Raw genomic sequence first — 64,612 nt, 5'->3', positions numbered from 1 at the left:
AAAAAAAAAAAAAAAAAAAGAAAATTTTTTTCTAGTTTGAAGTTCGTGGGTTAGAATACTTCTCTAGCATGTACAAAGCCCTGGGTTTGATCCCTAAAACCACCCCACCCTCCCCACCCCCCCCCCACAAAAGTTTTTTCTTTGCTCCCACGTATGATAGTGGCTCAAATTCTGGGACTCCTAGAAACCTGTGTGATGAAAATCAAGTGACTGTGCTATAGTCCAGTAACTTCAGAGATGGACTCTTAGGTCTGGAAGGCTTTACAGTCACTCATTCAATGCAAACTTCCCTAGGCGGAGGGGTGATGTGATGACATGACACTACATGTCTGCAGGTTCTCTGTGTAGGAGGCCCAGAAGCAGCCATGGCCTTGTGAGCCATGGCCTCGGGGGCAGGAGAGGGTCTCAGAAGGGGAAGCAAGTGGTCACTGGCAGCTGTTACAGCTTCCCCACACACTTTCGTAAGGCCAAATCTACCCTTCATCCCACTTTTCACATTCTCAAGACACATTCCTTCATTCTGTCTTCCAGGAATGTGCAAAGTGTTCTGAGTATTTTGGGTCAAGAGTTTGCCGAGGACAGAATATTGGCAAAAATGTCTAGGGAGTCCTTTGATGAGTTATTTTGAGCCAACATAGATCTAAACATTCACTTTCTAAAATGTGTTCCCCTGAAAAATCTGTCCCAGACTTGACCTACTCCTATAACCTGGTCTTTTAATAGGTCTCTACTTTTCTCTCTCAAGTGTATCAACAATACATTCTTCTGATAGTCTATACTCCCTTTCTTTGGTGTTTAACCACCTTCCAAGGTTAGACTCCTCTACACTGAATCTCTTTCTCCATCCTAACCCTCAAAACATCCAGAGGATGGTAAGAGCAGTTGCATTCTGAAGGTAAAGGTCAAGTTCAAGGTCAAGGAAATACCCATAAGTCTATTAGGGAAGCTCATTCCTAGCTTTGGATAGAGAAAAAGAGACATTGGCAAATAGAATTGGAACAATATACCTAACTTCTGGGCTCCTTGCCTGACTCTGATGTTCCAGAGTCACTCTGTGGCCCCTGCAGGCTATCTGAGTGCTGGCATCTTGCAGATCTTAATGACTTACCTGCTGTGCAAAGGTCCTCTGTCCAGTGAAGGCTTGGGCTATTTGAAAAGTGCACTGCACAGCTCTCTCACCTGAGACCTGTGACAGCACATCAGTCTGTCTGACTGTTGGAAGGAGTTGGCACTTTGAATCATCAAGCATCTCATGCACAGGAGAGGACAGGGGCTGCCCCATTTGGCATTTGTAGTGGCAAATTATGTCTTAGAGAGCTGTCAGAATGCTCAGCACTGACAAAGTCCTAGGGTAAGAGACCAGCCAGCTATCACTTATTTATGCTTTCAAAGGGCTCTGGAAGCACAGGTAACAATGGGGTTGGAAGAACAAGCCTATCATGTATTAATAAACAGGAAGCCTGGGAGGAGGTTCTCCTCTAGGATGGGTCACCAGGGACTAATAGGCTCCCTGGGGCTCCAGGCCAGGGCCCTTCTAATGACCTATTAGCCAGGCTACTGGAGAAAGAAAATGGTTCCCCCGCCTTCTGCCGCCTTTGTTTGAAGAACTCAAATGTGTTTCATTAGCAAGTTCTTTCAAAGAAGGCCGACAGTGGTTTGCCTGTGAAGGACCCAGAGGATAGGTTTCATGCTGGATTGTTTAAATGAATTAAGTAAAATATTCATTGAGTTCCTATGAAATGCCAGATACTGTGTTAGGAATCCACACAAAGATTAGAAAGAACAATGGTCCCTGGAGTGTAGTTCGTAGTCTTCTGGGGTGTTCTGGGTCCAGGGCGGTTAATGCAATGGCTGATAAATCAATTCATCTCCAAGGACTTTTAGAGTCTTGTGTTCAGGGGAGCTTGGGAAGAAAAGTTGGTCACATTCCATTCCTCCAGGGGCTTATGGCCTGAGAGAGCTGCAGAAATAAGCACAATGAGTCTGGTGAGAGGTGCTGAGGGGAGCCTAGCAGCAAGACATTGAGAAGGGAGAGGGAAGCATGGGCTGGAGTTTGGGGAAAGTCAGGAGGAAACAGCGGGAGGCTTAGATGGGGAAGTGCAGGGCCTCCAGAGCCGGCCAGAGGTGAACTTGAGGTGATGGGGAACCAGAAACCACTCAGAGTTTTAGAAAGGAAGGGGGTCTGGTTAGCTTCCTAGGGCTGTGGGGGCAGGAGTCACAACCTGGGTGGCCTAACACAGTGCTGGAGGCTACAGTCAGAGATCAAGGAGTCGAAGAGCCAGGCTCCTGCTGAGACTCTGCGTAGAACCTCCCTGCCTCCTCCTAGGTTCTCTTGGTGGCTGTCAGTCCTTGATGTTCCTAGGCCAGCAGCTCCGTTGTTCCAGTCTGCCTGCAGGTGCATGTGGCATTCCGAAGGCCAGTGGTCATGTCTGGCCAAGGGTCTGCCTGCTCCAGTGTGACCTCATTTTTGCTAATCACATCTGCAATGGCCCCATCTCCAAATAAGGGCACCTTCTGAGGTCTGTATCTTTCCTGGGGGTACAATTTAACCCACAAGGGGTGAGCTGGTGAAGGTGAAATGTTGGTAGTGAGAGTCTAAATGACGTATGCTAATGAGGTGAAATGGGAGGGACTTCCTGCTGGGAGTTGACTGCATTGTATCCTTGGGCAACAGGGTAAATGGAGCATTGAGCCTGACCATGGGGAATTTTAATGGGAAAAAAAAGTGATTGCAGAAGAGGAAACTAAGAGTAGTCACAGAGTCGCAGGTGAAATAATATTAGTGTTTTTAATTTTATTTTTTTCAATGCTGGGCACTGAACCCAGAGGTGCATACCCAATCCTTTTTTATTTTTTTATTTTTAGACAGGGTCTCGCTAAGTTGCCCAGGCTGGCCTTGAACTTGCAATCCTCCTGCTTCCACCTCCTGAGTTGCTGGAATTGTCAGTCTGTTTCACTGCACCCCACAACATAAGGGTTTTAAAATCTATGTGATTAAAAGAATATTGTGACATACACATAATTAATTCATTTTTAACCAGCACTCCATTTGGAAGGAAAGAAATGATTTCTTTGTGTGTGTGAATGGGGCATTGAAGATAGGATGCACAAGATTGTTGGAGGTGAGGGCCCAGAATTTGGGAGAGATTTCAAGAAAGATGTGGATTTGGGGGTCTTCCCTAGAGATGATGGTTCAGGTCAGTCAGGAACTGTTGAGTTACTTCCTGTGCTCTGTCCTGGCTCTGTTTCTGGCTTTGATGTCAATCTTTAGTGTTAGGAACTCAACTGGTTGTGCACAACTTTTCTCCAGTGGGGCGAGACTCCTACCCTAAGGAGCTGTACTTGGTGCCACAAGGGCTTTTTCTGTGTGCATTGTCCCTTTGAGGACGAGGTAGAAGTGTCCTAGGAGTTGGAATGCAGACAGACTAGTGGGGCTGGCCTGACCTTGTTGATTCCAGGGCATTCTTGTTCATGTCTCCACTCTTTTAGAAGTCTGTCTTGGTCAGAAGGTGCTTTTACATCTCTTACCCTTGGACACAACTGTGTTCTCAAAACAGACTGTAAACATCTTGAGATCATTTCATATCCTCTCCGTGCTCCCAAGTGATGTGATACCAGATTCTCAGCACTTTCTTCTTGTTTGACTACCCTCATTTTTGACTCCCTTAGTAAATTTAGTTGAAATTGGGCTCATCAATGCTTCTCATGGAGCTGTTGGATTATTCTGTGGATTATTCCGGATGGTTTTAACTGTACCTTGTTAGGCCTATGAAGCTTCATCAGGGGAGGGAGCAGGGCTGGGTGATGAGGTCCTTTCTGTTCAATTTGCAATGGATGGATATGCTTATGGATACAAGGAGCTTGTTACTTGTCTCTGGGCTCCCTGGAAACTCTTTAGCCCCTTTAACTCAGCTGAGTGTGGGTACAGAAAAGCTAGACAAGTTCATCCAGCATGCAAGTTTGTCTGTGGGCCAGGAATGTCTTAATGTCTGAGAGGGACAATATAGCACATCCTAACAAGGAGAAGCACCCCTGCACTTTGGGTCCCCCAGAGCTCAGCCTCATGAAGCCCAGCATCCTGTATTTGAAATCTGCTTCCACACCCTACTCTGTGACATAATTAGCCTGAGGCTGATGAAAACATATATTTCTTTCTCCTTCACAAGCAAGCAATTTCAAAGAGAAAGAGTGGGGGGCCAAAATACAAATGTGATTTTTGGCAAAAAGATTGTGAAGTTGATTCACGGCATAGCCAAACTCTAAATATAATCTTTCAGGAAGCACAAGGCAATCTCTAACCCAAATAAACAACTGTGGTCAGAAAAAAAATAATTATCAACAAAGACCACCTTCCTTGTGTTCAAAACTTTCTAACTCATGTCTTTGATTCCCTTAGTAAAAATGGTAACCATCTCAGAAAATTCTATCAAATAAAATTGTTCCAGGGCAGAGATATTAGATTAAAAAAAAATGAAAAAGAAAAAAAATAAAAGCACCAAATAAACTTCCCTAGTATTTAACCAGTTAGACCTTCTTTTGAAGTCAGACTCTCTGAGCCTTTTGAAATGAAGAAGTTTAAACTTTTATTGAACTCAGGGGCACTCAGCCACTGAGCCTCATCCCCAGCCCTATTTTGTATTTTATTTAGAGTCAGGGTCCCATTCAGTTGGTCAGCGCCTCACTGTTGCTGAGGTGGGCTTTGAACTTGCGATCCTCCTGCCTCGGCCTACTGAGCTGCTGGGATTATGGGCGTGCACTACCATGCCTGGCCAAAAAGAAGTTTAAACTTTTAAAAAGTAACCTAGTTGGGTGACACAGCCAAAACATTGTGCGTTCGGTTTGGTCATCCCCAGAGAGGGACTCCTCAGTGCCTCCAACCCAGCAATAAGTTCTGCGTGAATGGTCCAGCTGCCTCAGGCAACAGGTGGCAGTTGTCTGGGTTTTAATGGTGTCTTTATTGATTATTATCCTTGTGGGAAGAATCACTAATAAATAATAACCTGAAACAAGATGTACTACGGGATTTATGCAATGGTATATTCAAAAAGAAAAGGAAGGAATAAGAAAAAGATGAAAACCCAGTCAATGTCATGCCCTCTGTGCTTACTGGAGAACACAGCCTCCTTGGTGCCATGAAGCCCGGGAACCACGGTCCCATTCTGTGAGGCAAGCCAAACCCTAGTCATCCTCTCTGGAGGCACCATTAGGTCCCCCAGAGAGAGCTATGCTTCTGTCTCCTGTGGGCCCTCTTAGGGCAATCTTGTTGGAGAGCTCTGGAGCAGAACCCATTGGGGTGGGGACTTGTTGCTGCCCCTTAACAGAGCCTCCTTTCCTTCCACGTGGCACTCAGGGTCATTGGCTGGGGTGGGGTGTGGTAGGTGGGGGGCCATTCCTCTGCAAGGGCTGTTCACCTACTCTGGTCTTGGTGCTATTGCTCTTGGCCATCTTTCTTCTTGTGTGTTGGCCTGTGTCACCTTACAACCCCGTAAACTAAAAGGTGGCAAAGGTCTAAACACAGGAACTTGGGCTCCTGACACTTGAACTTTGCATTCATAAAACAAACACCACGAGCCCCACACCTGAGTGAGGCATGGGCGCTCACCCAGCCAGAGCAAGCCGCTCCTGTGGGCCACCCCAGTGTGTCTTCTCCAGCCTGGATTCTCTCTTTCCCTCCAGCACACATCAGGACGTTTAGCTACTTTATTTATGAGTGGATTTCCCCACTCTCCCACCAGGCAATACACCCTTTGGTGAGGAGTCCGTGAGTAGTGTTTCTTGTTCTGTCTACAATGCCGACCATGTATTCAGAACCCAATAGATATTTATTGTTAATTGAAGTTCACAAATTCTAGAACTCGCCGTTCTCCTCTGTTAAATCCACGAGAAGCTGAAATGGCCCAAGTTTGATTGTAGCTATATTCTTGGGGCATCTAGTAGATATTTTGGCTCCCCGAATCTTAACTTTCTTGTCCCCTCTTTTCCCTGTACCTGGAGGCGTCTGGAGCTCCCATGGGCTGGTGTGGGTCTCAATTCAAGGAGGCTGCTTTGAAATGTCTGCAATGAGGTGGTGCTGGGGTAAAGCGTGAAGAAACTTGTGCCGCAGCTGCCACTGTGCATGGCCCTCATGCCCACACCCTGCTGGGCCCAGACAAGGCCTGCAGGAAGGAAGGCCCACACTGGCTAGCCCGCGGTGAGGGAGGATGCCCAGGTGAGAATCTCAACCCGAGTCCTCCTTTCGTGGAATACGGGGGATATGCTATGTGAAGTCACAATTTTTCCTCTCATATTTTGAAGTCACCAGCTTGGCACCCATCAGCAAATCCCTACTAGGCTGTGAATCCCTCTACGGAAATAAAGAAGAAACCTATAAGATGTGAGAGACTTTTCTTCTCTATCTCTTACAAAAGGCTTCTGTAGAAATGCAGGAGTTTATTATTTACAGTACCTAATCTTCCTAGATGGAAGGGAAAGGGTTTTTTTTTTTTTAAACTATTTTTTCTTTCCTTTAAGAGTGCTTTTTAAAAAATAAAATCCTGGGTCCTTAGTGCTATTTCCTTGGTTTCTTACAGTTTTTTTTTTCTTTTCCTTTTAATATTCAGATATGTTTTCTTATCTCTAAGGGATGCTCCTGATGTCTCATCAGGAACATGTATCTATTATTGTTGCAGCAAAAGACCACCCCAGAAAGGTGGGGGGCGCGCCTATAATCCCATGTTTTGGGAGGCTGAGGCAAGAGGATTGCAACAGCCTTAGCAACTTAGTGAGGCCCTAAGCAACTTAGCAAGACTGTCTCAAAATAAAAAAACACAAAGGGCTGGGGATGTGGCTCAGTGGTTGTGACCTGGTTAAGTGATTTTTTTCTATCATTAATGGGCCACTTCAAAAGTAAACTATGCAGCAGTCTTCTGTGCTGACAAGCTTACAATAGAATCAAACTAATTTCACATATAATCTTGCTCAGTTTTGTGATTCAAAGTGATCATTTTATCCTGAAAAGAACACCCTAAAAGAGCTGGTGGTCATGAATTTGGAAAATGTGTATCTCCGAGGGGCGTATTGCCTGGTGGGAGAGTGGGGAATCCACTCATAAATAAAGTAGCTAAACGTCCTGATGTGTGCTGGAGGGAAAGAGAGAATCCAGGCTGGAGAAGACACACTGGGGTGGCCCACAGGAGCGGCTTGCTCTGGCTGGGTGAGCGCCCATGCCTCACTCAGGTGTGGGGCTCGTGGTGTTTGTTTTATGAATGCAAAGTTCAAGTGTCAGGAGCCCAAGTTCCTGTGTTTAGACCTTTGCCACCTTTTAGTTTATGGGGTTGTAAGGTGACACAGGCCAACACACAAGAAGAAAGATGGCCAAGAGCAATAGCACCAAGACCAGAGTAGGTGAACAGCCCTTGCAGAGGAATGGCCCCCCACCTACCACACCCCACCCCAGCCAATGACTCTGAGTGCCGAGTGGAAGGAATCCCCAGCACCCTCCCCCAAAACCAAACCAAAATAAACCCACCCCAAAACCTGGTGGCTTAAAAACCAGCAGTTTTCTTTGTTCACCGACTTGGCAGTTTGGACAGGGCTCAGCTCCTGCTGCTCTCGCTGGACGCACTCATGATGTTGTAGGGTCAGAGGAGGCAAGGCACCGAAGACAGCAGGAAACAGTTTTATTTGGCTGCAGCCAGGTTCAGAGGGCATGGCTTTTGCTGTAATCAATTAATCCCCTGAACCTGGAGTTCAGGGAGTTTCAGAGTTTTATACCCAGCATGTAAGGGGAGGGGCCCAGAAGTTCACACTCTGCAGAAGTTCACATTAAAGCAGCTTTTCCTTTCACTGTTCTGGGCAAGTTAACCCTTCAAGGACAACACCTGAGAAAGGGAGAGCTTCTTCCCTCTCTTTCCTCCCCCTCCAGCTATTACCATGGAGCCCAACTGTTAACTTCTCTTATCTTAGAAATAAATGTAGACATCTCTGTGAAGCCCAGCTCAAGGCCAGAGGCCTTGTTTGCACATTTCTACAAACTACTACACTGGATACATGTTTGTGAAGAACTAGTAAGGGGCTGTCCAGCACCTGGAGTGCCAATTTCTTCCCGGCCAGTGGCCAAGTAAAACAAGGCAACACAAAAATAGGAAGTTTATCTACATTGAACTCTTTTGTAGAGACTCTTTTGCTGACAGTCCTAAAATCAGCCATGGTGAAGATTTCTGGAGAGGCCCAGGTAAGACTTTTCTGTGGAGAAAGGGGGCCCCACTCACATGGCAGTGACCTGGGGCTGTTGGCAGGGACACCTCCATTCTCCTGACTTATGACCCTAGATTTTTCATGCTGAGATCCAAGAGGCAAGCCCCAAGGAGGAAGCACTTGTCAAGCTTCTGCTTGTTTCACATTTGATGTCTCAGTTGTGGCCAAGCAAGCCCTTTGACTAAACTCAAGACTCAGTGTGGTGAAGGATTACACAAGGACGTGGGTGCTGGTGGGCAGGACTTACTGGGATCACTGTGTGGCATAAAGAGAGGCACATTATCTGGGCTTTTTATTTGCTTTCACTAAGCCATTACATTTGCTCATAACCTTGCTAATCACTCTATAAACAGGAGCAGGCCAATTCTACAGAGGATTTCTCTACCCGTGCCACCTAACATCTTTATCTGGAGTTGGCAAACTTTTTCTGTTAAGGGGCAGATAATAAAAATCTTGGGTTTCACAAACCACAGGCTCTACTCACTTGTTGTTCAAGCGCACTAGTAACCAGAGATAATATGTAAGTGAATGGGCAATAGCTGCATTCCAATAAAACTTTATTTATAAAACAGATTTGGCCTGTGGTCCTTAGCTTGCCAATTCTTTTTTTTTTCTTTTGAGGGTGGGTACTGGGTATTGAACTCAGGGGCACTTGACCACTGAGCCACATCTCCAGCCCTATTCTGTATTTTATTTAGAGATAGGGTCTCACTGAGTTGCTTAGCACCTCACTTTTGCTGAGGCTGGCTTTGAACTCACAATCCTCCTGCCTTAGCCTCCTGAGCCACTGATTACAGGTATGTGCCACTGCGCCTCGCTAGTTTGTCAATTCTTGATTATGATTTTCTAGATTGTCAAAAATATTGTATATTGTACTCAAGTATTTCGACTTCTCAAACTTGAAATTTAAATGCCATGAAACTTAAATGTCATTTTTGTGGATCCTGGGAAGAAACTGATCAGTGTATATTCATGTTTCATAACATTTTAAAATCTAATTGGTTAAAACCATAAACAAATCCATATAATCTTTTCTAAATATCTTTTTAAGAGTTTCAACAAAAGTTGTGTTCATAGAATAAAATGTAATGAGCTGGTTCAGTGAGTCAGAGGGACAATATAATACAGATGTGGAGAGCACAGACTCTGGAGCCAAGACTCTTTGGCTCTGCCACTGACTAGTTGTGTGACCACAGTAGACAAAGTTACCGAGGCTCTGAGTTTTTGTCTCCTCATTTGAAAATAGGATTGATGACAGCTCTACTTCATGAGGTTTTTATGGAGACCAAATGAGTTAGTCTACATAAAATACTTGAGAGTGTTGCCCAGATTATAGTAAATGTTATTAAAATGGTACAAGCATCAAAATGTCATAAAACTAACTTTAAAAGAAAATCAATAGACACATGATTGTTTACAGGTTCATGTATCAAGAACTTTTCATTGAAAAATCAACAAATTAACTTAGATCTGAGTACTTTCAAGTCTACTGAAATGCAACAAGCAAGCCACAGGGAGCCGTGGCATAGATTTGCCGCAGGGGACACACATAAACATATGGAACGTTATTAGATAGGAGGAGAATGTGCAGTGTCCAGTACACTTTCAGATTTGTTAGAAAAGATAAATTCTTTAAAAAATTTTTATTTTACTATGTAGTAGTAGCCTTAGAATTGGCATCCAGAGACTAGGAATTGTCTATGTATTATTTTCCATTGTATGACAAGATGCTTCTGCTATGAGTTGCCAGACACGTGACCCATTGTTCTGCCCTAACCACTTGTAAATAAGACCGTCCTTGCTGCTGCAGTGGCTGAATGCATAGAAGCTGATAGGGTGGCCAGACAATGCTTGGTTTTGCTCTGCCATTTACAGCTGTGCTTTAGTATATGCCGCAGTGGCTCAAAGTGACCTACATTTGACCCCATGGTCAGCATTTCCTTCATGAACCGCATTTGTCTTCACCTCATTCATCTGAGTTTGCACTACCAGTAGTACTTATGACGCTCTCTGCCCAGTGGCTGGGGACACTGACTACTCAGGTAGCCTAGTTCTAATAGGTCATTTTGGGTGGGATTTACTGAACCCAGCTGCTCCGACATTTTACGGTGTAAGAGTTCAGTAGCAGTTCAGGACAACTACCATGAATATCTACCATGTGTCAGGTGCTATTCAAGTTGCTCAAAAAACATCTTCTGTAGCTATTTAAGTAAAAGACTTAAGAGAAAACCCCCTGTGGCTGATTTGTGACCATCTGCTTAGCATCTGGGGAAGGAACTGGCTGAGTGACACCCACAAGGACAACAAAAACAGGAGGAAGTGGCCAGATCACAGTGTGGAGAAAGGGGGACATTCCATTCCACAGCACCTGGCACAAGGCTGCTGCTTCTGAGCCACAGATGCAACCACTGCAAGGGTGTCCAGCCCCTCAGCAGACTCACGGCAGCACTCAGTCCCCTGGGGGGGCCTTCCTGCTGCTGCAGGATTGTCAGGCACACAACTTAGTGACTTCAAGAACCCACAATACTGTTAGGAGATGGGCTCATGACCTCTCCCAGGAATCTTTTGTCCCCCTTTTCTTTGGAAATTCAGAGAAAGGACTTAGGTAGGGCTCAAGACTGAGGAATTCAGCTATGGAAATACTGCTACAACAACTGATGCACATTAGAGGAGAAAAAGTTAAGATTCAGCCACTTCTGCTGCCACATATTGACGTCTTCCACATTCTCTCTCTCTAGGAAGCCATGCCTGATGATGTCCCCTTTATAGGCTTTCAGCTTTTTCTCTCCTTTGTTCTTGTACAGTGGTTCTTCTTCTTTAGTGTGCATCACAATCACCTGGAGAGCTTGTTCCAAAGGATTGTTGGGCCTAGCTCCAGAGTTTGATTCAGTAGCGTTTGCTGGGTTAAAAAAAATGTGCATTTCTAGCAAGTTTCCAGGTTATGGTGATGCTTTTGGAATAACCGATCTTACAGAAAGGAAAAATCAAAACCAAAAAAAAAAAAATAATAATAATTATATATATATATATATATATGGCAGTCTGGTACACTGCTGTGTGAACATTCTGTGCTAGCTGTTCTCTAATCACAGAATTCCACTCTAGCTTGCTCCTTCCTTCAGACGTGTGCTTTTCATTCTCTTCAGTCTATGTAGAAAGGGGTTCTGTTCCCTTTAAAACATAAGTGAAGCGGGCTGGGGTTTTGGCTCAGTGGTAAAGCCTAGCACGTGCAAGATCCTGGATTTGATCCTCAGCACCACATGAAAATGAGTAAGTGTCCAACTATCACTAAAAAATATTTTAAAAAAACATAGTTAAGCATATTTAAACACCTTCTTTCTAGAACCCAATTAAAATGGGAATTTTTGAAACATCTTCTGTGATCATATCCTCGTAAAGACACATAGGCACCCTGTTTGTACGCTGGCCAACAACATGGATGTTCTGAGACAGCTTTTGCTGTATCTTCGGACTGGCACAGATTTTTTTCTATCATTAATGGGCCACTTCAAAAATAAACTAAGCAGCAGTCTTCTGGTGCTGACAAGCTTACAATAGAATCATATATATTTCACATATAATCTTGCTGATTTCACATATAATCTTGCTCAGTTTGTGATTCAAAGTGATCATTTCATCCTAAAAAGAACACCCTAAAAGAGCTGGTGATCATGAATTTGGAAAATGTGTATCTCCAAAAAATGTGTAGGAACTTAAATGTGCAATTAATGCGTGGACGAGGCGGACTGTGACTGTTTTCTTCAAGTCCAATGACAAGTTTGATGCTGTCAGCTGTATCTAGTTCCCAGTTGGCCAAGAGGGTGGTTAAACATTTACAAATTACTGCAATGAATGACTGGTGCAAAAAAAAAAAAAAGTGCAATGACTAGGAATATTTTCTCCCACTTATTATTATTTTTTTTTTCTGGAAGTGGAATAAAATAATTTAGATTCATTAAGAGTGGGATTTACTGAACCCAAGTCAATCAACCAACCCAACCTTGAGTCAATCAAGGTTCTGGTATAGTTGTAGAGAAGACTTGAAAAGGAAGGCAATAGTAACTGAGGGAGAAAAACACTGCTGACATTAGCTGTAGCACAATTCAAGTTTATTCCATTTGTTCTTGCAACACAAAACTGAAACACAGTATTATTTAGCATTCGGATGTACATGAACTAGGATACTTATGAGAAACCCAATTGTGTCAAAAGTATGACATTGTGGAAAAATGAACTCAAATATATCAAAATGCACAAAGCACTAGTCTTTCTCCATTACTGCTTAGAAAGATATGATTGTTTCTCCATTTACAAAATAGAATCAGGACAATTTAAATTTTTAAAATTTTGCATGCAAACACTGCAATTGCTTATTTATGTAGGAGGGCACTCTTACCAGCTTCTTCTATACACAATTTGAGTATACAATATTGCATGGAAGAAAACAGCAGCTCAGTTGAAGTTTCAGGGAAAAAAAAAAAAGGTACATGTAGATTTAAAATACATTATTTGGGGAAAGAAATCAGTGAATAAAGGGCCTACTCGTTTGCAGCTTCCACACACTGCACCTACCTACTACATTGCTGTGCCCAGCTGGGTTTAGAATGGTGAGCTGTGCAAAAAAGAACTACATGGAGACTCAGGTGCTGTGTACAAACTCTAAGTCTATAAACACCAGTCTGCAGCTGCAGGGGGAATTTGTTAGTATCCTACTGTAAACAGGCAAACAACCTGTTTTTACTTGTTATAGTGCATACGAAATGACTGATTTAATACAAAACTACTGAACATGCAAGATTTTTTCTGAGATGTTAAATAGTACTTCAGTGGAGAACAAAACTTACTTAACCTTTTGCTAATGCATGTAGTACCAAAAAAACAGACATGGTTTTAGCTTTACTCAAAATATGAACATAAGTGTTGTGAATTTCTCTGCCAAGTGGTTCAGAAATACATTATAAATAACCTAGTTAAAAAAAAAAAAAAGAAAGTGTAAACCATCTTGGTCAGTCTATTCTATTCTATGTTTATATGTTATTTTCTCAAGCAATTGCTTCATAATTATGGGGTTTACAAAATGGCTGAGAAAGAAGAGGGAAGGCGAGATAGCCTCTACTGCATTACAAGGAACATCAGGATAAACCGTACAAAGAAGCCCATAATGACTGCAGAAAGCAGACCAAATTTAGGAATGATAGGATGGTGCACTCTCTGCAACAGCCAACAACAATACAACACTTGCAAAGTAAAGGTGAAAATTGTGTGAAGGGCAAAATTCAAGCCTTAAAAATAGCATTACGCCAAGAGGTGAAACCACCCTTTGTATTATGCTGATAGTTATAGACTGACAGAGTGCCCTCCATTTCCAATCAGAATGTCCAACTTCTAATAGGCTGCATTAAGACAGCAGAATTTGCCAAATATAAAGTATTTTAAACCACCATTTTGTGATTGCTTTCTTGGACATAGGAAAATTACAGGGTTAGGCTAGTTGAAAGTGAAAAAGCCACAGGATAAAAAAAGGGTTCATGAACACACACACACACACACACACACACACACACCAACCAACCAATCAGCAACTGATTAATAAAATTTGTTATTAGCCAGGAGCTGACTGTTCTTGATAATAGTTTAACCCTGCTGTAGAATGCTACATTGCCTTAAAAAAATCATTAGTTCTGTATTATCCACAATCTGAATATAAGTCCCTAACCCACCCTCCCCCCTTTAAAAATTTGAGGTACATTCAATTATTGCATGACTCGGCTAAGGAAAGACCCTAATATTTTAGTAAGCCTATATGAATGGCAAGTCAAAGAAATCTCAATATTTTAAATGCAAGATATCAAATTTAAGGTTACATGTTTAATTTTACTGCTCATGAAATAAACATTTGGAGATGTGTCTTAAATTTTCTGCAATTCATAAGAATGCCATTTCAGGGCACTGTATTCTAAGAACACAGAATAGATTATTAAGTTGTTACACTTTATGCAATGCATGACTTAGAAAAGAAAAGAAAGAAAAACACATTATGCAGGTGGGTTGGCATGTTCAGCAGAAGCCTGTCCACAACTCGGGGAACCTGGTAACAAGCATATCTCTGTAGGGATGGGGTTAAATTTGTCCAAATAGTAATCTAACCCCAGTGATAGCTTTGGTGCACTAAGTAATCAGCATCCAAGATGGGTCTGAGAGAGGCATTCCAAAGAATGTTCCTTGATTCTCTAAACATAACTGAGGTCAATTAATTCAAACAGCAAATGAAGAAAATCCATAGGTACTAAGAAAACCTTTCTCTCTTTATGTGATACTAACACGCTTATGGCTATGATTCTATTTTTAAACCCCCTTTTACTACCAGCAGGAGTTTGAAAGTGTTTCAATGTTACATAAATGTCTGACTCTACAGGAGAAAAAAAATACGCATACTGGAATGGTTTCTCCTTTAGATTTCTAAAATTTAAGATTTTATAAATAAAACTAGTCAGTTTTATCTAAAGAGACATGAAATCCTCATGAAAGGGGAGAGAAAATCCAAAGTTCAGTCATCCAGCAATTTAGGAGTGTGCCCCTCCTCACCTTAACTGAGCTTTCACATAAAGCTTAAAGTCACTGAGGGAAGATTTGGTCACCAACCACAGGCAGCGCTCTTAACTGTGCCAGGAAATCCCCAGGAGAGTGCATTCTTAAGGCAGAAGGCTGTAGCTAATTGCTTATCTCAGCACCCTAGGTTTACATCACAGCAGCCACTACTGCTCACAGGTAGGGCTGCCAAATAAGAGTTGGCCTTTGTATAATCAGACCTTCAACACAATCTAATTAATGAATTAGCTAGGAAGCTGGAAAGGTCAAATGTTCCTGGTACATTGTGTCTTTGCTCTCCCTTGGGTATAAGCTGTGTATTTTATTAGAAATGGAAAAGAGGCTGGCTTGATCAGGAATCCTGGTAAAATCCTGATCCTGGCTTTTCCCCTCCTCCAAAACATTGTTTTTTTCTGGTAGTCTGATTTGTTATGAATTTTTCTCTCCCCTCACCCCTCTGAAAGTATTTAGCTGAAGAAGCTGGCAGATAGAGAGTGACAGACAGACAGGCAGCAGTGTGAGGCCACAGGAGAGTCATTCTTCCCAAGTTATCAGTCAGTCCATCCATCACTGGAGAAGAGCTCTGATTGCCTGGTTGTCAGTGGCTTCAAGGGCGGTCAGTCCATCTGGACCTTTCACTGTCTTATCAGCACCCTGGAAAAGAGAGGGAAGAGCCTTCAGCATTAAGTGAACCCATAACAGGGTAAAGAAAACACAAGAGTAGATTATGTGGCATAGGCTAATGTTTACACTGAGAATTTAAAAAATTCCCCTGCTGGAATTCACTGGATTACAGAAAAAGAAACAACAAAGAATTTGGTGAGGTTATGGATTAAATTGTAAAAATGCTATATTACTTTTTAGGCACCAGAAATAATAAGCTACAAACACAACTTGGCATTAACACAAGCAATGACTGGCTTTTGTTCATACTATTATTGCATATTTACCCCATTAAGCTTAAAAAATAATATCCCTCTGTGTGGTAGGAAACAAAAGAAAGACATTTTTGCTAAAGAAAGTACTCCTGTGATAAAATTATTTTTTTCTTCTCTGCAACATTTTTCTCTACAGTGGCTAAATGTTATGTATGTTAAGAACATATGTGATACTGATCATTTTACTTAGGAACACTTAGCAGTAAATGATTGGGATGTGGGCTGTAAGGAGGCTGCTCTCTAAACTAGGGAAATCTTCAGTGCAGACTCCCGACTGCTCTGAGTGCTTCACCTGCAGGTGCTGTCCTGTAGTGGCTCTACGTTCTTATCTGTCAGTCCTTTCTAGAATGAAAATTCCATGGGAACAGGAATCCTGTGTGACTCACCACTGCATCCCAGCACCTAGAAAAGTAAGTGCCTGGTCCATGGTAGGTAACACACTTGCTCCCAAGCTAGGTTTGAACCTTCTAGCTCCCAGAGACAATATCCTACCATCTGAGGGTTCTCTTCAAGGACCCCTGCCACAACCAATAGTTATTCACCAGGCTCAGCTCCGCCCAGCTCCCCTTGCCAATCTCTTGTTCTTCTGTCAGTTCCGAACCCTAAACATTTGTCTACATGTAATGTAAATGGTACCTTAGAGACCCACTCTAGTCAAACTTATCTGCTTCTTTTCCCATTAATTCATATGTGCTCCCATCCTACAGAATTTCTCACCAGTTCATGAACATTCCATGAGCCATGCCTTCATACACGTGGGGCTCCATAAGGAATGTCTTATCCCATTTTCTCTGGCAAATCCATCCATCCAACCAAGAATCTGCTGAATGTTTGATGTGTACTTACTAAGTAAGGAACTAGAGAACCAAAGAAAACCCAGACAGAGTCTGTCAATCTGGCTGATGTGGGAGACTGACAAGTCAACATGGCACAGTGGGGTGAATACAGCAGCAGTACCATTCCCTGGGGGTGGTGGTGAAGTGGCTCATAAATCAGAAGAGGATGCTGTGGGAGGGCATGAGGGCTAAAGCCTTCCTGGATGAAGTAGTGCTTGGGCTGAGTCTTGGTGAGTAATAAGCTGATTAAGTATAAGAGGGAGACGAGGTGACAGATATCTGGGAAGTCTTAAATTATCACAAGGTCTTCCTCAATATCACTAAGTCTATATTTTCATTTTCTAATTGAAATTAATTGCTTCATGGAAGACATGAAACTCAGTCAAGTGGGAGAGAAATCAGTGAGAATTTCAATTCAATGTGGTAAGCTCCTGCAACAAAGGTTAAATAACAATAACTGGGACCACTGCATTAAAAAAAAAATGATTTCTTACTCGTTTTGATGGCTGTTTTTTGTGACTAGCACTGGAAACTATAATTCTGCATTATTAAAGAGTTACATAATGTGGCAAGCCATCAGTTTATTTCCTTTCTTTTGATAATAGCACTCTGAGGATTCTTTTGTCCTCTGCAGTGTGACTCCTAGGATATAAATCAAGGAGCCATGTACTTTTCCCTTGTCCAGTGTTGAAGATTTGTATAAGTCAAACAGGATTCTCTCTTAATTTAGAATCTCAGGTGGAGAGACCAAAAGAAATTAGAGGTTATTTACCATTGTGGTGTCACCTGGATGACAAGCTGAGGAGTTCCTACTATTCAGAGCCCTGGTGTCACCCAGCTGCATTCTCTCTCAACCTGATCCTCCAGCTTTCCCTGTGATTTCATGACTAGTCAAAAATTCCTTTCCTACTTGTTGCAGTCAATTTCTGCTATTTGCAGCCAAAATATTTAGCTGATAAAATATTTTAAAAATTTTTAAAATCACCTTTCCTCCCAATTATAATATCCAATTATGAAATAAAACTCAGAATACACAGAAAAACAATATTCTTAATCCTGCAAGTCAGATGCAATTGATAATTCACATTTTAAATGAAATTAATAAAGTACTTAATATATTTAACAAAGTGGAATCAGTTCTAAAAAAAAGACAATGAACTGGTTTTGTCAAATGGATAAGAGTATTACAAGTTTTTTTTTTTTTTGTACTTGATGCAGCTATATAGAACTTAAATATATTTGGTTATTTATCATTTCTCTGAAAAAACATTTTTAATTGTTTCAGTGATTACTGCCATAGCTTTAGGTAATATATTCATGCTGAGTTATTAGCTTTAGATTTTTCTGACTTCCTGCTATGTAGAAGAGGCTTCAGTTCACCACCATCATCTTCCTGGGACTCTTTTTTATGTCTGAAATGCCATTTTCTTTCTTCGTATTATTCTATCAATTTTGATAGTATCTTATCTCTCACACACTAATTTCATAAGGCACTTTCTCTTAATTTCCCGTCATACTCTCTAACTTGCCAGCATTTCTGTTTTTTAAGATTAACTATTCTGATTTGTAAAAACTGTTTTCTTATTGGTTTATTTTTATAGTTAAAAAAAAAGAACAATATTTAAGTTATTTCTAGGTAAACACCATCTGCTGTGGCACTTAGCAGAATACTATGATTAGTTTTCTCTCTGTTGCTCCAATACTGCAACCTTCTGCTATCCTCACAAGTGACAGAACTGGGAGATAAATCCCTGAGTAGCAGCCTGAGTTTTTCACAGTACTGTTTATTTATTTACAAATAACAAATTTCTAAACATATATGTTAGTTCCAGGATAAACCATTATAATGTGTAGAATCTGGAACGCACTGGATTAAACTCAGTTTATTTCTCTTTCATCTCAGTCTAGTGCTAACTCCATCAATATCAGTAGAGTGGCTCTGTCACACAAGGTCATTTAAGGACTTGGGTTCCTTCTACCATTCCTTGAGTACCTCTGCATCCCTATGGCTGAAGCTGGCTTAACTCTATACCTGCTTCCAGCCCTCTATATCAGGAGTGGTGGGATAAGTCCACAGCAACTGGCTTCACATTTTAGGTGATGATTTGCAAGTGGCACACATCATGAATGCACATCCCAGAGTAGCCCCCAAAGGCACATTTATTGCAAGGGAAGGTGAGATAGAAGGACTAACCAGCTGCCATGTGTGCAACTAAGACCTGGGGTTCTCTTCCTAAATGAATGAGGAAGAAACAGATATGGCAGACAGCCTACAATCTGACTCTTACTGTTCTGAAAATAATTTGGATTAAGTCATCGATGTCCTCTTAATACCAAGATCAATCACTATCAGCAGTATTTGAACAGTGCAGCCCTCAGGCTCAAGACACTAGGTCCATATTCTGTCTACCCTGCCTTTCCTTTTCTCTGCACCAACTCTTTCAATTCGCCCTCGCCCCCTCTTTCCTTGCTCTCTGGCTGTCCTATATATATTGCTATTCTTCATGGTTCTTCTGTTTGGAACTCTTTGTGACTTGCTCAAGGTGTTTTTCATTAGTCTTCTCAGATATGTCAAACCTTTATCCTTATCCCTCAGATAGTCTAATTCCACTCTTAATGTGGAATTAGCTGCCCTGAAATTTAAGCTCATGTATACATATTGGCTTTGAGTTTTCATCTACTTTCAGTCCCATAAATACCTCAAATTCAACTTCTCCTAAAATGAATCTACAACTTTTCCCTAAAAACTCACTCCTTTTTCAGTAATCTCCATCATGGTGAAGAACACTACCACCTTCCAAGAACATGTAGACATTATGCTCTTGTTGATCTCCCGAGTCGTCCCACAAGACACCAAGTCACTTTTCTTAACACTGCCCATCTGTCTATGCTTCTCCATAGCTCTCTTAGTTTGGTCTTCATGTAAATATTCTGATGCAATAGCTTCCTTTCTCTTCTTTCTTTTCTTACATCATGCAATTCATACCCCACACATCTGTCTGGGTAATCTTTCTCAAACGAAAGCTGACCACACTGCTCACCTTCCTAAGCCTATGGGCACCCTTGCAAAATAGAATGAAGACAAATAACATGATACAAAAAGGCACATTTGCTCACTACCTACTTCTCTAATCATATTTAGTGCTAAATTCCTTCTATCCTACATTGAAGCGCCAGAAAAAAATTCCACCATACCCTACTGCATTGTGATCTTTTTTGTCCTGTGACTTTTCTCATTGTGGCTTCTATCTGGCCTATATTTAGAGCTTGATTCAGGTGATAAAGTTTTCTTAAGTAGGAAAAGCTGCTATGGCCAAATTAAAGTGGCCATAGCAAACAGCCTGGTCATCGTTCCAGAGAGTAAAACTTTTAAGGCAATATGAGTAATTTATTGATTTTCAGAAGTCCTACTTTTTGATATCAAGTATTATTTAATAGTATATGGTAGAATGTAGGAAATGTTAAAAAAATTTTAAGTCATCTTATCTCTGCTCATGAATAGTTTACAACCTTGTTGGAAAGATAATCTGTACAGGCATGAAACAAGAAGAATATATCTCCTGCTTGTTACCTTTTTTTACTTTCCTCCTCAGATAGCCTAATTCCATTCTTAACAGGCACAACTAGGTCAAGAAAATTGAATTAGTAGCATTTTAGAATGAATTAGTAACATTTAAGAATGAAACTCTTAAACTTATATTAATAATGTGATGTTATTTTCACAAAGGGCTTCTGTGGTAAAGATGCTGATTACAGTTATACCGATCGATCAACTATTAGCATATGAACCAGTTTTGTTTCGATGCACATTAATATGGTAAAAATATACATGGACCTACCTATCTATACACCCACACGTGTGTGTGCGTGCATACACACAGAGTATTAGTGGACATTTCTCGTTAAAACTGTTTTACAACCTTAGAATATAACCCATTTCTTCAGAAAAAAATTTAGCAACCATAATTTAGAATAGTTAATTCATTTGTGGAGAGAAGGCAGTTTAAAATCAAACACAAACTGAATGCCTGAAAGGACTAAGACAGCAGCTGAGAATTAAAGCCAATTCAAGGGACATGTGAAAGGAAATGAATAGACTGTATTTATTTTGTTTGGTAGTAAATGTTTCATAAAGAGGTTGAAAAATGTAAATTTTTATTCTTCCCTTTATGACATACTTTTCCAGGCTAGTATTCCAGTGAATCTCATGTCATTTGAACTAGGAATTGAATCTAAAATTTTATAAAACTGTTGAAACAGCTTTCCAGGGTTTAAGCTCTATATTATATTCTGGAAGCATGCTAGAGTCCTCAGTTAGAAATTCCTACTTCAAATATGTATTGTTCTCAGTCCAAATAAAATCAGAAACAAAACCGAAGAGCAGGGAAAGTCTCCTGAAGAGGGTTACGCTAACAGCAGAAACATCTGACAGAATTTTGACATGACTTGTGTAAACCAAAAAAACAAAACAAAACAAAACAAAACAAAACCCCAAGCAAACAAACAAAACCCCCGAGACTGAATCACTGCTAAAGCTTAACAGTGGACTAGAGTTATGAATAACCACACAGTAAAACAGGCCCAGAGTGTCTGATGTTGATAAGTCTTCAAGGAAAGGGTTAACCAAGTTTATTCTAAGTAAGAGAAATGTACCTAATATCCTTAAGAAATTTTCTATCCAAAATAGCTAAAATGTTTTTATTCTTATAAAGGCATTTTTTTCTTTTCCACTGTATTTGTTACTACCTGAAATTAAATTACATTCAATCGAAAGTATATTTTGTATACTTGTTTATTCCATCTTCTCCTTTAAGAAAATGAGGTCTCCAAGAGGAGCAGACTTGTTTATGTTCTTCATCCATATATCCCCAGTATTTAAATGAATAGACTGTATTTATTTTGTTTGGTAGTAAATGTTTCATAAAGAGGCTAAAAAATGTAAATTTTTATTCTTCCCTTTAACCATCCAATTAACTCTTATTCAACTGTTACATTCTCTCTGAAGCCCTTTGGGAATTTCCCAGGCAGCTGGCTCCTCCTTTAAGTCCACAGCCTGTTATTGATCATACCAATATGCCCACTTTGACTCCTCCCTCCTTGTTTTCCTCTACTACAAAAGTTGAAAAGAAATGGAATTCCCACAAATGGGAATATACATGTGGCCATCTCACACAACTTTTGGCTTCTCTTATAGTGGGTTATTCTTTAACTCCTCCTTCTTTTCTGAAAAACAGACCCAAGGCATAGAAGTAAGGTAATCATCTCGTAACCTACGACCAGAGGGGATGGAAGGAGGCGTGAGGGTAGGATGATGATGCACACAGTGGAGCCAGTTGTACTACATATCTCAGACATCTTGATATGAGCCACTTTCTTGTTTAGATTGCTACAGTAGGGGCTTTTATTGTGGCTGAATTTCTCTTACAGCACTTAATAGAGTCTACAATTATCCGTAAACAAACTTCTCTTTCCCAAATTAGGCTGAACTCAATAAGGACAGGGTTCTTGTTATATTCATCTCTGTAACTTTAATAGCTGGATTAATGCCTGGTATTCAGCCAGGCTCAACAAGAATTTGTTTAAAAAAATTCATTTCTGGGTCACAGTGTAAATATATACTGAGTTACAAATATTACCCTTAGTGAATACACAACACACACACAAACAACACACAATTAAAAGGAACAAGTATCTCTTCTACCATCCTGAATATGTACCACCACTTCTCACTATATTAAAAAGAATACTGCAAGATATTTTCAATCAATTTATTGCATATTAAAACAGTCCTGAGAAACTGTGCTATGTTCATAAAGAATCTGTTACTGGACTGGGAGTATGGATCAGTGGAAGAGTGCTTGCCCAGCATGCATGAACCCCTGTGTTTGATACCTAGCAGTGCAAAAAAAACCAAAACCAAAAACAAACAAACAACAACAAACCACCAAAAAACTCAATAAAATGAAGCCACAAAACAATAAACCACCACCCAACTCCATTATTTCATGTTTGTGGGGTGTCTGTTTGCAATTCCACAGTGCTATTGATAGAATATTGAGAATCTGAAAACTTTCAACTGTTTGAATGTACACTTCTATGTTACAATTGCCAAAGAACTTACACAGTTCAATTTTGGTGACTACTAAAAATGAATTTGGCATTTAGTGACATTAAAAAAAAAATCCAAATACCCACAATTGTACATGTTGTATAACTGTATTTAGTGGTACAGGATCTCATAGCATATTTAATTTCATAATTAACTTACACAGTGATAGAGGAGACAAAATAGTGTTTCTGGATACCCCAGAGTATCTAATATAATACAAAATATGCAATGTGAATGCCATGTTCCACACATTTCAAAACTGCCATGTAGCAGGTGACCTTAACTACATATATACATATATTTTTATTTTTTCCCCCACAGCAGTCTCATAAAATAGGCACTGTTAACTCTATTTTATAGACAGGTTCTTTAGTTCAGAGATTAAGAAACTCGCTAAATGTCAGTCAGACAGTGGGTTGTTGAAGGGAAGAATAAACATTTACATTTTCTAGCCTCTTTATGAGACATTTACTACCAAACAAAATTATAAGACTGACTCTAACTCCTGTGTTCTATGAAATCTTTAGTTGAAAATCATCTATAGCTTCTTGTTCCAAAAATGTGAGGAAGAGTCCCAGACTTAAGAATTTATTACCTTTAGATATTTGTACCTTATTTGTCTCTCTTCAGGAAAATGAATATCTTTGTAAAATGGAATAAATACACAAGATACCATCTCATCTGTGGAACACTTTGAGGATAGAGAATATCTGCAGACATTCAGTCCACAAGTCAATTCAACAAGCATTTACTGAATTTCTATTAAGTACCAGATGTAGTCTTTTTAAATAAAATTTTATTGACTCACAGTCACACTCATTCATTTACGTGTAGTTTAGAGCTGCTTTTGTGCTATGGTGGCTGCAACAGTAGCTGTGACAGACCACATGGCACAAAAAGCTCAAAACATTTACTATCTGCCCTTTACAGAAGATGTTTGTTGACCACTGTTTTAGGGTATTGAGGAGAAGGAACAGACTACTCCTATTTTCACAATCTATCTAGGACAGAGGAAAGGCTCATTTATGCAAATATACGGCAAGTACTGTACTAAAAATAGAGGGACAGACCACCCACTACCTTCTTTGATGAACACTATTAATCCCACTGAGTTCGGATGTCAGTGACTTCCTGGTTATCAGGTTATAGGACTAAGCTTTAAATCCAGGCTTTGTAACTTCATGGTCAAGATCCTCCATTGTAGGATTCTGCCTAATGACTTGCTCCCTACACAATGGGTTAGGGTTAACTACAGCACTGGATGTGAACTTTACACTTGACAACAGCCAAGTGTTGCTATTGTCTGATCTTCTCTTTCACTTACTTAAACAAAACAACAAAACAATTCTTGCAGCCTCAATTAACTCTTAGAGGTAGGTACTTCAAATGAAACCCACACACACATATGAGCCACGAGACACATTTTACGTTTCAACTTCTTATTTGGACACAGTGACCACAGTTCATTTTCAGTTGCAGATAAAATGGTTGTGGATTTGTTCTTATGTTACTCACTGTAAAAAAAAAAATGATTTTAACATTTCTATTACAACCATATTTTAGCAAGATCAAAAAGATTATTTAGAGGTTTCAGAGAAAAACTCATCATAGAAATAGGAGGATGGAGTAAAGCATAAGTGAGTCTTCAAATGACTTCTAAGGACACTCAGTATTGACCTGTTGTAGTACTTCTGTTGTAGAACATCATAAATTTTAGATGGAAATTTGTCTATACTTGAAAAAATCTGTCTATACTTGAAATTTGTCTATACTTTATGAAAAGTTATTTTCATAAAGCTTATGTTTTTCAGGGAACCCCTGTTCCTGAAGAGGGTCTCCCCTTTTCTGAGAAGCACATCCATCCTGACTAGTTTTAGCATCTACTGAAAATTTATGATATACTGGGGGCTTTGCAACAAGTGGCTTATATCCACATTCTTTCAGTTATCTACTTTGCTTTAATGTAGTAGTTATAGGCAGGTTCTGAAGCCAAACTGACTGGATTTGAATTCTAACTCCCTTTCTGTTATGGTTTGATGAGATCCCCCAAAGTTCATGTGTGGAAAACTTAATCCCCAGTGCAACAGCTTGGGAGGGAGGGAGGACATATCAAGGGGTGATCAGGTCAGATGAGCTCTGCCCTCACGAATAGATCAATGTGGTTCCTGGGGAGTGAGTTAGTTATTGTTAAAGTGGATTTGTTATAAATATAAGTCCAACCCTGTCTCTTTTTTCCTTTTCCTCTTCTACTTTCTACCACAGGATGATGCTGCACAAAGTTCCTTGCCAGATACTGGCACCATGCCTTTGGACTCCCCAGTCTCCAGAACCATGAGACAAATTTTTGTTCATTCTAAATTACCCAGTCTGAGGTATTCTGTTAAAACAGCAGAAAATAAACTAAGACACCTAGTCAAGCTGTGTGATCCTAACTGCTCTGTGCCTGTTTTCCCAATGACAAAATGGGGAACACAAATCATGCCTAATATGATTATTGTGATGATAAGGTGAGTTTATTTATATCAAGCACTTAAAGAAGACAACGTTATGTTGGAAATATCATTTTATCGTGAGCTACCTTATACTTATCAACTCTATGTGGTAAGTACTGGTCCCCTGTTACAGAAAAAAAAGCTATGCTGTGACATTAAAGAACTTGCCAAAGTCACAGAGCTATTAAGAAGCTGAACTGAGCACTAAACTTAGGACTGTTTGGTACCATGACACACAAATGTGTCACTAACTGAGCTACATGAGTAAAAACAATGAGCTTACAATGGACACACTTGTGTATGAGGTGTATAAAACCTATCAAAACAGTAACAATTGATTCTTCAGTTATTACAGAGTAAATTTTGTAGTAATCATTTGGGTAGGCCCTTTATGATGCAGTCTCATCTTAAGGCAATTCAGAAAGATACTGCAAGGCTCAGTAGTCCAAACCTTAACCATATTATATGGAACAGAACTTTGGTGGTTTGAAATAATAATAAATGTGTGCTTGAGAATACGTGAAGCTGCTTATATTTTATGGAAGCAGGGCAGTGAGTAAATTGAATAAAAATTGGCTCTACCAACAAGCACATCTATTTGCATATGTTCCAAAGGACTGATTTTCAACACTTATATCATATACATTTGATTCTTAAATACAGCAGCGAAATCTGTACTGTAACATACTTCATTGTGAATCAACAATACTGGTACTTGAGAGAGATATTCAAGTGGTTGCTTGATTTTAAAAAAAGAAAATATATTTATTAAAAACATCAACAATAATAGATAAAATGGTTTTCTGTATTTCTAAGCAGACTGATTTTTTTTTTTTTTTTTAATATCAGCAAATAAGAAATAGTTAACTTAAGAGTGGTCTAAAACAGGGCTGGCAATGTAGCTCTGTGGTAGGACACTTGCCTACTCTGTGCAAGACCCTGGGTTCGATCCCCAGCACTGCAAAATAACCAAACCAAACCAAATCAAGTGGTATAAAAGAGCTGTGAGTTACCAAAATTAGTGCTGCACAATAATCGGGGGTTATACATACATAGATTTTTTTCTTGTAAGGTCAGAGTGGACTTCCTAAGGAGATAAATTCTTTGACAGTGTGAAGCAGAGAAAGATGAAAACAAGAAAGCAAAGTTTCTCTTAGACTTCTTCCTCTCAGATATAGCTTAGTACATCAAATATCTCTAGTAACAGGATGACGATACGATGATATATAATAAAAAATTAAGTATGCTGTCAGTTTATTTTTGTAATCTAAGAATAAAACTAATTATAATGCTTAAAGTTCTCATTAAATTTTCAATTTATGGTATTTTGATTTTTGATGTTAAGATACAACATTCTCTGCCACTCTCCCTTCTTTATGTGGCACTGGGGATTGAGCCTAGATGTTCTCTATCACTGAGCTACACCTCTAGCCCTTTTTATTTTTTGAGACAGGGTCTCACTAAGCTGCTCAGGCTGGCCTTGAATCTGAGATCCTCCTGCCTCAGCCTCCTGAGCTGCTGGGATTACAGGTATGAGCCACTGTGCAAATGTAGTATCTTTAAAGGATTGACAACAGAAACACTGCTCCACAATCCCCTAGAGAGGATTATTTAGAAATGGTTTTCCCTAGGATTAGGAAGCAAGAATACTGGACTCCTTAAAAATCCTTTATTATCAATTATGTGTTATAAAGGATTACATAGAAGGAATTTTAGTAAGTACTAATATTATAGAAAGTTTAATATGCAATAAATATATTAATTCATATTAATATGTGTATTATTAATATAAGAAATGTCCAACATGATAATGTACTGATACTTTAGGCAAACAATTATTTCTTATAGAATTGTTTTGTGAGCACAAAAGTAGATTAAAATGTCACATGTAACTTGAAAATAAATGAATTTTTGAATTTATGAAAGCCTATCAGATAATTATAGTTCAAGAATACTACTTTTATAAATAACGTGCTCATTGCATCTTGCTATGAACCAGGTATTTGTGATTTTAATCAGTTTAGAAATGAACGAACGACAAAAGTCCTAGAGCACTGTCCTATAAGCTTGTGTGTGACTGTATAAACTAATAAAACTATTTGAGAAATAAGTGCTTGCATAATTGAACTTGTATCACTTGGGAAGAACTGTTTTGTCATTGAGGGCTGAGGTTTTAAAATGATGCATAATATAAACTCTAAAACTATATATGAGCAACAGCAGTGGTTGGCTGGCAAACTATGGCTTGGATACTTGTTTTTATAAATGAAGTTTTACTGGAACAAAGCTGTGCCCATTTACTGATGTACTATCTATGGCAGCTCTGGAGCTGCTGTGGCAAAGTTATACCTGCCATACCAGGCATATGTGACTCTTCAAGAAAGTTTGGCTACCTCTGTACTAGAGGATATTTTTAAACTATATTTTAAATATCCCCCCCCCCCCAAAAAAAAAACCCCAACCCTTCCTGGTTAACATTTTTAAGGCAAAAAAAGAGTACTTTATTCAACTAAGATAATTACAATTCTAAATGACACATGATTACACAGTCTGTTCTTGTTTTGATAAAAACAGGCTGAAGTGTACTGGGCTTGGCCTTTATTCTGACTGCTGTGCTCCTAAGTTCCACTTCTCTACCAAGGATGTCTGTTTTACACACCCAGTACAGCTTCTTTCTTATGCTCTCATTCTTCTGCTGCTGTTACACTTTTGAGGGTGCTACTTGAGATTCAATTTTAGTCTGTTTCACCTGCTTCTTCTTTTCCTTGTCTTTTCTCATCAGTTTTGTTATATTTCTCATATGCTTTGGATACTCATACACCAGGAGCTTTTGAGTGTCTGTCTTCTATCTTATATGTTATTATTCACCAATTCTTCAGTGCCAGTTAATTTTCATTTCATATTTTAATATTTGTTTTGATTTATTCAGGTATTAATTTCTTTTTATTATTCCTTCTTGTATCTGCTTCTTCCTGAAGTGCATCCAACTTATCATTCCACTTGGTGCTCAAGAGTACTGAGCTCCTCTGGGCCTGGAGAAGCCCTACAGAAGTCCTGGATCAGCTCCTACCTTTTGCTTTCTTGTGCATATTTAGAAATGTTTCTTTTTTGCCCCTGTCTTTGCCTGCTTTCTATCTTTCAAGGATTTGCTGTTTCTTGTCTAATGAATCCCCTCTTATGGTTCAAAGCAGATACTGATTCATTCACTTTGAAAACACTTTTTCTGTCACTGGGGACAAAAAAGGGGATAGTAGAACATGAGCTCAGACATCAATCTAGAAGAGGAATTCCTTCATCTGTTAATCTCTACATTTTTCTAATTTCCCAATTCAACAATTAAACATGATGCTGCATGAAATTTTACCTGCAAATATGTACAGGCTCCATTTCTTATAACTGCCCTAACTTTGAAAGGCAATCTCAAGTAGTAGAAAGAATATAGGTTATTGAATCATACATCTTAGAACAAATCTTGAGTTCATTATATTGTTTGGCCTTCAGGCAGTCAAATTTTTCAAACATATACAGTTTCCTTATCCATAAAGTGGAGATAATATACCTATGTACTTGAATTAACAGTAAATTATAAGTGGTATAGTACATCATTTACAGTTTGATTTAAAATATTCTAGCATTTTTTGTTTGTGTTTTGTGATCCTCTTCCATTAGTTGTGATCCTACTGTTTCTAAATTGCTGTTTATTTATTTTTTTTTCTTTTGTGGAAAAGCAAGCTTTATTTCAAAGTAATCCAAGAAGAGAAGAGCCGTCAAGGGGAAAATATTTACAAACTGGATGGGAGCACACAGATACTGTATCCATTTGGCAAAGGCTCAGTCAGAAGTCTCAGCATAAATTGCTGTTTATTATTCTGTCTTTTTTCCTATGCTAATAATGATATATATCAGCTGGATAATATATTAGCAATGTCAATGATTCTGGAAACCATAAGAACTCAACTGTGACAAGAGGCAGAACTGGACTTAATACAAATATTAATTGTAACTTTTTTTTAAAAAAAATATTTTTTAGTTGTAGCTGGACACAATACCTTTATTTTACTTATTTTTATGTGGTGCTGAGGATCGAACCCAGGGTCTCACATGTGCTAGGTGAATACTGCTGAGCCACAACCCTAGCCCTGATTATAACTTTTAAAAGATGGGGAATAGCCCTATTTTAGCAATTAAGGATTTTTCAAAGAGGACAATTGGTTTAAAAAAAAAAATTGGCTAACAAAACCATAGCATGTCCATTAAAGAAGATCACACAATTAATATCAAATTAATTAATTCTGAGAAAGCAGAACTAAAAATTTCTATGCTGCTTTCAAAAAGTTTAAAGAATTCATGTAAAACAAATAATGGTTCTAAAGGGTTACAGTCAATCTTCCATCAATAGAGCCTTTGCTGAATGTCTTTTATTTGCCTACAAAAACAAGGCTCAAACACAAACTTAAAGAACGATATAAGCAAAAGAAAAACCAAACTGCTTGAAAGTTATAATGATTCAGCAACACAGTACATACGTGTGTGTGTGTGTGTGAGAGAGAGAGAGAGAGAGAGAGAGAGAGAGAAAGAGAGAGACAGAGAGAGGGAGGGAGGGAGGGAGAGAGAACTTTTTAAAGATAACATATAAGGGCCTAATGTACATACAAATCAGCTGGACTTTCAGGAATTCTTTATTTTAGAAGATTCCATAACAATGAAAACTTACAACCACAAGGTTTCAATAAGCTAGAACACTGTGTTTGGAGACTAAGGTCTACAAAGCAATGATTTGGGCTCTCTCAAGCACAACAATAATTATGTTTACCTAGGAGGAAAAAGATGACTATCAGAAAAAGAGTATTTACTCTGATATAGATCCAGATACAGCTAAAAGGAAAGAGCATGCTTAGGGGTAATACATGTAGTAAATAACTCTAAGTTAAAAGGACCCCACAGAAGTTTTTATTTTCAGAAAAAACCCTTGGGTGAGCAGAAAAGGTCAAAGGAAGAGGGGAAAGAGGAGCCATTCAGTTCTTTTAGTATATGCTCAGCTAGCAAATAGGCAGAGGCCATGAGAATTAAGTGACACTGAGGAGGAGCAGAGAGACAGACATCAGATCTTGGTCATGTGGCTTAAACCCAGGGTCACATTGGGTCTCAGCTGTACAGTTATGAGTCAATAAGCTCCCTTTAATTTGTCTGTCTATGCTGGGTTTAGGTATCTGCAATACAGATAGTCCTTACTAATATACTATTGGAATTATATCAGCCTTTCATGAATTATCAATCTGTACTTATAGCCGGATTGACTACTGGAAACATGTTTTTGATATAGTAAGCAAGAAATATTTCCCCAGGGATGAAGCTGGAAAACATAGTGACTGGAAATCTTTGTGAGCATACCCTATCACAGAAGCTGTTCCACCATAGTAGCAAAGAAAAACATTTCCATTTATTTTGTTTTTTTGGGGACCCATACCATTTGTAGCATGGTATATAGTACCTAAAAACTGCTGTTAATATATACCCAGAAAACAAAACAACAAAAACCACATATTTAAAGAAATCTAATAATTGTGTTTAATAGGAAGCTAAGTATAGAAAAAATTTTCTAGTTTTAGAGGACCTGAATAAATTGACTTAGAACCATATCTTTAAAAAGTTGTCAACACAATGTTAGAAATAAAAGTGCCACCTCTTTCTCAATTCTCTTCATACCTTATTGAAATTTAGTTAAAGGAACACAAAATCCTCTTTCAGTCTTAGTTATAATAAAAGCTACTATTTATTGAGCACTTATTTGGTGTCAGGCACTCTGGAAAATGCTTTATATACATTTACTCATTTAATTTCTATTCTTCCTTACTTTTTTTAGCAGGTTTTATTCTAAGATCCCAAATGAGTATATTACGAATAGCATTTTTCAGAGAATGGTCATAGAATGGCAAGCTTGGAATTAATATTGGTGTCTTATTTTATAAATATTTCTTACCTTCCAACATCTAATATAGCTAGAATGTCTGCTACTAATTGGTTACTTCCTAAGGATGGATTCTGGAAGTCCATTAATATTAATAGCAAACACAAAAAACAAAACAAAAAAACCATTGGAAATCTCCAGATTTACCACTATCTCAATCATATCAAGTAACGAGATGACTTAGAAGTGTCCTTACTTACAGCAAAATGCCTCTAATGATCTTGCTTAGTATGGACTATGGAAACTGAAACTTAATATCAAACCAGTGCTACTCAAAGTGTGGTCTGTGATCCAGTGCCAGGCCATAAACTGTTACTCATCCATGACATTTTCTACATCCCTAAGTATAATGTGCTTATTTCAGCTAACTGTTTTATAAGATTTTCTTGAGGAAGAGACTAGTCCAAGCTCCTTTCCCACATGTCCACCAGGAACTGATAACAGTTTGTGGACCAGTTATTTTGAGTAAAACCATTGTAGATCTCAATTTTGGATACTACCTCAAGTTTTCTATCCTGTAGGCATATGAAATTAAGTAAATTAACAATTAAATACTTAGCTTAAATAGTTGCACAGTAATGGGGGAAAATTGAATAAAAATGAGCAAATAACCTCACCTTTGAGAGAAGCAATTTCACACAGGAAACATGACCCTCATAGACAGCAGACAGAAGAGGGGTGATATGATGTTTATCTGGAGCCTATGAAATGACAAATAAAGAGAGAACCTTATCCTCTTTTCATTTCTTCCTTCTTTCTACATCTGAGGCAGGGAATTCTTGAGAATATTCATAATTAATAAACAGTCATTTGCTTCCACAGAATAAGTTTTTAGTCTCTTAGAATGGTAACAAGTAGCCTTGGAAGTTTGCATAGTGGAAGGAGTGGGCTCTTACCTCAGCTCAAATCTTACATCTGCCACTTACTGTGTGTGATTAGTTACTTAGCCTCTGTGAGCCTAAGTTTCCTACTACTGTAGAAATGCCAATGTGATCCAGGAAGGAAGAGATGGATAGACCATAGCACTTTCCCTGAAATGTGAAAATCTCATCTTACTTGCTGTTATGGTTACTTAAACAACTTTCTTAAAGTCTGAAATGCAGAAGTTATAACAGGCTAGAGTCTAGAGATGACTGCTTCTGTCTGATTACTTCATTACTGACCTTTGCCCCACAATCCCGTTTAAATGTAGACTATGACTACAGAGTCCTATGTTCCACTACATGACAGCATTTGCTACGTACAGACAGTGCTAACTCCTCAAGATTTAGAACTTAAAAAGCAACAGCCAAGGGGGAAACATGAATCCTTAGTTTATTAGCTTAAAAAAGTCAGTCTGTTTGGCTTACTTTTTAAAAATTCCAACTATATTTTGAAGTTACAGGAAATTTGGCATAATTTCAGCTGTATTATTAGAAGAGGTTTCTGTGGGTAACTATTTTACAAATCTATAGAAAACAATTACCCAAATTATATGTAAAAATTTTTCCTAGAACGATATACGTTATATATGTTATGTATTAATGTATACTCTTCACATACATTAATATCTGCTCCTTTCAGCAGCAGAAATTCCAGGATTTCAAGCTGTCCACAATCTGCTGCATAATGAAGAGGCTTCCTTCCACCTTCTAGTGTCCGATTGACGTCTTCTCCCTTATAAGAGAAGCCAAATGAAAACGTTTATTCCGACAGAAGATCGAAGAAAGAAAATGAAGAACAATTTTACTTTCTTAAATTTAGGCTTAAGTTTCATGAAACAATTATCTTTATTACAAAGTGAAATAAAAACCCAAAATGAAATTTTGCATGTTAACATACAGAATTGTAGTAATTCAAATCATGATTAGTTAAACTGAAAACAATACACAATTAATAATACTAAATGTAATGAAATATATTACTGTGCCCCATCATCTCTAAGGAATTAAAAAAATATAATGTCAATGCGACCACAAAAGAAGTTCAGGTATTGAGATTCTGTACATTTCATATAATATGCCCTTTAATTCTATAAAGAAAGCAATGCTATTTTTTGATGGAGGCAGCTATCATTATCACAAGTATTAGCTATTAGGAATTCAACAAAATAAAATTCATTCATTCTTTCAACTTTTATTAAAGTCCCATTGGACAGCAGACACTGAACTTGGTGCTGGAAAGACAATGATGAGCAAAATCAAACATGGCTTCCAACTGCATAGAGCTTACCTTAACATCAAGTGCGTGTGTAGGAGATATTAATAAAATAACCATACAATGAAATATATAATTTCAAAATGTAAGTGCTATTAAAAAAAAGAAACCCAGGACTATACAAATACTTATCAGAAGACCATGACTTAATCTTAGTGATGGATGAGATATAGGGTCAGAAAATGAACTTAAGCCCTCAAAAAGTAGTTTCCATTCATTGAGGATTAAAGAGATTTTTACAACAATGATAATTAATTTTTTCTACTGACCAGCTACTATGTATTTAGTACTGTGCTACATGCATTATTTTCTAATCTTCAAACTAACCTAATAGGATAGAGAACTGCTAATACATGAAAAATCTAAAGCTGAAAAGAGGTGACTCCGTAATGGTAAAGTTCTACACTCTTTCTCTTTCTATACCACCATGCTGCTTCAAAACTCAGTATTTGTTCCTTCTCTTTTAAGAAGAGTTCAGATTTTATACAATAGGTGGCATAATCTTATGGAACACTATTGTATATACAGTCTGTCTTTGATAGGTCAGTTAAGTATTACCTACCTGTCCCTGGAATGCAGAATTCCCTAATGGAGTGTTTAGTATTTTTTTAAATGAGAGATCTTTTTAAAATGAATGCTTTGGTCCTTCTTTTCCTACCTCTCTCCTTTTGTATGTTCCTTCTCCCCTGTCTCCTCCTCAAAAGTCCTTACTCAGGATGTAACTTGGCAAAGAAGAATCATGTATTATTTATTGGTGATAACATTGTATAAAATAGTACTAAAATTATAAATTGCAGCATAGCAATGAGTTCAAATGTAAAATCAACCAATTAGGGGCAAAGCAAAGAAAAAAGGTGGTAATACTTATCTGGAACTTTACAAAGTACAGGAAAATAGATGACACAACAAAAAAGGAAGGAGGTCAAGCCAAGTATGGTGGCACATGCCTATAATTTCAGAGACTCAGGAGGCTGAGTCAGAGGATTCCAAGTTCGAGGTTAGCCTCAGCAACTTGTGAGGCCCTATGCAACTTAGCAAGACCCGGTCTTAAAATTAAAAAAAAAAAAAATGCTGGGGATGTAGCTCAGTGGGGGCGGTTTGGAAAATATAAAATCAACTTGCTTTCTTACTCTACATATTTTCTAAAAAGTTAATGGGTACACCAACCAAATGCATTAAACTCTCAATGTTAAAAACTCATCTCAAAACAATAAATGATAACAAATCTCAAGATTAAATAAATACATAATGCATCCTCTTGAAATAATTTAAATGTTTTAAAGAATAGTTCTTTATTACTTGTTAAAATCCATAGTAGGGAGATCCTGACCAAAGTGAATGATTACCATTTGTAATCTAACATATCAGTTACCTCAGACATGTTCTGAGGGGGATATTTTCTATGAGAAATTATTACAAAGCACAATTTAATGACAGAGAATGCAGAAAAGAAAATTTTCTTGCAGGAAAAGAAACTGTTACAGAAATAAAACAGATGTAAATCTTGTTTAGGAATGGTAACTATAAAATAAAACTAAATCATAGATTTTATCTGTAAAAAATTGTTATCCTAAAGCTATTCAAGATTCTGGAAATATATATTCCAATTACAAGTTCATTTTAATTTTTATTACTTACCAGTATCACAAAGAACTAATGGGATGAAAAAAAAAGTGAACCAGAAAAAAATTTAAGTGCAAATGTAATGCATAACTTGACAAATATTTTTAACTAATAAAATATCTGAAGTATTTACCTTTCTGACCAACAAAAAAATGTTTAAAATGGAACTTGTGATAGTTAAGGCCTCAAACCTTATCTTGAAATAACTTAAAGGATTTTTTCCCTCAAAATAACTGTTAAAGTCATTTAAATTATGGAAAATTTGATTTTTTAGTTTTATAAAACTGATTTACTAGGTAAAAGCACACTTAATTTTTATGACATATTATGACAATAAATGTGAATAGGTTAATTTCTTCTTTGGAAGAGAAATTTTCTCTATTTTTAATTGAAATCATGGTATTTAAGAAAAGGTTTTATTTGTGGTATAAAATAAAAATTTTAATAATTAAATGCATATATTTATATTAAGAAAGACTACCAAAATTAAGAAACTTCTTTCAAAACATTAAGGTGGTATCTCAAGTTTGCAGAAAAAAACCTGATATGATCAGAAAGTAGCTTCATTTATAAGACATGAATTCATGGCTCCATAGTTGGAATTTATTCTTAAAATCTTATGAAGCTGGGAAATATCAAGTATCTTGATTCAATGCTTATGTCCAAAAAGCTATATTTATAAATAAACCTGTAATGTGAGAGAAAGGGATAAAAAAGGGGCAAGGTGGGGGGCAGACAACAGAGGAGAAAGAAGATAAAAATTCAGTCTCTTAAATTTCAAGGTATAATGTTACAAATCTATTGAGTGAGAAGAGTGTTAAGGTTTCTTAAGATTGTTTTTCTGTAACCATGATACAGAATGATAACCTGAATATATTTTTTTCATACCCTGTATTTCTGACATAATTGCTTCACTGTTTTTGGTACCCTGTATTTTTAGAAAACAACCTAAAGGCAAGTTCATTTATTGTCTTGAAACAAATATTATTCTACCAATAGGATGACAAGTTTTTTTTAAAAAGACTTCATAAAAATTTTAGCAAGATATGGCTTGCTCCTCACTTGTTTACTAATTTTGCAAATAAGTATATACCCTCTGTACTGAAAAAAAATATATTTATATATATACCCTCAAAACTGAAAAGAGTCATCTTTTCAGTTTTGAAAATTTCAATTTCTATCTATTAGTTCAAATGTATATGTTCTTCCCATTTTTTGCTGGTTCAATCACAATGTTCTACTATAGTACCTCATCTTCAATTTTTTTCATCTATAAATTTTCTTTGTAGTTCTAAAATATTTCAATGCAAAAAGAGAATAGGAATACTCTTTTGGATCAGAGTTTAAATCTTGTCCTTCTACTACATCAGCTGTAGGACTTCAGGCAAATTACTTAATTTCCATTTTCCTGACTACAACATGGGAATAAAGCCTACCTGCTCAGTTGTCAAGAATTAAATTATAATTATGTACACTGTACCTGGAATAGAGTGTTCTCAAAGAGAAGGCATTCTGTTCCCATTATCTGTTTTTTCCTCTTTCCACATTCTCCCCCCACACCCCCGCCCAGGGGGGAAAAATATTTACTAGGAGTAATCAGTTGTAAATAACAAAATCTTTAAAATAATGGTTAATAGGATAATAATGTAATGTGCAGAAGTGAAAGCTATATTTATATATAAATTCAAGTCACTTAAAATGTCACTGTTAACATTTAGTGTAATTGAGTATTTCAGATGAGATGTAACATTTAAGATAAGACTATAGAGAATCAAAAAGACAAATAAAACAATATGTTACGAATTGAAAAAACTGAAAATATTTAATCATTATTAGAATTGTCCTATAATATTAAATTGCATTATAAAGGAAAAGCTGGAAGAGAGAGGAAAACATTTTTTACTCTTAATCCTACCACTCTTAAAATAGACATTGGTATTATTTTGGTATGCATCCTTCCAAATTTTCCCCAAGCACAGGTATTCTTATTGAATTCCGAATTTGATGTTCTTTAGTGCTGATTCTCTTTCATACTGAAATCAAATATGAATTTATCTTGGCTCTTTCTGTTCTTTTTATATAGCTGTAAGTTTTCAATAAAATGTATAGTTAGTTGCTTTCTAAGTTTTGTCCATAATTCATGTATTAAATAAGGAAAATAATTTATTCAGAATCCATAACAATGTTGCTGTTTTCCTGCATACTTTTTAAAAAATTTTTTTATTTTTTATTTTTAGGTGGACACAATATCTTTATTTTATTTTTATGTGGTGTTGAGGATTGAACCCAGTGCCCCGAGCATGCCAGGCAAGCGCGCTACCGCTTGAGCCACATCCCCAGCCCTTCCTGCATACTCTTAATGAACTTCCAAAGAAAACTCATCCTCAGAAGTACTTTTCTAGTGTATTCCAGGCACTGTAGATGTTCAAATGATATCTGCTGAATGAATTATGCACCAAACAGTGAAAACTGTGCTAACTATCCTCCTCTTTCACTGTTGGGAGCTAGAAATCAAGTCAGTTCACAGAACTGGTACCAGGCTTGGAGAAAAGATTCTGGAATATTTTTGGTAAACATTTTGGCAGTTGAAAAGATTTTGTAGAATTTCCTTTCTATAACTAATTTTTTTTTTTTTTTTTTTGTGGCACTGGGGATTGAACCCACACCCTCAGAATTTCCTTTTAGTTTATGAATCAATTAGTTCCTATTTGTATATTTACAAACAATGACCCCTAATTTTCAGAATAATTCTAGATCTCATTTACAATCTAGGTTCTGCACTTTCCTTTTAGAGCGCTTCATTCAAGTTCTCTTTCTCTTCTACCGAATCTACATGACTCTCCATTCCTCACTTTTCTTTACGATTCATCTTTCAACCTAAGGATTTCTGAGTTGGATTTTTTGAAATGCTCATCCCCAAAATACTTTTTACATTTTGTCATACATTTAAATTTTAGATCTCAAAAAGCTGAAGAAGTAAAATTTAGTTTATTAGACAAATTAGTTTTTCTAATTTCAATATTTTGAAGGGGTGAACAATCTGACTAGTGGGCCACATTTAGATTACTGCCTGTTTTGTAAATACAGTTTTACTGGAATACTAGCAACATGCTCATGTTTATATTTACTAGCGTGTCCTTTACAAAACCATTTGCCAAACCCTGCCTTGGCTTCTCTTATGAACTTTTACTTAGGAAATGATCTACACAGACAACACCACAAACAGAAAATTTCTACTGCACAGTTGCAATGTGTAGGCATTACTTTGTGAATTTACATTTACTATCTCTTAAAACTACAAAATATATGAATTGGATACTATTATGCTTGATAAAATTAAATATCTTGGTCAAGATTAATAAGTGGGTAAGGTTAGGAATAAAACTCTTTTCCTCTGAAATGCAGGGCGAAAAGTAAGCAATTTACAGAGAGCTTTAAAATAACAAATAATAAAGAGGGGCCCGTGCTTTTATGTTGTTATAAGTAATGTGGCATTAAGCATATTTTTCACTAATATCAAGAAAAAATGCACTAATGATTCTTACTCTTCATAGACAATAGCACAAAATCTATCTTTACTTTTAGACTGTGTGGTTTTAAAATCTCTTAATTGAAATTCTAAAATGATGGCGTGTACAATAATGTAGAAAAGTTGGACAGAGTTCACTGAGTTTAAAACAACAAAGAATTTGAAAACTTAGAACTATTTCTAAGAGAGGAAATGAAAGAACATCATTTATACTAAGAACATCTGTTACAAAGAGGTATATGGTAAAGCAACTTTGGAAACAACAAAGGACTAATTTCTGCAAATACCAACCCAACCCAGATTTAACTAAACTATAAGGCTGATAACAAGCAATGTGATAATTATTTGGAATATAAAAATAATTTTTATCTTCAGAAAAATCCATGGTATATCGGGAAGACTGGCAGGTAAAAATAAATAATTTATTTTTTATTTAATTGCAAGCAACAGAAACCAATTCAGACTAATTAAAAGAAGTGTAATGCATTAAAACATACTAAAAGTAGCTCCCAGAATTGCTGGGAAAGCTGAAGAAATGAGCAAGAAATAAAGAGACATAAAAGTAAGAAACAAAAAACCTGTCATAGAAAGAACTACCTGGGCATAGAAGAGATTTCACAACTGGCATTCCACTACTGTTTTTGAATATCAGATGTTTTATTGCTGCCATACATCTTTTACTGTGCCTGAGTCTTTGTACTTGGCTCCAGACATAAGCATTCAAATGGTCATATTTGGGTTATGAGCCCATTTCCTGTGTTGGCAGGAGAAAGCAATTTATTTGTTCTTCTTGGCTGTGTTGTGGTGGGAGCCAGGTCCTGCATCTCATCAAGATTCATAGTAGAGAACTCAAGGACAGGATGGGGCTTCAATTGTTGGGAAGCCATTTATCTTATCCCACAAGATAAATGCTCTCCTATGAACACTGAATCTTAAATCATGACTTGCAGATTATTTTTTAGGGGAGAGTCACTGAGTCGTCAAGAAGCAATAAATGGTAATAATTGATCCTATACCTATAGTTTTTTAACCAATCATTAAGACAAAACTCTTTTGGAAAGCTCTAAACTTGAAGATACATTCCACAGAGCAAGTCACTGTTTTTCATATTCAAGTCACTGACCTCTCAGATCAGGAGCTCATAAACTCTGAAGTTTATATACCTCTACAATAAAGAATAAGCAGTTAAAAAGATCTGTATTATATACCACAATGGCGTAAATGAGGGATTAACTGCAAGAGAGGTTATGAAATGATATGCAAAACCAAATAGCCATGAACAAAACCTTTAAAAACAAGCAGTGCTATGGTTTGGATGTGGTTTGTTTCCCACAGGTACATGTGCTGAAAGCTTGGTTCTCAATGTGGTGTTGTGGGAGCTAACAGAACCTTTAAGAGGCAGGGCTTAGAGGGAGGGCCTTGGATCAACTGATGGTGCTGCCCTTGGGAAGGCATTAAAGTGGTTCTCTGACAGGGTTATTAAAAAAGCTATAATAATATGCCATGATGTGACAGCCAAGAAGACACTCACCAGAACTCAGTCAATGCCAGCTCCATGCCCTTGAACTTCCAGAACTGTGAACTAAATAAGCCTCTTTTCTTAATATTAAGTTAGTGTGTTTCAGGTATTTCATTATAGCAATGAAAAAGTTGACTGATACAAGCAGATGGAGTGGAGCAAAAAATAATATTCCAAGAGAGAGTAAATAAAGCACTTCATTAGAAAACAATAGTGTGGTGGAAAGAAAATACCCATTTCAAGATCAGGAAAAGTGAAATAAAGTCCCAACCTCAATTAGCAGTATGACTCTGGTCAAGGTCTTTAACATCCAATTTTTCCCTATCTATAAGTTAATTAAGACTACATTTTAAGTAGTCTTGCTCCTAAACAAACTTACAGTTATTATCATTAATAGCTAACATACCTTGCCACTTACCATATTATAGGCAGAATGGTATATAATTTCATAAACTATATTCCTATTTTATGCTTTACTTCAAAATAAGTAACATGGACACAATATCCATGTCACAAGACTGTCATAGAACAATGACAGATATATCTTCAAAAGTTGTCAAGATATGTGCATGTGCATACATATGCGTGTGTGTGTGTGTGTGTGTATACACACACACACACAAAGATAATCCACTATAAGGTTGTTCAATTGCAAAAATAAACTGGAACCAAAATATTTATCATAAAGAATTAGTGAAATAAATTATGACATACCCATAAAATGGAATATTGTACCCCATTTCAAAAAAGGGTAATCAATAAATTTCAATATACTTCTTTAAGATAAATTAAGTAATTTAAATAAAACAAAGTGCAGGTATGGCTATAAAATCTAAATGGAGAAAATGGATGAGTAAGTAATTTTTAATGTTTTTCCAAAATTAATTACCTTGTTCACAGGGTCTGTTGATAGGAGGTCCTTTCTGTCCTAACTGTTGCATTTTCTAATTTGTACTGGAATTAATAGATTCTATGTCTTAAAGTTAGTAGAAGTTATCTAGATGTAGAATTATGGGCTAATTTTTGTTTTCTGTACCCTTTTCTGTCTCTAAGACACTTAGTAAGTTTTCCATATTAAAGGAAGAAATCACAAGTAGGAGGAATATGCAATGAAACTTTTTTTATACTATTCAATAGTTTTTACTCAGTCACCAGCCCCGCTATAGGAAAAGTAGTACAAAGTGATAAATGTTAACAACTGAGTCAAAAAAACAAACAAAACACCAGGAAGCAACCTAAAGCCAATCAAAAGACAGATTGAATCAAGTTCTCTTCTAAATTGGCTATTATATTAGGAAAATGAAAAATGATCCAAATAAGTCTAGAAATTTGCAAAGATTAGAATTGATACCTTTCTCAGGTTCATTCTCTCACATGGTGCACAATTGTTGCTTTTTAAACCTATCAGAGAGCCAAAGGCAGATGTAATTAGAATGGGGGATGGAGAGGGAAAGGAAACCACAGAGAAAGGGAAGTTAGAGTCCTGATGTATAGTATTTCACAGCAAGTGAAACAGAAGTACATGTAAACAAGAGAGTACATATATCAGACCTGCTAGAGATTTTAAGGCGCTACTCATCACCTGAAGCATTCACCTGAAAAAGTGTTGGATCTTCATATCAGAGAGCTTATCTTTAAGCAGTCTCAATGGATCATTATGATCCCCCCCAATTCTTTAATATTTAATATTTTTATATACAATATAGTGTGCCCCGAGAAGGTGAAGGGTGAAGTGGCTAATAACAAGGAGTTCTGAAGCTCCTTCAGCACCCATGGAACTGGGTTCAAGTCTCAGTTTCACCACCCAAAAACTTTAATGACTTTGGGCAAGTTATTAAATCTTTGCCTCAGTTCTTCATCTCTAAAATGGTGTTAACTTATTAATTACATTCATGGGTCTACGTGAAAAGTAAATGAAATAATACATAAAATGCAACACAAATGCTCAAATTTAAACTGCTCTGAATAGAAATCTCAGTAATTAGTTACTAGTTTTGTCCTAAGGCCAACAGTCACAATTTTAACCTTTTCTGGACTGTGTAAGATTACAATTAGGAACCTAAATTATAAAGTAAAATTATGACTGTAAGTACAGAAAAAGTTCTCACAACCTATCAATCATTCTATTTATAGACACACCTTGAGCAAAGACAGCTTTTGGTGAAAATTTAAGTTTACAGAAATGACTGTCTGTGTACTAATTATTTCCAAATTGTTACACTTAAAATTTTTTTTAAAAAGCTATTTTCTATGTCTTCAGAGTCAGAACTAATTTGTCCTGCCTCTTGCAAGCCCCTCTCCTATTTTTCTTAAAGTGCTTATAAACTGTTTCAAGAAAAGAAACTAGATAATTTATTTCAAAGCAGACCAGTGTGGTTAATTAAACAAGAGTGTGTGTGAGTGTGTGTGTGTGCGTATAGGTTTTCAACTCAGAAATCCTTGAGTCTGAATCGCAGTTAGGCTACTTAGGGTGTGACCTTGTCAAATTACTTCTCTAAGCTTTGATTTCCTCATTCTTAAAATGGTAATATTGAAACCCTATGGTATAAGCAAATGAAAACAAGTAAAATATCTTTCAGAGTGCTTTTTACAACATAAATTAACCAGTCAATGGTAATTACTATTACATAGTTTATTGAAATCATTGTGAAGAATGAAAAGAATTCCCAGGAATATAAACTTTTATTGTGTGAAGTTTTATGACACCATATTGGAGATTCAAAGATGAAAAAAAGTACAGCATCTACCATCCAGATTCTCAGAGCTTAATGAAAGATATATATATAAGCAAAATCACAGCAAAATGTTAAGTGAAACAGTAAAAACATCAGAGCTCCATTTGAAGTTGAAATGTTTTTCTGGAAGAGGTAATATGCTAAGAAGATAAATAAATTCACTAGCTTCGGGGCTAGGGACTGAGGTGGAGCCAACTTGGTCAAGGAGAATGAAGAGTACATGGAAAGTAATCCTGCTTTCTGTAAGAAATACTATGGTAAGTTCTGGAGCACAGGGCAGGCCTGGGTCAGATCATACTGGCCTAATATGCCAAGCCAAGGAGGAGTTCGCCCTTTTTAAATTAGCAGTGGGAATCACGAGGATATCTTAAGAGAAGGAGGTTGAATAAAAAAGATAACGTGCTTAGTTTCACACTCTAAAGAGATTCTTCCAGGTAAACTCTATAAGTTGACCAGGAAGGAGATGTGGGGAGGGGAGACCATACCCAAGGAAAATACTATTCGGGTTGGAAAGCAGCAAATGACCTAAAATAGCAGTGCTAAGAATGGAGAGTGAGGTGCAGATGAGAGAGACGAAGAAGGTAGTCTTGACAATCCTCAGAAATTAGAGAAATCTTCTAATTTCTAGTTTAGGTGAATGGCTGGTTTATGAGGTCACAAGTCAAAAAGGAGACAACAGGAATAGAAAGTTTTCGAGAGGAAAAAAGCTCATTTGGAATATGAACAGAGGTATCCAATAGGCAACCTGGCATTCAGGTAGTGCCAAAATTAATTCCAGCGGGAGAAATTAACATTAAGTCGGAAATAGAAGACAGGGGCGAAAATGCCGTCACCCAGATGCAGCACGTAGATCAAAAACTGGGCTGTGAGTATCCACTATGGCTGCTCAGGCTATTTTTACTTTCTGTCTTTCTCTTGTTTTCCAATTGGACTACCAAATTTTATGTGAGATGTTACTTGTAATTTGCATATTACTTTAAAAAGCCTGAGTGTGTTTTCACATAAGTCTACTAAATATAGATGTTTAACTTCCCTGAGCACTGAGCTCAACTTTTTTAGCTACTAGGCCCAGCTAGGTCTAGTAGTGTTTGGTGTCCAATAAAAGTAGATAAATTAACTAAACATGGCCTTTAGGTCATCTGAGAAGGCAAAACACAGTGTTCAAAAACTTTAAATTGCTTCAGATGTCATTTTAATGTTATAGATAAACATTTAAGATAGCAAAATATACATTTTTCTCTACACTCTGCTTTTTTCATTTGGAAACATGCAATTTTCAGTGGTTTTGGAACTCTAAAGTCAAGAGTTCAAAAGCTCACTCAACATCAACAATTAAGACTATATTTCAAGTTTCTGTAGAAAAGTCAGAAGCAGATAGGGAAGTATAATTACTGAATTTTCAAAGTATTATATAAAAAAAGGGAAACATACTAAAATGCTACTTAGTTCGTTCTCATATGTTAACAGTGCAAAAGATCTTACAAGAGTATTTTAAAGTCACTACTCATAATGAAAACTAGCCCAGTCTGAGTGTTTCTTTAATACTTTATACCCACTTAGATAAAGGTATATCCTATAAACCAAGAAAATAATGAATGTTCACAAATTGGTAGATGAAAAAGGTGAGTTGATGACTAAATACAGAAGGTGGTTGCCGAGTAGAAGATGCCATGCAATAAGAACTTGAGTGTGAATTGACACAATAAGGCAGTTCAGTCAGTATAAAACCAGAATGTTAAGTTTTTAAAATTAATTTTCCTTATTTACAAAGTAAAAGATATTAAGACCTACACTTCTCAATGAACAACACTAAGAAAGCAAAAAGCTCAATGATCTGTTCATAGGATTAAATTAAAGTCAAACCTTTATGGATAAACCAGTTCTCAATGCTTTTTTACATTTATTTGAATGTCTATCCTCCCTCTCATGCACATCTCTTTTATTAAGATAGCAGGCAGTTTAAGTGGTAATGTGGGTGGGGGGAGGTCAAGCTGAACACAACAACCTAACTTTAAAAATGACCTGGAAATAAGTTAGATCCATCCACTTTTATTGTCACATATTTACATTAAAGTTTTTGTGCGATACCATTCTTAGTGCACAATTTATCTGCCTGAATATGGATCTTGGGGATGTCCTACTAGAAAGCTTGTATTATATGCTGTCACAGTTATGTTTGGATCGTGACTGTATGAACCAGTTCTGGAGTCTGCAATTTAGTTCTGGTTTTATCATACATGATCTCTATAATTCAGGATTCCTTTCGTAAGTACCCTTTAACTCAGTAATTTTATCTGTAAAATGGGGCTAATAGGCTTATTTCACAAGACTCACAAGGAAGATGTAAAGTGAATCAGGAAGACACTACATAAACTGAGTTATTTTCTGTAGCTGTAAATTCAGTTAGTACTTATCAACTTTCTGTATTTCAAATACCCTAGATTCCACCCTGACAGGAAACCAAAGTACTACAGTGTCCCACCACTGGCAAATTTTTCATAGACTGAAGTGCTCCAAGTAATTTCTCTTTTTTTAACCTTACTTTGAAACAGGCAATAATTCAGGTTTCAGCCTGCCACTAGGTATGAAAGCAGTAAATAGAAAGCAGATTATTCTAAAAATCCATTGCAAATAACAATTAAGCAGATCAAATACATGCAAAAAGTCTAAACTGTAATACAGTTAAACAGATGAAAAACCATCAGCATTTGCCTTGCACAATCAGGCAAGATTTATGAAACTCCGTTTTGCTTACTTCCTAACACAGACCACTAAAGTAGTATATCAGTGGTCATACTAATGAAACTTAGGCCTGGTTCTCACACTTTTAAAGTTGATCAGGTCCCAGTGGCACACCCCTGTAATCCAGCAGATGGAGAGGTTGAGGTAGGAGGTTCTTGAGTTCAAAGCCAGCCTCAGCAACTTGGCCAGGCCTTAAGAAACAGCCAGACCCTGTTTTATTTTCAGAAGAATAAAATTTTAAGAAAGAAGGGGGTGGGGGACTGGGGGATGTGACTCAGAGGTTAAGCGCCCCTGGATTCAATCCCCTGTACCCAAATAAAGTTGAACAAGATACTTTTTCCTGTTTGTCATAAAATTACACTTTTGTTTTGGAAGATGGTTAACAAATTATCATCCACCAATCACATTAAGTTCTTTTATAATTACAAAATGCGCAGTTTCAGGATCCAAAGGCAGGTTAGCTTGGAACTTAAAATTTTAAGTTCACCACTCCACCACAACGTGTATTCAGTTTGACATCTTGGGCTTCGCTTTGAGTTTGGCTTTCATAATCATGATCTTACCCCCAAAATATACTGTGACTAAACTGCATGACTATTACACAAGTAAGCACTTCAGACGAATCAAGGAGGAAGATAGAGTAACCAAAGTTAACGTGCTTGTTGAAAAACTATTCAGATTTCCTCCACACTCCAGATGCCAATTGATGACCTTACCACCTGAAAGCACGTGTGGGGGGGGGGGGGAGAAGAGGAAAAAAGCCACACCCAAAGTTAAGACTTCACAGTGAAGTGATACCAAGTCTCAGAATTTTAACTATTGCTATTTTCAGTACTCCTTTTCACGGGCAATGAGTTCTTTAAATTCCTATCAGGCCCAAAGTCAAAGAAAAGGTTCCTATGACCCCAATTACCTAGGTTACTTCATTCAGTAATGGGCACGTCCAAGATGGAGAATTACTTCATTCAAAGAAAGATTTGAGTAACGCTGGTGTAGAAGAGGGCCCTGTTCAAATGATGAGTGCTCAGTGGAGGAGGCTCAGAGCCAGTTGCCACCTCCCCTCCTCCAAGGCGTTATGAAGACAAGAGACTGACCGTACCAACACAGCAGTCACCTGGCACAGGCCACTAAGTTACCCAGACCCTTGTCTCCGCCTGGACGCTCCCCGGCGACACTGCCGCCCCCGCCAGCGCAGCGCTCATAGGATTCCTCAACCTCATGTCCACCCCGCTTACCTTGGCCACATAGTCCTTCACCTCATCCAAGTCTCCGTTTTTCAGGGCCCACATGAACTCCTTGTCGCACATCACTGCAGCGGGGCGGGCCGCTTGACCGGGCAGAAGACGAGGGAGGCGGTGGCGGCAGCAAGCGGATACCGCCGCACGAGAAGGAGACTGGCCGCCCGAAGCCGGAGAGGAGGAGAAGAGAAGGCGAGTGAGGCTGCCAGGCGGGCGAGGCAGTTGGCCGCGGCCACCCTTGGGGCGGGAGAAAGTTCTTTTGCGGCCACCGGGCCCAGCAGAGGAGGTTCCGCCTCGCCGAGAAGAAACAGGAGCGTTTACACTTCCGGTTCACTCCCAGCTAGGGCCCTCCCCGAACTTCCTCTTCCTCTTCCCCAAGGCGGAACGCCCCGCTCCGGACCCCGCCCCTACAGGCGGTGGCGCGGTTGCCCCTTGTGCGCAGGCGCAGTGGCCACGCGGGCCGAAGCCGGTGCCGAGGGAGGAGCAGGGGCGATTAGGCGGGGCCGAAGGCTGAGTGTAGTGGATCCTGCCCAAGTCAGGCCAGGCAGGGATGAGGCCTAGGAGTTAAGAGGATTTTGGGTGGAATTAGGACGTTTCTGCACCACCATAAATAGGCAAAGTTTTTTTATTATTATTATTATTATTTTGGTGAGAAAGGGGGCAAATACAAGATCTTGGAGGACATCTTGCTCACCTAAAAAATGTCCAGAAGTGTTTGATTTGGATTGCTTGCCTTTTTTCTTGCCTTTCTTTTTGCCTCAAACCAATTTTAAAACACACACACACACACACACACACTCACACAACTGTATCACGAGACAGGTTTACTCTGCCTTGTGGCATCAAATTGAATTCCCAGTCCTGTACGTCATTTGCTGGTCAGGAGATTTGTTAGTTCGTTCATTCCCTCTTTCCCTCTTCTCTCTCCCATTCATTCTTCCTTCCCTTCTTCCTCCTTTCATTCCTCCTTCTTTTTCTCCACTAGATAGTATTATTTGGGTTCCGACTACGTGCCAGACTCTGGTAGGCACCAAGAAGATAGGATAGAATAAAGTATTCCAGCCTTCAAGGAAACTTCAACACAAGATAGCCATGTGAATTTAGTGTGTTAATACTATGTATAATGTTCTGTAAAGGGAAAAGCTTAAGTGTGTGATGGGGGAAAAAAAATTCATGTTCTTGCCCATCAAATGACATCCAGAATTAGAAATTAGGTTTAATGACACAAGGTAGAGCAAACCTGTCTTGTACACTTTGTGTTATTGTTTTCTTAATAGTCTGGTGCTTCTGGACCTTTCTTATGAAGCCAGTTCTATTCTTTCTAGGGTTGGCTGTAATGCCTTAGGGCACATCCACCAGGTGAATTGTAGCTCATAACCCTAATGATCAAGACATGCATGCATGAACATAGAGAGATACAATAAAACTCTCATTAGAGCTTTTATATATATGTATAAAACTTATTACAACTCCCTAAACAAATAAATCAGGCTACTATACCACTATTGCCACTTAATAAAGAGGTTAAAAATACTCTCTGGGGCCAGATTGCTTAGATTTTGAACATGGGATCCACTGTTGCTAATTTTGTGTCATCTCAGGCAAGTTTCTTTCCCTCTGCTTTAGTTTTCCATGTGTGCTAGATAGAGAAAACAGTGGTGCTCAATAAGTATATTTTTGCTGTCATTTAGTCATAGCAAAGATTTCAAATCCAGAAAAATTTTCTAAATACTTAACAGCTATGCATTTTGTTATTCCATTTATTTTGCTTTCTAATAGTTGGAAATATGAATCCACATACCTGATGATGATACATTTCTAAAAGCAAATCTTAAGGAGGAACTTGTTAGGTAAACCCTGGAGTCCTCTTCTCCTCCCTGGCTCACACTTCCACCTGTGTGATCTCTGTGTTGTTGCAATGACCACTCTTGACGTCTCTAACCCAGACTTCTCATATGTGATCTTTTCTTATATTTACCTTCTTACCTATTCAAATGTCTTGAACTTAAAATAGGCTTGGGATCTCCTGTAGATTCTAAACCTGCTTCTCTCTATATACTTTCTGTTTTGGTAAATGGCACCACCTCTACGTTGTCATTAAAACTGGAAATATGGTAGTCCTAATAGCTTCTGTTGTTCCCAACTTTTCCACCAGTAAATGCTTTGAATTGTATCTTAAACTAGTTCATTTCTGGTACCTTCAGTACTGACCATTCCCCCCCAATTGCCACCCAAGCCACTATCATCTCTGCATTCATAGCCTTCCCACTGGTCTCCTCATTTTAATTTGTCCTTTTCCAGGTAATTCTTCACATAGAGAGCTGCCATATTAAAACATAAATATGTGCTTCTTGCCCAAAGACCTTTCAATTTCTTCCTATTGCACTTGGTTAAAATACTAATTATTTGCTATGGCCTTTAGGGGCCTCTGTGATGTGTCCCTATTTTATGAAATTTTCTCCCACCCTGCATTGATGCTTCTATTCTCATATATCTTGTCTTCTGTCAGTCTCAGGAAAAATCAGGCAATTTTACCTTAGGGCATTTATGCCCATTGTTTCCTGTCTAAAATATTCATTTAATTCTCACTCACTCCTTCAAGTCTCAGTGAAAATGCTTCCTCTTCAGAGAGGACTCCTGAGACCACCCACCTAAGGTAGGTCCCTCCATTCTTTCTGTCATATAGCCAGTTTTCATCCCCCAACATGGTACTTATCACAAATGTTTTCATTATTTTTAATATCTGTTTTTATAGGTATTCATGATGTTCCACAAATATTTCCTTTTGCCTGCAATTCTGTATGCAAGAGAGAATTGCTCTTCCTGGCTTCTTTGTTGTTGAGTAACATCATGTAACTAATTTTGCCTGTTAGTTATGAGCAGAAGTAATATGAGTCACTTCCAGGCTTGCTAATGCAAGACCCTTCAGAGTATGTTTCTTCCTTCAGCTACAGCAACCAGCAATATTCAAGATAGTAGATACATAGTCAGTCTGGGTCCTAAGTGAGCTCTCTAAGGATGCTCCACCAGACCATGATGGATATGAAACTTTTATTGTTTTAAGAGATTTTGGCAATTATTTCCAGGTGAGCCAATTTGACTCATAGAAATTATTGCCCAGATGGGGATATTACTAGAATAAAAAATGTAAATAAACTGCCTTGGCTTAGGAGCCAGGTAGCACAAAACAAAGAGAGTAATAGGAGGAGGCATAAGGATGGTGATTCACATTTCCAGGTGTTAAACATTTGGTGAAACTCCTGTGCTAGCATGGCGAAGCATGGGAGGCAAATAATGTGCTCCATAAACTTGAAGCTGTAGTGGAAGAGGCTAGAAATGGAAAGCTGGTGTCATGTGTTGGTAACTATTGATTACATAAAATAACACAGGAAGAGATCTGTCTGGGAAATAATTGTCCAGCTTGCAAGTAGAAATGAAAATGATTGTAAAGCCTCCAGAAATTTGGAGACTTGCCCAAGTGGAAGATGCAAGTGATTCTCATCCTCAATCAATAAAAAAATAAAACTGAGCAACAATTGGTGATTAGAACTCAGACTTGTGGCAAGGACCAAATCCTGGATTAAGGTGGTGTTCAGTGAAACTCTTCAGTTTGACAAAATGGTATAGTTTTTCCCATGTTAAAGCCTGATAGGCTGAAGGTACCTATGAGAAAAAAATAAATGAGAAAGTAGGATCTTAAAAATTATAGTGGCTGAGGTTATGACTCCTGGAGCTGATTTGGATCAAATGTAGAAGAAACTGACTAAATTTTTGAGAGCAATGCCAAAATCAGTCATATTTATAGGAACTGTAAATAGTTTTGAAAAAACCCTGGACCTCCTTAAATAGGAAGCAACCCAAGAAAACTGCTCACACTCCCAGAAGAACATGTTCTCCAGTGCCTACTTGAGACAAGGACGAGTAGGATTGTGGAAAAGAAGTGCCCTTCTATAAAGTGTAGCTGAGGACCTCCAGAAGCCGTATGCAGTGGAGGACTGTACCATGGATCAGAATTGGGGCTTAATCAAGGAACGTGTCCTGCCCTGGAGGAGCGGATCCTGCACTATCTGCCTGGGCAGGATTCCAGAATTGCGATAGACTAATGATTGCTGCCATTCTTCCTCTTTTTGAATGGGGGTGGTGATTATGGTTATCATGTTCCTGCTCTAGTGTTATATGGTAGGTAGAAGGGAGGGATATTTCATTTATTTAGTTTATGTGTTTTCAGATCAAGAAAAGACCAGCTACTATGAGGCCCTAACTTTGAGATTTATACTGTGATAGTAAAGAACTTTTCTGGTTATTTCCCTGGAAGATGGTATGTATATGTTGTACACATGGGAAGAAGGGTAAGCCCATTATATGAGGATCAGAGGGCAAAAGTCACCATTAGGACACATTCTGGCCCCTTAGTGTTTGAGTGGGGATATATGACTAGTTCTGACAAATGAGTTATGAACAAAACATTTAAACTTTGACTGCCATTATGAGTCTGCAGTGCCTTCTTTTCTGGTAGAGTTGTAGCCCTCAGCCTGGGTTGTAGAGTAACTGGCAAGCAGATTCCCTTACCACCTGTGCTAGGCATGTAGCATCATTTAGAAATAAATGTTTTTTGTTTAACACCACTGAAATTTCAGGGTTTGTATTTTATGGTGAAATAACCTAGCCTGTCTTGGATAATATAATTATTTATCATCTGCCTCTTGCATTAGGAAGAAGAAAGTTATAGTCCGCTTGGCTGACTACTTGGTATTTATACAAATATGTGGTATTTAGATGAAGATCACAGGCTGGGTGGCTAAAACAGCAAACATTTATTTTTTATAGTTTTGGAGGCCCAGAAGACCACAATCAAGGTGTCAGGGAGCTAGTACGGTTGGGTTTTGGTGAATGCCCATTTCTTGATTTTTTTTTCCCATAGTGGGGAGAGAAAGGAATAGAGAGGATGGGGAGAGAAATGGGGGGGTGAAGAGGGAGAGAGAATGGGAAAGGAGGGGAGACAGAGGATGGGAAGGAGAAAGCTCTTTTGTTTTTTATAAGGACACCAATGCTATCATGAGGATTCCATCCTTCTGACATAATTACCTCTTGGAGCCCTACCTCCACATACCATCATATTGGGGATTAGGATTTCAAAATGTGAATTTTGGGGAGATGCAATCATGCAGTTTATAACACAGTTTTAATGAGGACCAGAATTTTTATCTTGCTATGAGTTATATACAAGGTATTTATCATTACACCTGGCTCACAGTAGATGTTCAATAAATATTTCTTGAATTACTGAAAGGATGCGTTTTCTTAGCAGAATTAAGGACTTTAATTAAATTCATGCCTGAGTGGACAATCACCTTACTTTGCATGGTGGGAGGGAAAGAGAACACTGAAAACAGGATCTAAAGATTCTTCCAAAAGAAAGAATTTTAAGCTTTACTTCAAAACACAAATAAGAAGAATGATCATAAAGATGATCATGAGAGTTTTAACTGGAGTTGTGTTATTTCCATATTACAAAATTAAAATATGAATGCATGCTTGTTTTAAAAATTTTTTAAAAACTTCATTGTGTATAGAGTAAAAAGTGAAAACGTACTTTACTGCAGTTCCTAATCTCCTCCATACAGGGTCACATAGATAAACACCAACATTGTTCAGCAGAACTGGTAAACTATGGTGCATACTTCTGATTTGAGATAGGAAAAGCATGGCAAGGGGTTTTATAGGTGTCTTATGTATACATATATACAGGCTATATACATATATGTATAGATATATACAGGATACATATAGTAATGAATCAAGTATTGATCATGGTGTTCTCTGAATTGTGGAATTATGGTGATTTCTTGCTTTCTTCCTTACACTTTTCTGAATTTCCTAGTTTTCTATAAACAAATTCTAATTTTCCAACTAGGTGGAGCAGAACTTGTGTCCAACGCAGTTGAGGGAGTTTCAAGCCATTACAAAAAAAAAAAAAGTTCTAAAGGTAGAGGAAAAGAAAGAGCATTGATGGCACAGGTCTACTAGATAGTCAATGTAGTAATATGCATTTACAACAAATAATCAATTCAATAAATTTTATTCAGTGCCCAACACTCTTTTGGGGGTCAAGAAGAAAATGTTGACTAAGGATAAGATCTCTCTTATCATGGAGGTAAGTATTCTAGTCGGGGAGCTACTTAATAAACAAGTAAATTAATAAAGTAATTTAGATAATATTAAGTGCTATGAAGAAACTAAAGAGATTGTGGTCAGAACAAATGTTGGTGGGGGCAATGTTAGCAAGAGGGACGGTCAAAGGCAGCCTGTCAGAGATGGGAACTGTTGAGTTGAGACTTGAATGAGGAGGAGTAAGTCACTCAGCCTTCTGCTGGCAGCACCCTCCAGGTAGAAGGAACAGCAATGGCAAAGGCCCTGGCAGGCGTGGGCCTGGGAGAACGGCAGGTTGGGTGGATTTGGCTGGTAGAAACATATAAGCAAAGAGTCCAGGCAAGTTCTGACCATGGTGTGGACCTGCTGAATGTGTTGTAGGGATTTTCACAGGAAGAAAAGGGTATGTCTGTTATGGTTTAGATGTGGTATTCCCCAAAAGCTCAGGTGTAAGACAATACAAGAAGGTTTGGAGGTAAATTGATTGGGTTATAGCCTTAACTTAATCAGCAGATTAATCCCTAATAGGATGAACGGAGAGATAACTAGAGGGCAGTGGGGTGTGGCTGGAGGAAGTGGTTCTTTGGGGGCGTGGCTATGGGGTATATACAGCTATGAGTTGGTCTCTCTATTTTCTGATCACCATGTGAGCTGCTTCCCTGTGCCACACTCTTCCACCATGATGTCCTGCCTCACCTCGAGTCTCAAGGAATGAAGCAGGCCTTCTATGGTCTAAGACCTCTGAAACTGTGAGCCCTCAAATAAACTTTTCCTCCCTTAAAATTATTCTGGTTAGATCTTTTAGTCACAGCAGCAAAAAAGCTGACTTAAACAATGACCTATAAAAAACTACTGACGAACTTTTCAAATGTGGTAAGGATAGCTGCAGTGCTCAAATGGCATTGAAACCACACAGAAAGACTACAGGAGTCCAAAATTCAGTTTCCCATTTCTCTTTCAATTACGTAGATTATTATGTAGATAACAGTGTCATGAGTGGCTCAAACCCTGATAGTTAAACAATTTCAAGATGAGGAAACAAGTGAACTGTTAAAGACAAAACATTATCCACTGGAAAGCAAGTAGTTTTTCCTTTTGTTAATCCACACCTCTGTGAAATCTGGTACCAGGTATCGCTATTCACCTTTGCCGGTTTCTGAATTTGAAGGCACATTCCCAGACTGCGATGAATTATTTCTAAAATGTTGATTTTGCCCTTCTAATCTATAACTGAAAAGGCAAATGTTGGGCTGCCACAGGTAACATTTAGGGATTTCTAAAATGGACCCTTAGGAACTATGTCAGAGTCCATAAAACAAGAGACAAAGATTTAGCTGGCAAAGTCTACCACATTTAGTTCAATTTGTGGTACAAACTCATAAAAAGAAGAACTAAAATCTCATCAGACTATTATTAAACAACAATCTGCTTTCCTGAGCATGTGTCAGTAAATTGCATGTGTTGATTATGGTCTCAGTGTAAAGTCTGATCAGAAGCATCAGGGATAACTTCCAAAAACGTGCTTATAGCTGGAGGGAAATGGATTTTTTATTCAAGTTACACACATCAAAATGTCTGCATCTGTAACATTTTTGCCATAATAATCTTAAAATGTTGATTTTTATTTACTTACTAAAGAATACGAATGGGGTGAGGGAATCATATTCTATATAATCTATAGACAGGTTACTAGGAAACAGAGACAAATAAACACTAATGTGTGTAATGGGGGTAATTAACACTGTAATCCACTTGTTCCAAATAGACTAATTCATTGCACAGTCTCTGAAGCAGTGTTTCATGCTGCTGACTCTGGAAAGTAACCCAGGGGAACAAAACAAGGTGATGAGAAGAGGGGGTCTCCACAGCTCTGTGCTTCACCAAGAGTCAATTCATTAATACCTTTCAATACTCAAAGCTGAAGAATTGTAATTGTACTTAATGCCGCTCATTTCTGCCTAGCTTTCCATCTGTGGTTTATTTTCCCATCTGATGCTGAAAGATAAAGGTAATTGTAGGAATAAGCCTTTTCTCAAGAAAGCTTCAAATGTTTAGATCCTGCAGTGAACTCCTATGAATAAGACTTTGAGTTTCACTAGATAGTGAAAAAGTTTGAATATTTCTGCAAGCTTTAGAGAAATTTATTCAGGGAAAAACCAGACAACAATTCAAACTTCCATGAGTCGTGTTTTTATAAAACAGACTATCCAGTCATCAATAAAAATGTCTTCTAAATGTTAAGACTAACAAAAATATGTATCAATGTGTACAACACATTAATGTTCATTGTACATGGTTTGGAGCATACTGTTTCTGTTTTAAAGATTTCACAAGTTTCTTCTTTTTTGTTTGTTCTTATTTGATTTATTTGTTGTAAAATTTTGTTCAACCACACATCATAAGATTGTTCTTTTGAGAAAATACTATATTTAATGATGACTCATTTTATATTTCATTTCTAGGCACTGTATAGAAAATATTCTGAAACACCTATATTTTTTTCTGATAAATTTAGGAATAGGTCACCTGCAGTGTAAGCCCTTCTCCACCCTTCTAGATATGACTGTGCAGACATACTGTCTATGGGGTAGGTCAAGTAAATACACTTGTCACAATATGCTGATTTTGAAGTTAAAAGCAAATGCTTAAACATGTGACATCCTTGTTATGGAGGCCTTGGTAGATGAACCACAGGGGAATAGGGTGTTTAGAAGACATTTAGAAGACATTTTTATTGAAAGGAGCTGGGGAGGAAAAGAATAATGGTAAAAACAAACATTCTTTTGTTTTATTGATGACAGATACTTTTTCCCATTATTTCATCTGTACAACAAACCTACTCTGTGAAGTTGCTTTTGCTAGTATGTCATTTTGCAGATGTGGAAAGAAGCAAGGAGAGGTTCTGTACTTCCCAAGCCACTTGGATTTAGGTGAAGAAATTGAAGGTCCATCCTGGCTTTAAGACTATATACTGTACAGAAAAAAATGGCACAGACTGAGTTGTTACATTCCCAGGTTTCAATGCACATGAAAGAGTAAAAGTGTTCTGAGTTTTCAGAATAAGAGATCAGTGGTGCCCTCATCTGCACAGTTCAGGATTGAGGATGGGAGGTCTTGGGTGGCCACTCAGAATCTTGCTTCTTTAAAGACTCAGGAGCCAGAAGAGACCTCTTTAGATCAAGAAGGGGAGGAGTCCTGGAGTGAAGAAGGAAAACTAGGAGGGTTTCTCAACCACAGTATTATTGACATTGGGGCAGGATAACTTCTTGTGGTGAGGAGCTGTCCTGTGTCTTGTAGGATATGTAGCAATAGCAATATCCTCAATCTTTACTCCAGGGATGCTGTGGCATTGCCTCTTCTCAATGTGTCAACCAAAAATGTCTTCAGATATTGTCAGATGTCCCCACAGGGGCCAAATCACCCCTTGTTAAGCACCATCGTTTAAAGTGAATCAAACTGAATTAAGTAATGAAGGTTGTATGCTTCAACTTTACTTAGCTGCACATAGATAGTAGTTGTTTCAGCATCTGTGGGAAATTGGTTTTAGGACCCCCTGCAGATGCCAAAATGCATACATACTCAAGTCCCTATGCAAAAAGTCATAGAATTTACATATGCCATAGGCACATCTTCTGCATCTCTGGATAACTACTTGTAAGATCTAATGCAATGTAAATGCTATGTAAATAGTTGTTAAATGGTGTTGTTTAGGGACTAATGACAAGAAAAAAGTCTGTAATGTTCAGTACAGACAAAAATTCTCTCTAAATATTTTAAGGCAGGAGTTGTTTGGATTTGTGGATGTGGAAACTGCAGATATGGAGGGAAGACTGTATTATTTAAAGCAATATGATCAATTGGTTAAATACATACATACTGGGCAATCTATAGATGCATATGATCAAGAAAGAGTATGAGGGGAAATTTATGGTCTCCAGGAAAAAGACTTTGGAGAAAAATTTCAGAGTCTTGAATACTGGCAATAGAATATTACAATAGAATAAAACAAATTTCTTGAATCCAGTTTTACAACAAATATACTGGTTACTAGGCATGTAAAATGGTACGGGCCTTTTGGAGAAGAATCATTTGGTCTTGAACCTGGTGTCAGGGGCTCCTTCTATAGTGTGTGGAGGAGCTGTTATTTCATATGAATGCAGCAAAAGCAATCAGCGATCAGATTCATTTGCATGAGTAGTTTACAGAAGATTGTAATTTTTTTTTTCCATACCAGGGATCAAACTCAAGGGTGCTTAACCACTGAATCACGTCCCCAGCTCTTTTTATTTTTTATTTTGAGATACTGTTTCACTAAGTTGGTTAGGGCCTCGCTAAATTGCTGAGGCTGGCTTTGAACTTGTGATCCTCCTGCCTCAGCCTCCTACGTCACTAGGATGACAGGTGTGTGCCACCGTGCCAGGCAAGACTGTAACTTCTGTCCTGCTAACAAATTATTTCCTTCTTGGCTTGCACATTTAGATAAAGCAAGCTGCCATGAGATGAGCTGCTATGTTGGAGTCGCAAGGAACTGAAGGCAGCTTCCAGCCAACAGCCAGCTAGGAATGGAGGACTTCATTCCTATCAACAACCACATAAGCTTGTAAGTGGATTCTTCCCCAGTGAAGCTTACAGGTGAGACCCCCAGTCCTGGCCAAAACATTGGTCCTAGAACTGTGAGACCCAGTGAAGCTGAGCATCCAGCTAAGCCTTGCCCAGGACTCCTGACACACAGAAACTGAGAGGTAAGAAATGAGTGGTGTTTATAGCTGCTAAATGTGTAGCAATTTGTTATGCAGAAATACATAATCTACATAATAACTTCTATGTGTCTCACACTTTTTCTAGGTAGATCAGGTCCTTGCCCTAATGGGACTTACACAAGGCATGATCACAATAACTTCAGGCAGTTATTAGTGTTCTGAGGGGATTCAAATATGGTGATGATCTACAAGTATCCAATCTGCAACTCCCATCAATACAAGGGAATTTAAAATTTAATTAAAAAATTAAATAAGATTAAAAATTCAGCTCCCCAGCCAAAGAAGGCACATTTTGAGAGTTCACTAGCCGCTTGTGTCTTGGCTTGTGGTTCTTGTGGGAACAGCTGTGGGAGGCCAACCTTACGGGTGACTGAGTTACACTCCCCAGCTGAGTGCTGAGGTTCTCAGTCACAGAAATGGGTGTGTCTTGCTACAGCCCCATGGGTGAAGCTATGCTTACCTGTTCCTTTGTAATATATTCCCTCGCCCTGTTTAGGATAGAATCTTCCATGGAAGTGCCTTGTGTGTGTCCCCTCCTCTTACTGCGCCCTTGGGTGTGGCCTACCCAGGTGTCAGTCAATCTGCTGATAGTGGACATCATGAAGATAGACTCAGCCCCCTGGAACCTGACCCCTTGCCTCATTTGAATAGCTTCTCCTCAATAAAAGGGGTCAGTGCGTGCTCTCACTCTCTCTTTCTGCAGACCCTTAAGGTCAGAGGAGCTGTCACAGCGACCCCAAAGAAAAAGGTATTTGTGTCTCTTGTGTGGTTATTTCGTGCAGCCCAGTTAACCCAGTTTAACTAGAGTGACCCCTGAACCTTTTAGTCGCGAGAACAGAAACCTGGCAAACAGCACTGATTATAGGACATTTCTGTCATCATAGGAAGTTCTGTTGGACAGTGCCACTGCACGGGGTGATGGGAGTTGAGGGGATTTTGTATAATGAGCAGTTCAGGAAACTTCTCTGAGGGAGAAGTATTTCAAAGCAAAAGCTTAAGGAGAAACAAAGCCCTACCTGCCATGATCTAGGAATGTGGAAACTCTTGGCATGTTTGAAGACCTGTGTGATCCAAGTTGAGGTTGGAGGGTATCAGCAAAGGGGCTGGCAGTGTCCGGGCCAAGGTTTTGGACAGTATTCTATGTGCAGTGGGAAAGCTCCCGGAGGTTTTAAGCAGGGGAGTAACATGATGTGACCTACATTTATGTGCTCAACAGATCACTTTGGCTGATGTGTGATGCATTGATTGTTGGGGCTAACCATCACCAACAATTGTTTTTTGAGGAAATCGCTGATTCAGTAGTTGAACCAGTAGGTGATGTAGCCAAATGGTAAAGCATACTCTCTAGTAGTGGTTGTGGGCAGGGGCTGTTGAGATAGAGAGGTAGGTGGATAAAGGATCTATTTTAGATGTATTGTTGATGATACTTGATAAATTGGATAAAGAAAGGGAGGGATCAAGGCATGTATGTACAATTTTGATTTAAACAAAATGTTGGATGGTGGAAGGGATAGGGAAGAAGTTTTCAGGGAACAAGTGAAGGGTTTTCTTCCAGTCATATCAAATTGGAGGTGCCCAGTGAGATAGGAACTGGGAGTCATTGTAGTGTAAATGCTACTGAAAGCCCTGGGACTAAGGAACGTCGCCAGGATTCAGTCCCCAGGGTCACCAACAATGGAAAAGTTAGAAGAAAATAAAAGAATATTTCTCCCTTGCCCCTCTTTCTTCTAAAAAAGAGTTAGGTTCACAGTAACAGGATAAATTTCTAAACTGGAGATTTATCAGACTCTTGTACAGCAGCAATTTCTGGTATTCAAACCTAAAACCAGGGTCTGGAGATAGTGGTAGGAGGGAGAGGACTCAGACTATAAGCAAGCTCCAAATTGTTTACAATGGAGGCCTAGAAAGTTCACCTCTCCAAATTCACCATGTGTCTTGTCATGCATGGCTTACCAGGCTCTAACCATGGTGGTCTTTCAGGTTCCTAAACTTGCTAATCTTTCCTACTGCAGGACCTTTGCCCATCCTCTTTCCTCTGGATGCTTCTTTTTATTTCTCTTTTGTGAGCATTTTACCTATAGTAAGTCTTTAATTTTTTTTTTATTTTGTGATTTTTCTATTGTTTCTTTTATAGTTATCATAACAATTTATATTATTTTATATTCTAGCTGCCTTTCCCAGTAGAACATAATCCTTATAAATGAAGAAATTAAATTATGTGATTTTTGCCCTATGTTAAAGGGTACTTGTTGGCTAAATATCTTCAGTGTTCAGGGACCAATATTCTTATGTGAATGACATATGAGTGTGAAGGCGTTTTAAGTAGTTTAAGAGATTTTAATCTTGTTTAAACCACTCATTTCTATGGTGTGTATATTTTACTTTCCATTTGACAGATCAGAGGACAAAGTCTGAGAGAGGCTGAGTCACTTGGTAAAGCCCTTACAGCTATGAGAAGTAGAGGCTGCATTTGAATCACTTGAAGCCAGAGACATTTATTCTAAGTTGTATGTCCCGGAAGGGAACAGGACTGTGGGGGCCACAGGGGAAGAGGAAGCTGGAGTAATATGCCAGAGAGAACCCCACTGCCACCCACATATCAGGAGTCCACGAGGCAGGACAGTGCTCCAATGCTGACGCCTGAGATGTGGGTTGTGTTATTTAACAGAGCTGTTCAGAAAGAAGACAGGAAAGAGTGGGAAGCAGGCCTTTTCTTGGAGACGAGGCCTAGTGGCATCTGTCTAGCGAGTCAGGACTAATTCATTGACTGAACTGAACTGACTCTTTTCTGTCCACCTGGGAAAAACAGAGGCACTGCCGAAATCTAGTAGATAGGCCTGAGATTTTTAGGGGGAGTAGTTGTCTCTTATGCATTTATCTTACATTGATAATTATACATTTGTGAGCTTTTTTGATGAATGCTTTTCTCTTTGTAGCTTCCACGAAGGCTGTTTCTTCATTGCTTGCTCTGCTCAGTGCTGTTTTATAATGCCTAGCATAACAGCCCTAGCAGAGGTCAGTCAATATTTAATGAATGAATAATAAGCAAATGATAGTAATAGTGATAGAAAGCACATGGGGCATATGCTATGTGCCAGTCACTCCAAATACTTGACACCTGCTAACTCAATTGCTACTCATAATAACTCCATGAGATGGGCACCATGATTTTCCATATTTTATAGATGTGGAAATAGGCACAGAGGGGCTAAATAAATCAACCAAGATCATACAGCTCTAGTGAGTGAGTGGCAATGTAGAGAGTGGAGTGTTGTTCTAGAGAACAGACTTTCACCACTTGGCTACTCCACCTCTGAATGAATTAATGCATACACAGACCATTGCTCTAAGACCACCCGGCATCCCTGCTTTTAGATAAAGAACATTCTGAGCCTATTTTTAAACCCATAGTTTTCTTTTGAGGATGAAGATTGCTGATATCCTGTCTGCTAAGCCTTTCCAAAGCTCAGTTAAGGGAGGTGTTTGGTTTGCGGGGAGATGGACATACATGGTGAACAGCTGGGGTGCAGCTAGAGTAGTATAAGGACTGGCAGGAGAGGGCAAAGCAATAATAGCAGACTTTGGAGTAAGGAAATTCCAAAATTATAGTTTAGTATTAGTGTAAAGGAAGAGGAGATGAAGTGGGATCCCACACACGGTGTCAGACATGTAGGGCAGGAAAGGGTTTCGCAGGTATAAACTAACCAGTATTTCTTAAACATAAACTTTTTTTTTCAGATATAAAGAAAAAAAGATACAGGATGAAAGATATTCAATTTTAAGTTGGCATTGATTTGAATACATCTTCATTTTGTTTTTTGATTATAAAAAAGAAAACGTTGAATTAAAACACATTTAAAAATATAATAATAGAGTACATCTAGTAGTATACAAAATAATGCAAAATGTGATTGATAATCTTATTTCAATAATAGACTGTTGTCTTCACTGTGGTATATGGAGCAATGATAGAGTTTAAGGTCCAATGGTTCTAAAAATTAATTTTCTTTTTTTCTATGCCTATGCTTCCATTTCCCAATCTATTACTGATATTGAGAGATTTACCTAAGCCCATTTAAAATAATATAAGTTAGTCCTCCGAATTGCTCTGAAACTTAAACTGAAAACAAATATTTCTTAGAAAGCAATTACATACTTTGTGCTTATTACCCGCTCTGCATACATTATAAAAATCAACTGTTGTGTGTTAGAGAGGTTAATCTGAAATCAGACTGAGCTAAATGTATTGTTCTCTGTACTTGTTAGAACAGGTGAAGTGGTATAGCAATATGGTTTAAGCAGTTTTATTGTCTGTTTGGCAAACCATGAGAATTAACTTTTAAAAATTCCTTCGCTATTGAGTTATGGTTGTTACTTAGCTATAAAAAGATGGAAATATGAAAATATTCTAGAAGGCTGCATCTTATCACAAAATCATATAAATAAATAGAAAGCATGACAATAAGAAGAACTTTGCCCAACATTTTTCACATGTATTATTCTTTTTAAAAAAAATATTTTATTTTAGTTGTAGTTAAACACAATACCTTTATTTTATTTTTATGTGGTGCTGAGGATCGAACCCAGGGCCTTGCCCATGGTAGACAAGCACTCTACTGCTGAGCCACAACCCCAGCCCCTCGTGTATTATTCTTATTTAATACTTAGAAGTATGATGAAGCTGATGACATCATTATTTTCACTCTAGAACTGAGGGAATAGAGTTTTTTGGGGAAATACCCACAAAAGTAGCTGGTGAAACTGAATTAGAACCCAATTTTCTGACTTTTAACTCTGTACATGAAGCTGCTTCTGTGCAGGAAGCAGATGAATTTGGATTTCAACATAGAATTTAAGGAGATTTTTAGGATTTTTGCAAACACATGTTTATAAGGTGACTGAAGATATTTGGTTTGGTGTTCAGAACCATGTTGAAAGTGGAAGAGTCCCTCTCAGCCCAGGAACCCTCCAGGTGTAGTAATAATCAGGACCCTCTCTTCCTAATGATTAGCACACTTTGTGAAGTACAGTGCTCTGTATAAACTCTGGAGGAAGACCTGGGGGCAAATTCCAGTTCTGTCATCTCGTATCTAAGAGAATTGGACAAATGAAATCACTTCTCTTAAAACTCTGTTTCCTCACCTGCAGGATGTGTTTGAAAAAGAACCTATGTGAAAAGATTTGTTCTGAAGGCCAAAGGGAGTAGTATATGGAAAGTACCCAACAGATTGCATTAGCATAGCTTTAGCTATTGCCTTAATGCTCTGTGCCTACAGAGAAAGTAAATGTGTGCAGTATTTTAAAGGTTTAGCATTAAGACAGGATCTCAGTACATGGAACATGACTAAATTCAAGTTGGCACAAGTGTTAATAATAAATTTTATTTATTTATTTATTTTTAATTTTATTTAAATTTTCACTTATAAATTTTCTGTAAATACTAAATCAAACATATTGTCCTGTTGTTCCCAGAAGTCAATTTACTTTTGACCTGGTGAATATAGTCACTATGTCTCTGAAACAATCCCTTGATACTCTCACAACAGATGACCCTGTGACTCATTTCTGGGTGGAAAGATGCAGAAGATCATCAAGGGAGGTTGTTAGGAGCTGGAGTTTAACTCTGAGCATCTGCCAATCTTGACTTTCTGGTTTCCAATCTAGGGCTATTTTGAGTGACTTAGCTGAGCTGCTTAAAGTGTCATCAAGAGTTTCAGCTGGATTGAGGGCAATGGATTAGTTTTTACCGTGGTTAATTGGTTAAAACTAATTTTAGGAACTGGACATTATGTGGAAATAGTTACAATGGGTACTTTTAAAAATCATGCATTTGCATAAACACATCCACATATTATGTATTAATTGAGGTAATTGGCATTGTTGACTCTTTGGTAGGTTTCTTTCTTTCTTTTTTTTTTTTTAAAGAGAGAGTGAGAGAGAATTTTAATATTTATTTTTTAGTTATCAGCGGACACAACATCTTTGTTTTGTATGTGGTGCTGAGGATCGAACCCGGGCCGCACGCATGCCAGGCTAGCGTGCTACCGCTTGAGCCACATCCCCAGCCCTGGTAGGTTTCTTGATATGCTTTTTATTTGTACCCAAAGGGGCACTTGTGCTTCGTGGCAATGGTGAATCTCCAAGAAAGCACTGAATCTCTTAAGTATTTGATCCATTTGGATCCGGTTAACCTGAGCCCAGTACATGGAACTTTGTGAGGGGGAGGGTTATTTGGAACTTCTGAGTTGGTTTGTATTGCTTCTATATGTACGAAATGTTTAGATTTTCTTAGATTTGCGTTTTTTAAATACACTCATTCTTTAAATTAGTGAACTGGCTAAGTTGAAAAATCCTTCCTCAGACCGAAATGGCTTTGAGAAGCAGTTTCTTTTTGTTGCTCAGGGGTAAAATGCTCCTTATTTTCTCATTCATAGATAAAGTTTGTTTTCAGAGAAATGGACATATTTTCCTTTGTGTCTTTGTACATGTTGCTGTACCCATGCTTGCCAGATTCATCTGTAATAACTCTGTATTTGAGTTATGGCATTTCATTGCGGATATGAAGAGAAATCGTGGATAGCATTTGTCAAATGGGTGGAAAATTTAAGAATGTTTAGCTTAGCATAGAGAACTGGAGTTGCTCTTCAATAATTGTAACATAGCTAACTGTATAGATCCATACAACAAATTAGAAATGATGAGAAAGTTATCTCTGGACCTGATGTAAGACTTTTATAATGGCAAGAACTTCTGGAGGGAGTGGGTTCCTCTGAGGGTGGGAGGCAATCAGCTCTGCCACTCCTTAGAGGATGTCCTCTTAGGGATGCTGCTGAAGTAGCTTTCACTATGGGGAGAAGTTGAATTGATTGACTTCACAAGATTCGTCTTAACTCCAAGATGCTTATGATTTCATAATCTTTAGGAACTGAGGTTGGCCAAAAAAAAAAAAAAAAG

At 38.1% G+C, this 64,612-nt stretch overlaps 1 protein-coding gene across 1 annotated transcript; it reads right to left on the bottom strand.

Annotated features, from left to right (window-relative positions):
* Window positions 1–12,327: 12,327 nt before the first annotated feature.
* Mtpn (myotrophin) lies at window positions 12,328–47,095 on the bottom strand. Its single transcript, XM_015493796.2, has 4 exons — window positions 46,746–47,095; window positions 32,709–32,822; window positions 31,784–31,867; window positions 12,328–15,477 (listed from the first exon to the last, which is right to left on the bottom strand). The coding sequence occupies exons 1-4, from the start codon at window positions 46,815–46,817 to the stop codon at window positions 15,391–15,393; spliced, it is 357 nt and encodes a 118-aa protein (XP_015349282.1). The 5' UTR covers window positions 46,818–47,095; the 3' UTR covers window positions 12,328–15,390.
* Window positions 47,096–64,612: the final 17,517 nt, after the last annotated feature.

This window comes from Marmota marmota, unplaced genomic scaffold, assembly GCF_001458135.2.
Source record: "Marmota marmota marmota unplaced genomic scaffold, marMar, whole genome shotgun sequence".
Taxonomy (NCBI): domain Eukaryota; kingdom Metazoa; phylum Chordata; class Mammalia; order Rodentia; family Sciuridae; genus Marmota; species Marmota marmota.
This window is presented reverse-complemented; position numbering and strand designations above follow the sequence as displayed.

Bases quoted from the DNA above. Each gene is read 5' to 3' on its own strand.
- Mtpn (XM_015493796.2), bottom strand. From the start codon at position 46,817: ATGTGCGACAAGGAGTTCATGTGGGCCCTGAAAAACGGAGACTTGGAT. The intron at 32,823-46,745 runs GTAAGCGGGGTG...TTCTCTTATAAG, and splicing joins TGAAGGACTATGTGGCCAAG to GGAGAAGACGTCAATCGGAC. The intron at 31,868-32,708 runs GTATGTGAAGAG...GTCATTTCATAG, and splicing joins TGAAAGGAGCAGATATTAAT to GCTCCAGATAAACATCATAT.